Source organism: Oryzias latipes, chromosome 18 (genome assembly GCF_002234675.1).
Source record: "Oryzias latipes chromosome 18, ASM223467v1".
NCBI lineage: Eukaryota > Metazoa > Chordata > Actinopteri > Beloniformes > Adrianichthyidae > Oryzias > Oryzias latipes.
Genome location: NC_019876.2, coordinates 3,618,722 through 3,689,774, shown reverse-complemented (window position 1 = coordinate 3,689,774; position 71,053 = coordinate 3,618,722). Strand labels below are relative to the sequence as shown.

The window sequence follows — 71,053 nt, the reverse complement described above, 5'->3', positions numbered from 1 at the left end:
ATCAATCAGATTTTGAACCTCTAAAACAGATTTGAAAGGTTTCCTCTACAATCAACTTAGTGACTGTTGTGTTTAAAGTGAACAGAGGCTGGTGCCCAGATCCTGTCAACACATCTTTATTAAAGGGTGGTAATTGATGCATGTACCTGTAAACACTAAACAGATCGGTTGGGTTTCCATCCCAAATAAAAGTCAACGCTTTGGAATGCAACTTCGATACGTTACCAAGAAACTTCCACCATACCCAACTAACGGGCCACAACTGATCAGGTAATGGTTTAGAGAAAGTTGTGTAAGGTGGAAACACGGGAACATGTTGTTTCATGTCTAGTTTCTACTAGATTCTATAATAATGGTCTTAATGTCATGTTTGATATTTTCTCTTTATAATAATACTTTTTTTGTTAAAAGTCCTCTGGAAAAACATTATCATCCTGCTGGGATAAAAAGTACCATGTTCATTACAATAAAGTAACGGACGAATAATCTCAATGTCCCTTGTTGTATCAGTGACTTCCAACTTTATTCTCAGTATTCAAATGTTAACACTTGTTTTTGTATAATTATAATTGCAAAGAACATGTCATTGCGACTCTATTAAAAACCTCTGTAAATTGATTATTAATGCACCTTTATTGTGTTTCTCCTGTAAAATAAAGCCTAAAAGTCTTAGTCACTTCCCTTTTTTCATTTTTATTTTGAAGGATGTTTCTGAAATAAAAATGATCATATTCCATTTTTATTTTATTCTCTTATATTCTGCAGAAATCAGCTGTAATATGCCAGAAACAAGATTAATAGAACTATTTTTTCTTATTACTAATTCAGCCATGACTGTGTAATTGTAGACGTAATTTTAAAATTCCTGACAATGGAAGGAGTTTCTGCTAAATAATGAACCAAATCCAAGCAGCTGATGTAGGCAGAGGGCACAGGCGTCCATTCCAGCTGCTGCTAAAGCCTGCAGCCACTAAAGGGCGCTGTTTACCTAAAGTTAAACATTTTTAATTGAACACTTAAGAACATAGAACCTTAATTTAAAAAAAAAACTTGAAATAAAACAATTGACTTTTATAATTGAACAAAAGAAGATAGCAAAAAAAGGTGCATACAATTAAACACAAAGGTTTTCATAAAACTTATTGTCTTTTGAAAAGGAGAGAAAAATTGTCCATAACTTTAATTTTCATGAATTTCAATGAAAGAAAATATAAACAAACCTCCTTGTGGGAAATATTGAGAAGGGTTTTTGTTTTTGAAAATGAATTTAAAACTCGCCTGGTTTTATTAAAAAATTAAAAACGTAAATTGTGTTTTTTTAACCCTACTAAAACAAAGAATTTAGAAAACTATGAACATACATATAATCAATAAAAAATGCTCAATTGTTTTAATGTCTTCAACAGAAAACCTTTAGGTGCACATTTAAAGTAGAGTCGGTAGTTTCCTGCATAGTTGAGAATTTTCCTCCTTTGCTCTTTAAAGCTGTTTTTGGACAATGAGTCAGTTGGAATTGTGGCCGCGTTGCATCCTTTTGTTTAAAATGTTGCAAATACCTTTATAAATCCCTGCTTGTTCAAAACCGACAGCTTTTTATTCTTTCTTATTTAACCCTCAATACTTCTTATTGGAGAACAAAACTGGACGTATTGTAATTTGAACATTTCATTTTGAGGAATTGATAACAATTAAAAATGATCAATCTTTAGTAGTTTGGGGCCCTTTTGAAATTTTTTTTACAATTTACTTTCATAATCTACCTTTTAAACTGTATTTGTCTTTAATTCTGAAGCAGAGAAAAGCGGCTTTGTGGTGATATGCATCACTACTACTGTTGTTGATTGTTCATATCCGTCAGTTTTGTTACAGTTTGTGTATTATTTCAGACGTTTGTCTGGTTGGACTTCCATTAAATGCATAAAGGCCAAAGAGTTATTTTTGCTGTTTCCAAAGAAATCTTCCTTATTAAAGAGTTAACAAAAGTCTTCATTAATGATAGAATGTTTGACTCACAGGCAGATTAAAATCTACCATAGAATGAGCTTCTACTTCAAACCTGTTTAGTTTGTATGTGGTTTTTTTTTTCAATAAATCCCCTTTTCCGACAGTCAAAAGAAAGCCATTTTAATATGTTTGTAAGTAAATATGTCAGAAATCAGAGCTCTGTCTCCCCTTCTGGTCACCAGCGGGAACCATCTCCAGATTACTTAATGGACTACACCTCCCAGCAACCCCAGCATGCACTTTCTGGATGCCACACACCTGACTCTCATTCACTCAATCATCACAGTCTACTTAAGCACTGTACTGAGCCTCACTCAGTGTGAAGTATTGTCTGTGCCACTCTTCCTTCCTTACTGAGCCGTGTATGTGGATCTGAGCTTCTGTTTCTGACTCAGTGTGCCTGCCGCCTACCCAGACTCTTGCCTGGATCCTGACTACCCCATCCGTTCTCTGATGCTCTCATGCCTCTTATTGACCCCTGCCTACCTCAACCTGATTTAGCTTTGTGACGTTTTAGCTGGCAAAGGTAGTTTGCCATCTCTCGGTGAGGGGAGTGTCCCTGCCCCAGGTGGAGGAGTTTAAGTATCTTGGGGTCTTGTTGATTGACAGGCGGATCGGAGCAGCGTCAGTAGTTATGCGGTCAATGTATCGGTCCATTGTGGTGAAGAGAAAGCTGAGCCAAAAAGCAAAGCGGTAAATCTTCGTTCCAATACTCACCTATGGTCATGACTGAAAGAACGAGGTCCCGAATACAAGCGTCTGTAATGAGCTTCCTCCATAGGTTGGCTGGGCGCTCCCTTAGAGATAGGGGGAGGAGCTCCGTCACCCGCAGAGAGTTCAGAGTAGAACGGCTTATGCTCCACATCCAAGGGAGCCAGTTGAGGTGGCTTGGGAATCTAGTCCGGATGTCTTCTGGAAACCTTCCTGGGGAGGTGTTCCAACTTCAATTTCAGGTGTTTTAATCCGTTATCAAATGTTGTCTGTGAAAATGATCATAAAAATAAATGATTTTACTTACATTTTTTCCACTTAGTCCCATGTTATTTTAAAAAAAGTCAAAAACATGCTTGGCCTTACTTTTTTAGTCCATGTGTCGGTCCTTCTCCACAAAAAATTCTATAAAGTCTTCCTTATTTTCGTTTAGTTTGAGTTTTTCCCTCTCAATGGAGAAAGATGTCCTTAGTCTGTTCTGTTTCTGCGGCACCAGTGTAGCTAGATAGCAGTCAGCTCACGTCTGCCCCCTGCTGGTGAGGCGTGCCTCGCCTAAAGGCTTTTCTGTGGGCCTAGAGCAGTGATTTCAGCGCACGTCTCTGTTAACACGGAGTCCTGCAGTCAGACATGAGGTACAGCAGCTTCAGAGCCTCTGTGATCGCACAACACTCAAATTCAGTGATTTTAACCTCAGAAACTGTGGAAAACGTGTTGAGCTGATTGAAAATGTATTTTAACACAGATCAGTGGAAAATAATATTTACTTAATTTACCTTTTTCTATTTTATCAAGATTTAACAGGTGAGGCACAGCCTCAGGTCACTGTCTTTGGATTGGCAATAGAGGTAATGTGCAAATACTGGGTTGTAATTATACATTTAAAATTGACAAACCTCTGCTGGATCAGATATGGAGAATAAAATGAGGAATATTGTTTTCTCTTTTTTCTGTTTTATCTAAACACAGTTTGATCAAGTTTCACTAAAAACAGGAGGTCTTTGGTTTGCTGCATGTTGGCAGTTGTACTTTAAAACTGGCACCAAAATAAAACAAACCTGATTTCCACTCCTCAGTTCTCGTCAATTAAAACGTTCAGACAAACCTGTCTTGTTAGTTTGAAAACATTCAATGTTTTATATTCTTGATTGTTGATACGCGATGAAAGTGTGATTCTGAGCAAAATTTGGGGTCAAGTTGAGACAAATCTATCAAACTTCAAAAGCTTACTTTAAGACAGTCTTTGTATGTTTATTGAGTTTAGGTGTAAATGAGAAATGTGTGTTATTGTTGTTCTGCTGCCTCTTCGACAGGGCAGAACACAGGACTGAACTCAGATGCAGAGTTTCAGACTATTTTAATTCTCGGATTCAAGAAGTTGGCTTAGCTTTGACAAGTGAAGACACATGACAAACACGCACTGGACAAATGGAAACTCAGGCTATAAATACATGAGGAGGGGAAGCACACAGGTGGGAACCATCAGGGATGATGAGGCAGTCTCAGCTGTGGGGAAACAGACAAGAGCAGGGAGAGGAAGGTCTGAAACGAGAGGTGGGTTAAACCTTCAGAATAAAACAGGAAGTACCACACGAGACAACACAAGTGACGGACAGGAACTTGACGTGAAATGACGTGACATGACACTCTTGGCCAGGACGCTCTTGCAAAAGAGATTCTCTATCTCAATGACTTTTTTATCCTGGATAAATAAAAGTGAAATACATTTAAAGAAATTTAAAAAAGGGCTTCATAGGATTTTTAATGATCAGTTTTTCTCAATTCAGTTGACTTATCATGCACTAGTTCACAATCCAGTGCCCACACACATACAACAACCTCACAGACTGATACTTGTGACTGACATTGGCAAAAAAAATGCTGCTAATGATCTCAGCATTTAGTCTTTAATTTCTAATGGAGTGATGATGCTCGGAAAAAAGACAAATCACTTGTTAAATGTGTGCATGGGTCATTGAATAAATATGTTACACTCCCTGTGTTACACGCTATAACCTACTTTCAGATAGGTTTCACTAAAAAACTAAGCGTTGCCTTCCAACAACATCAAATTCCCTCTGGTGTTTTTTGTGGTAACTCTGCTGAGAACTATTTTGTCCCATGTAGAAAATATGTCACGACTGATTCTTTTGATTCATGAGGTAGAGTAGAGATGGACAAATTATTAAAGAATGCTGCCAGTGAACAAAAGGACTGTCTCAGGTGTGCTAAAGTCAGTTATTTGCACATACTGGGCTGTGATAATTGGTAGTGGCCGATGACCGTTCCTGGATGTTCCAGTTAACATTCCACATTCTTAACTTATGTGGAGGCGTTTAAGTGATCCCTGAGTGACACCAAAGTACATTGAGTTACAATAATCTAGAGGAGAGGTGATCAAGCCGTGGATTGCTGTTTATAGAGGTTTATAGATGTTAAAGAATGGTGGGACATACGTGAAAAGTACATTAGACATACGTGGAATGGCCTAATAAAACCACGAATGTGAGTATGTATCTCGCAGTTACTTAGTAATTGCGGATAAACAACAAGAAATATGTGTACACTATATAATTGTCAAATGTAAAAAATTCTGAACAGCACAACACTGAATTTATGTAAAGACCCATCAGCCTAAATTTACAAATACATTCTGTAAAAATCAGACTGTGATTTTCTGGATTTTTTTCTCTCATTTTGGTCTCTCATAGTTGAGGTCTACCTATAAAGAACGTTACAGGCTTCTGTCATCTTTTAAAGTGGGAGAACTTGAACTGACTGAATACTTTTTTCATAATCTACAAAATGTACGTAGTGGTGGTGTGGCACGGCCTTTAAAACTTAAAGAATCCTACCATGTGAATTTCACTCATTGAGTATATATTGTATTTACTGTTTCTTATCGCCAGTCTCATTGAACCGTTCTTAACCCTTGTGTTGTCTTGTGGTAAAAAGTGACCCACTACTATGTTTAATTGTAAAAATAAAACATTAACCTGCCATTTCCCAACTTGATATTTCCTGACTTTTACTTAGGGGGTCTCAATGTGGGCTGTACACCACTAGGGTACAAAGATTGTCTTATGGGTCATTTTTGACCTGTGAATTATTTTGTATTGTGTAACCAAAAATAGAATAAAAAGATAAATTTCAGTTATATACATGTCAGTATGCAGTATTATGATGTTTCCTCATGCACAATAGATTTTTACATTGAAACCTCAATGAAGTTGCTTCATTTTTGACAAGGGGAGTAAAGGAAATGTCAAGGTCACAGAAAGGCCAGCAAAGGATGAGAAAACTGTTGGGATTGTGGCGTTCATAGTTTCAATTTAGAGTCATGGGTGTCTTCTGTGGTCAGATCAGGCACATTAAAGGAAATAATTAAACAAAAGCTATGCAGTTTGGAACCATTTGAATGTACAAATGCAAAATTGATTTTTTTAAATCTGAAGGTGACTTACTAACCTATTTTCTAGTGAATTACTAAAGATCATAATGTTTGTTTAAACAATAATCAAATCTGGTCACGTTTCTTTAGTGGTAACTCTGATCTCTTAAAAATGTGCTGCTATCAGTGAACATAAGGACTGTCTTTGGAGTACCAAAGGAGATAATGTCTAATACTGGGTTGTAATTATACATTTAAAATAATAAACCTCTACTGGATCAGATATGGAGAATAAAATGAGGAATATTGTTTTCTCTTGTTTCTGTTTTATCTAAACACAGTTTGATCAAGTTTCACTAAAAACAGGAGGTCTTTGGTTTGCTGCATGTTGGCAGTTGTTCTTTAAAACTGGCACCAAAATAAAAAAAACCTGTTTTCAACTCTTCAGTTCTCGTCAATTAAAACGTTCAGACAAACCTGTCTTGTTAGTTTGAATACCTTCAATGTTTTATTTTATATTCTTGATTGTTGATACGCGATGAAAGTGTGATTCTGAGCAAAAGGTCAAATTGAGACAAAGCTATCAAATTTCAAATGCTTTATTGTCTTTTTTTTTGATTGAGTGTGAGTGTAAATGAGAAATGTGTGTTATAGTTGTTCTGCTGCCTCTTGGCCAGGACGCTCTTGCAAAAGAGATTCTTAATCTCAATGACTTTTTTGAAATACATTTAAATAAAATTAAAAAAGGGTTTGATAGGATTTTTAATGATTGATCAGTTTTTCTCAATTCAGTTTACTTATCATGCACTAGTTCACAATCCAGTGCCCACACACACACAACAACCTCACAGACTGATGCTTGTTACTGACCAACAACTAGGATTCATCAATTCACCCAGGAAACGATAAAACCAAAGCATGTTCATGGAGAACATGTTAAAATTCACACAAAATGAATCTGTCATTAAAATGCTGCTAATGATCTCAGCATTTAGTCTTTAATTTCTAATGGAGAGATGATTCTCGCAAAAAATACAAATCACGTTAAATGTGTGTGCATGTGTCATTGAATAAATATGCAACACTCTGGTAATTAATTCATTTCCTTGTATGACTTGCTATAACTTAGAGTTATGTTTCACTAAAGAACAAAGTTTCCCTCTAACAACATCAAATCCCCTCAAGGTGTTTTTGTGGTAACTCTTGCTGAGAACCATGTGTCATGACTACGATTCTTCAGATCCATGGGGTGGATCAGATGTACAACTTATTAAAGAATGCTGCCAGCGAACAAAAGAACTATCTTAGGTGTGCTAAAGTTAGTGATTTGCATATACTGGGCTGTACTTATTAGTATCAATCCGATGCCAAGTATTTACAGGGCTAGTATCACCAATGTACAGATACTTTTTCCTTGAACTGTTGTGATCTTAGAATTAAGTTGGAAATACAGTGATCCCTCGCTATAACAAGGTTTACTTTTCACAGTTTCGCTACTTCACGGATTTGCATCTGCATTGTGTTCTGCTTTTTGATTGGCTGCAAAGTCACTCCGCTTCTTCCTGTGCATCAATAACGTAGCAGTTTAATATGTACACATAAGTAAATCAGCTTACCAAATTAACATTACGTACGTGCAAATCATCTTGCAATTTGGAGTTTCTCTAAAACCCATAGAAAAAAGAGCGACAACAACTGCCGATCACTACGTTCTTCTCCTGAACAAACACAGCTGCACCTTCGGCTTCAAAAGAAGAAAACACTGCAGAGCGGAGTCAGGATGCAGCGGCTCAGTCTGGAGAGCAGTGAAATACACCTGAGTCACTATTTGTCCGACTGTACTTTGTGTTTTTTTCATAATTGTTTTTTAAATTTTCTCCCGTTTAATCCAATACTCGGGTGGCGGTGGGCGGAGCTAATCTCCGCGATTTGAAGCCTTCTGTTCAGATTGATGATTAAAATTATTTGACAGTAGAGAACAGAAGTTATTTGTTAAAAAACGTTTCTAAAGTACTTTGATTTGTGAAACAAATGCTTGAGCCTGTAAAATGGTTTGTTCTTTCTTTTCAATGTATAATAGAGGATTTAATTGTATCATAATTGTAAAAAAAAATAAAGGTTTCTACTTCACGGATTTTGCCTATCACGGGCTCTTTCTGGAACGTAACCCCCGCGAAAAACAAGGGTTTACTGTACACAATATTTTAATGTGTATAGTAAAACACAGGACAGAGACTTTTGGCAAAAAAAAACTGTTAACTAATTAGAACAATGTAAACTGAACATACATCAATTATAGAACATGTTAATCAATTATGGTATAGTCCTATATTGTAGTGTCCCTTTTTCTGAGGCACTGAGCCTTAATTCTTTTTAAGGTTTTTTATTCTGGTTACTGTTGGCCGTAACCAACGCCGTACAAGCCATTCAGCAACTTCTGAATCTCTTTTTTTTCTTTTTAAACTTGTCCTGTCCAACAGCTGGGCAGGCAGATGAGAACTGAGGGCCTCTTGTGTTGGACATATTTTACTTTAACAACAGGGGTTATTAATCTTCAGACAAACCAAAGCTATGTCTGAATAAACCCCTTTTGTAATTGAGGCCAAACTTTATTAATTTCAACCATTTTTGAAAATATTTGGTGTTGGACCGGACGGAAAAGGAAAGAAGGGAAGAAAAGGGAGGGATGTCAGAGGGGGGGGGGTGATAGTGGGAGGGGAGGAGGGATAGGACCATGAAGCAGCATAGAGCAACAAGTTTACTGGTTGTTTATCATTACGGTAAGGTTCAAATGTAGTACAAAAAGGACGGGGCCTGTCCACACACACACTGAAATGTTATAAACACACCTGCTAGCTGCAAAAATGTCCACATGTCAACATGTACACAAAACAGGTAGTGTTCACACACGCATACTTATGCCTTCAAACCAACTAGTATGAAATATTTTATTCATTCTATCACGCAAACTATTAGTGCGAAGGTGAGCTAACACCTGTGCTCAGGTGAGTGTTTATGTTTTTCTAAAATGGATGGAGGAATGTGTAAAGAAGGAAGGAGAGTGCCCAGCCATCCCCACACCAAGACCCCCGCCGCAGCGGCAGCCGGAACCCCCTAACGCCACACGGCAGCAGGCAGGGAAGAACCGCCCCCCCCGGGCGACCAAATCCGGAGTCCAGAGTTACATCTGTGTCATTTACATAATTTTAACATGATACACAATATAATATTACTTTTTTTTCCTCAATGTGCTACAAAAAGGTCTTGTTTCTTTCTGTCACATGTAAGAGAGGTTCCTATCAGGTGACACGATTATGAACACACCTGAGAATAAGGAAAAAAGAACAGGTTGTGCAGGAATTTAGTCGTCTTTTTCCAATTAAACAACCTTGAACAAGACATTACAACATTTGACTAAAACCAGTTTGTTAAACTGTCAGAACAAATAAAACTCAAAGTTGAATAACAAAAAGCCACTTAATGCAAACCTTGTTTAAAAATAATGGAAAACAACATTTGACTGAGAGGATTTTGTTGTTCCGTCAATCCACAATCTATTCCTGCTTCATCCTGAGGACAAAGGGGGTTACTGTAACCTACCCAGGCTAGTCTAAGCAGAGCACACTTTGGACAGGTCAGTATTCCATTGTGGGTCACATTCAAATGTCTTAATTACTAAATATATTTTTTACATCCCTAATTTTAAAAAGAAACTATTCCTCTAAGTTTGATTTTAGTTCCTCTGTGTTTATTTTCCATCCTGCAATTACAGGAGGGGGAGGTTCCCTCACGTTAGCAGGTCGGTGTCCACACCTGCAGCCCTGCCCTTAAATTCTTCTGGGTGTATATAAAAGCCAGGATGGAGATAAAAGGAGGCAGACAGAGAGGAGGAAAGCCAAGCGAGGACAGCAGCATCTTTCACTGAGACCCCCTGCAGGATCGTCAGAGACCCCCCAGAACAGAAGTCTTCATCTTCTTCAAAACTGCATCTGGTAAGACAAGTTTCACACCTGCTGGAGCTTCAACATTTTAGGGGTTTCTTCATGGGTTTGGAAGTCGTCAGTGAAAAAGATTCCCAATTACCTGTTACTGTGATTCACCCACCCACCGGTGAGTTGCGCCCGCCTTTTGACTTATGTTCCAAAGACTACCACAAGAGCTGTAGGCGCAAGTGTCAAGTAACTTGCAGCAGAGGGCGGTGGTCACGTGCACGTTGGGTCTGCTGTGTCGGAGCGGGGAATTGTGGGAAATAATCCCCATTGCCTGCTCTTGTCAAAAAAGGGATGAGCCAAGGTTTTTCTTCTGCCTACTTCCTTATCATGTGGCTGTTTTTCATTGTTTCACTCTTAGTTATTTTCATCCTTTTTTCACACCATAAGTGTGGAGAGGAGAGAGGATGAAGAGAGCGGTGCGATTTTCAGTATCAGATGTGTCAAAATTAAAGCATTAGATGTAGGCCGTAGCAGGCCTGTCAAAGTAAAAGCTGAAAGTCTCCTCTTTGACTTAGGTATTTCCCTACCTATAGCACAACGGCAAACGCCAGATGCCGCCCTATTTAATATGCCGCCCTGGGCCACGACCACCATGCCCATATCAAAAACCGCCACTGACTATGAGTTATTAATGTTGTTCCTGTTTTCTACCAACGTACAGCGGCCTTTCATCCCATTAGGATCAGCAGATTCACCTTGATTGCATAAAGGGTTGGAGAGTTACAGCAGGTCAAACGACGTGTTATTTAGGTGTCTACATCTCCTGTGTTAAAGGATTTTACAATATCAGAAATGAACAGACTTCTGGTTCTAGTTAAGCAAAGATGCATTTAGTAGAGATTTTATACAGGAACCACAGCTTAAAGGGCCTTTATCATGACAAAACAATTCTGTGAGCTTTTAAGTCTGTTATAACGTTCATTTCTCACAAAAAACAACCCCAAAGTGGTATTTGATCCATTCACTTATCTCTGAGCATTACTGTAAAAAGCTCTGAGCACCAGCGCCTCTCAATCCACAAAAACAAGCGGGCTCTCTTATTGTGACATCACAAAGTGAGGAACAGCCCCTTCCAGGAAGTCTGTACTGCCAGCTCCACTCTAAGTCGACAAGAATTCTCTCATTCTTTATGTACAACATGCACATCCATTTTGCAAAACATTCAGATGTTTGTTCTTTTTAATGGGCGGCACCCACACTGGGTGAAAGGCGGAGCCTCAGAGACCGAGTCTTCTTACTTCTGTGTAGGAAAATGAACAGCAAAAATAAGTAAAATCTAATGAAAAAATTGTTCTTTAGTGTATCAAATATAATATATTGTTATATATGGACATATGCTGAAGAAAAAGCATGATATAGACCCATTAAAACCAACCATGGTCCTGTCTTATGTCACTCTGAGATCGTGGAACGCTGTACTGATGTGATCAAGTAACTCATTACCTGCTTTTAGTCTGTTCCTCTTCAAAGAATTCACAATCTTTCCATCCGTTGTGTTTTCTAGACCTTTGTGACCTGATTGGTCCTTCCTCCAAAATGCTCCTCCCCCTGCTGTTCCTGTTTGCTGCTGCTGGACTGACGGGTAAGTCACCAATAATGAAAGCTGTTTAAACTCAGAAATGTCTATCAATCTTATCTGTGCATCGAACAATAAGATTTTTTACCCTTTTTTTAATGTCCTGTTAATTTATGTTCAGATCCTTGCATTAACACTGGATTGTTATTTTGTGATAAATTTTGAATCCTCCTGTGTGTTTCCATCTTTTCAGATGCATTCATTAAGCTACCAATAACTGAAAACAGTCAGGTTAACACCAGCTCATGTCCCATCACATATTATGGACAGGAGTACACCACAATCTACGTAAGAAATAGAAACTTTGTCAATCAAGGATGTCTTTTTGTTGAGCAAATGTTGTTAAAAGAAATGAAACAAATATTTGTCTAAAAAACTACATCTAAAACTGATTACAGATAAACTTCACCGGGGAACACATGTTTGTTTGTTTCAACGGCTATTACAACCCTGAGAGCAACGGTGACTGTATTAAGGCCCCGAACACTGAAAACAAGACAACCTTTGAGTTAAATGACGACAATAATCCTTCCTATTGGACTTATGCGACAACTCTGGTGCAGAGCTCAGTGAACACCATCACAAACAATGCAACGTGCTATTTGGCTTTCTATGGTTCAGTAAGTATGCTTGTTTAATCTTCAAGTTTCTTAAATCAAACTAAACAAACATCAGATCAAACTATTTTCTGGACTATGAGATCAACCCTTTATGATGTTTCTTCATCATCCTAGAATGTCCCAGCTCTGTTTGCCATGGGGTCCCAGTCAGTTCTGTATTGGTATACCCCTCCACAACAAGTGAGCAAAAGAAATAAGTGTTTTTTCAGAATAACATGTTTAATTACAGTTTATATGTAAAATTTAATTTTAAAATCTTCTGGTTGCTTTAATGCAGAAGGAATTGCATGTTTTTTTTTTCTCTAAACTTCTTTTTTCATTTGATTTATTTTTGCCCCCTAAACTCATTTATGTTGTTCTTTTCTAGATTGTTAGTGTTCTGGTCAATGGAGATGTGGTAGAAAATGTGCCGGGCATTCAAAACGGTTTTGTTTTCTCAGACATCAGTGGCTGCAGAATCTCAGGTTAGTAAATGACTCTTTAGTTCTGGTTCTATTTGATGATACAGCCCAGTCAGTGTGTCTGAACTGGTGGATTTGTCTCCTTCATTTCTCAGGCTTTGGGGTGAAACCTGGAACTACACGCCAAAGTCTTGACAACTGTACTTCTCTGATATGCAGCAACACCCGTGTTAGCTTTACAAGCAGGTGTGACTCACTAAGCAATGTGACGGCAACAAACCGTAATTACATTCTTGATTTTAATAAATATATCTCACATCGTCTACTGATCAATTTTGCTGGTGTGTACTTGTTCATTTGTATAAATGGGTATTAGATCTCATTAAAATTAATCAACAAATAAACATAAGACCAAATAAATGTTTGCCTTTGACTTTGAGGAGCTTCAGAAAACAACACAGAGCCCTCTAGTGGCTGCAGGCCTCAGCTGTGGTTTACAATGATGTTTTTTTTTCCTCATAAGCTCCATCAGCTGCTCGGTGAAAGGACTCTGCACAGTGACCGGTCCCACCGTCATTGACTTCAGAGGACAAATGAACTCAGTGTCAGACCGGTGTGAGTACACTCTGCTGCAGGATCAGTCTACTGGATTCTCTCTGAAGGCCAACTTTCTGGAACGGCGTCGCAGAGATGTGAGCTTTGTGGACAGTGTCACTCTGGACTTCAGTCAGGGTGCTGACATTCAGCTGCTACAAGGACACAGAGTCCTGGTAAGCTGCCTAAAACCTCATGAGTTGATCTCCTCCACACCTCCTCTGCTCTGAAGATGATTGAGGAGTTTTACTGACTGTTTCCTCCTTCAATCTGTCTGCTGTCCAACAGGTGGGAGGCTCACCTGTGACCCTCAGTGGTTTAGTCCAGACATTTAATGGTGTTGGTCTCTCCAAGGACCAGACTGGAGTCACTGCTGATTTTTCACTCAATGGTTCACCTGTGTCTCTGTTCTTTGATGGAACCACAGCTCAGATCTACATTGGTGTACCTGTCAATGTTAAGGGTCTGTGTGCAGACTCTAGCAGTTCCTCATCTTCAAGGCTGTCCAGTGACTCCACGTAACATCTGATCACAAAGTCAGAGTCTCACTGATTGCTGCTCTACTGCTGTTTGATAAAAGATTAGAACAGTCCTGACTGTGTGTTGTTTGTCACCTGCAGCTGTCAGCTGTATAATGACGCTGCTGACGACACCATCAACCCCACTACTGTGGCTCAACAGTAAGCAGATTCCTCCATTCATCTTCAGTGACATCAATGATTTAGAACAAGTATAAATGATCATCTGTTTAATGTCTTCTCTGTTCTTCTCTTTCCTGCATTGAACAGGTGTAACATCCTGAAATCTTCACCATTCTCCTCCTGTAATGCTGTTGTTGATCCAGAGTCATACATAATTGCCTGCAGAAACACTTTGAACAAGTATCCTGCAGTGGACGGTCTCAGGTGTCAGTTCCTTAAGGCCTACGCCAAAGCCTGCCAGAAGAGACAAGCTACCGTGCAGAACTGGTGGACAGCAGCTAAGTGCCGTAAGAACGTTACAGAAATGATCTTTGTTTGTCAAAGCCCCTACATTCTCAGAGTAACACACTTGTTCTTCTCTGCAGACCACCCTGAGCCCATCTGTCAGGACAAATGCAGTGACCATGAGTTCTGTGGAGATATCCACGGAAACACTGACTGCCGCTGTAGAGCCATTTATGCCTCACAGTACACTGAACAGAACAGACTGGGTATGTCAGCTGTCAGACCTGATTATCAGAACTTAAAAAGAACTACATTTCATAGTTTGACTCATTCTTCACATGTTCAGGAGGTCCAACTGTCTGCAAGGACAACACTGCCTCCCTCACTCTGGTGGGTTGTCTCCTGAAGGAAAACGGCATCGACTACAATCACCTACACCTCAATGACAAGACCTGCACAGGTGTGATGGACCCCGAGAGTCACATGCTGAAGTTCAGCTTTAGCAGTGACAGTTGTGGAACAGAGGTCACGGTGGGTTTCCTCCTCCAATTCTTTATTTTCCTGAAAAACATCTTCTCTCTGCTGAGCTTCTCCTGCTGCTCTCTAGTTTAAGCCTTCATGGAAACAGCCAGCCAGCCATATGCAGACAGCAGCACAGTACATGAGACTCAGTGGGTGGAAGAGTGGAACAATCCACCAGCTGCAACATGAGGGCGTCTCCAGACAGTGCTCAGGGGGGGAATCAGTCATAGGAAGGCTGAGTTTGAGAGGGGGTTAGCAGCGTCAGCTTTTCGTATGGTTGGAATTTGTGCACTCTGTGGAAGCCAATATGTTTTGGTAGAGCCTAGGACAGCAGCCCTCAGCTCATGGGGGAGTCTGATTAGAAGAAATTCTTCTGGGTGTCAGCAGGTCGTTTGTTCTTCTGGCTAAGTCCTTGACCGGTCTTGCAGAATTCAAGGCAGATTGATCCGAAAAGTGAGTGGGCAATTTAGACCAGTCTACCCTCGGTTTGGGCAGAAAAACACTCCAAGTTGGCATCCATTTTCCACAAAGGTTCAAAGATCATGAGCCCTCTGCTTAAGAGGGTAAGACAAACACTGTGCTTTTGATCCACTTATGAACGTTTCTCACTATGAGTGTCTCCTCCCCGAAGAATCTTTCCATAGAGCTTGGACGGATGGCTTCTCTCTGTCAGACTCCCAGACTGCCCGATAAATCAGAAATCCTCCGATCTCAATTAGGAGGAATCCAATTATCAAAAATTCGTATCTTCCACAGACAGCTGGGCCAGGCACAACGGCCTCCCTTTGCCCCACAGATCAACGGTGTATCCAGTCGCATGGGTTCCGTCTGGACAGGAAGGGTTCACTTTCCTGTTCCTTAGTGAGGAAAAAACTTTGTCGATAAAATTTAGAGACCAGCTGATCAGATCCATTTTCAGAGAACCAAAAGGCAGAAGTTGCAGAGGGCTGAAAAATGCAGCTCTGGAGCAGACAGGACAAAAAGCCTTGGGAAGGGCTGACACAGGAGGAACGAGAGGAAAAGTGTTTGTCCTTGATGGGAGTCAGTAAGGGATGGGCTGATTGTAGGTGAAAAATTGGGAAAACATGTATGGAGCATACAGCTGGACCACACAAAATATCAAGGTTGTAGATGGCTTGGAAGAGGGTAAGGTGAAATTGTTGATGTGCATTTTTTCTATTGAGTATGCTGTGGCTTTAGGAACATCTGTTGAGTTTCATTCATTTCAGTTTCCGTCGTCAAAAAAACGTTTTTATTTACTTCTGAACATTTGATTCCTCAGACCAACAACAGCCAGGTCATCTTCACAAATGCAGTTGTGACCCGGAACAGCTCCTCAGACCTCATCACTCGTCAGGATAAAGTCTTCATTGAGTTCTCCTGCAGCCATCCTGCACCTGAACTGCAGAATGTGGCCTTCAAGATTATAGATAAGTGAGTACTAAATTAGAATAAGGATGTGAAACTTATGAGCTGGATTATGAGTTAAAGAATCTTCTTTGTTCTCTTCAGCTCTGTGAAAGTTTTCCTCCAATCTGGAGAGTGGCACTACAACTTGACCATGAAGGCTTACTCTGATGCTGCCCAAACCCAACTTTTGGGTCCAAACAGTGATGTCAGGCTGAACCAGAAGATCTGGATTGTGCTGGAGACCAACGGTCTGGATGAAGAGGTGGTTTCTGTGGTGACCGACTCCTGCTGGGCAACCAGTGGGAACTCACCCAGCAGCTCTCCCAGATATGACCTGATCACAGACGGGTGAGACGATCAGAACCTCCTGCTTCAAGGCAACCATCTAAAAGTTCTGACAGTTTGTTTTTTCTTGTTTGTCACCAGCTGTGCAAATGCAGCAGATGGAACAGTTCAAGTGATGGGAAATGGACAAGGAACCTCCAACTCCTTCTCCTTCAACATGTTTGAGTTCTCTGGAAAGGAACCTTCAGAAGTCTACCTTCACTGCCAGCTGCAGCTGTGTGTCAACAAGAACAACATCTGTGAGCCGGTACGTCTCAATGGAAACTTTACTGAATAAACACGTTTAATGAGAACTATGAGGACAGAAAATGTTCTAACGTCTGAACTTTGTCTTCCAGGGTTGCTCTGGTCCAGCTAGAAGACGCAGATCTCTCAGATACAGACGTGGAACTCCAGCCTTGATCAGCATGGTCTGGACTCCTTAGGTAAGACTAGTGAACTTTACCAGAAGAATCAGGAAGGTCACATGATAAAAGTTTAGCCATTTTTCTTGAAGCATCTTTCATTCATTTTTAAATTCTGTTTCCAGGTGGTTTCAACAGAAGCGTTGACCTTTCCTGACCTGGTCCTGAACCTGAATGTGTGAAAGATTATCACTTCTTGCTTCTAAGAATTAAGTTTTTAATCAGAACTTAAACTGTTGATTTTAGGGATGAATTCTGTAGAAAATACCAAACTTTATCCTAGATATCATTTTGATTATCTGATTGGTGCCTTAGTAATGACATGGGAAAGGGAAGTGTGTGAGTTTCCTTTAGCTTCTCTACAAAATCAAAGGATGTACTTTAAGTCAATCTGAGGAACTCCCTGGAGAATTAGCATTGGAGGATATATTATTGAGTAAATAGTCTAGAAATATACAACTTTTGGGGTTTGACTGGTTAGATTTTAATGTTAACACATTTATTAAAGAAAAGCTCAAAAAGTATTTCCAAAGAGTTCCTATTACACTGGTGTTTACTGTCTTTCTATTGGGTCGTGTACATGTACCATCTAAACCACCCAATTCTGCTTCATTTGAACTGGTCCTTTTGATTGATTTCCTTATATAAATAAATAATAAATAATGGCATATGTTTCTGTTTTTGTGGTTGTTTACAGTTTTTCAGCAATAATAATAAAACGTGTGGTTAAAGAAAAGCCTGAGTTTTCATCTCTGTGTTCTCACTGCCACCACAATTATTGGTGTTGAGAAGGTCATCTTTTATACAACTAGCTGGATCTTTAACTGTATTTCACCCATAATAATTTACATTTTGACTGAAAAAACAGAGCAGAAAAAAATGCTTAAACATGTGAATCAAAATCTTACAAAAGTTAATAAGGAACGTTAGAAAGATGTGTTTTCAGAACTGAGCAGTGATTGAGTGCTGTAGCCATTCAAGGACGATGGTTCTAAATCAGGGGTGTCCAATTCTAGGCCTCAAGGGCCGGTGTCTTATATGTTTTCCAATCAACCTGCTGTTGAAGCTCCTTATTGGCTAAACACACCTGTTCCAGGTAATCAGCAGCAGATGAGGCAGGGTTTCTGGAAAAACCAGCAGGTTGCCGGCCCTTGAGGCCTGGATTTGGACACCCCTGTTCTAAATGGTCCCTTTATCTTTTGGTCGATTTCATTTTTGCTGCTGTATTTTTTTATGTCTTTTGTGCTACTGCAGATTATCCACTTTGAAGACTTTCAGTCGGGGTTTAGACCCCACCACAGCACGGAAACTGCACTAGTTAGAGTCTCTAATGACTTGTTATTGGCCTCAGAAAAGGGACTACTTTCTATTCTTGTCCTGTTGGACCTCAGTGCACCTTTTGACACTATCGACCACGGTATTTTACTCCATAGATTAGAGCAGGACATAGGGATCAGAGGATCTGCTCTCCAGTGGTTTAAATCCTATCTGTCCGATAGGTATCAGTTCGTTAATGTAAATGGCCATTCCTCTCAGTGCACTCGAGTTAACTCTGGGGTCCCACAGGGCTCAGTTTTAGGACCCATCCTGTTTACGCTTTATATGCTACCCCTAGGAAACATAATCAGGAAACACAGCATTAATTTTCATTGTTATGCCGACGATACGCAGTTGTATTTATCCATGAAACCTGACCAGAATGACCAGATAGAGAAACTGAACGCCTGCATCAGTGACATCAAGACCTGAATGACAATTAATTACCTCCTCTTGAACCCAGAAAAAACTGAGGTCATTATACTAGGTCCTAAAAACCTCAGAGATGCTCTGTCTGCTCAGATAGTCTCCCTGGATGGCATAAGCATAGCCCCTAATTCCACAGTTAGAAACCTTGGGGTTTTACTTGACCAGGATTTATCATTTAAGGCTCACATATCTCAGGCGTGTAGAACTGCCTTTTTTCACCTGCGGAATATTGCTAAGATCAGAAATATACTTTCTAAGAGTGATGCTGAAAAACTCATCCATGCATTTGTTACGTCGAGGCTGGATTACTGTAACTCCTTGTTAGCAGCGTGTCCTAAGAGTTCCTTAAGAAATCTCCAGCTTGTTCAGAACGCAGCAGCTAGATTGTTAGCAGGAACTAGCAGAAGAGATCACATCACTCCTGTGTTGGTTTCGCTCCATTGGCTCCCAGTTGATTCTAGAATCAAGTTCAAGATCCTCCTGTTAACCTATAAGGCCTTACATGGTATGGCCCCATCCTATATTAAGGACCTCATAGTCCCTTACCACCCAATAAGAACACTTCGGTCGCAAAATGCAGGACTGCTTGTGGTTCCTAGAATTAGTAAAAGTACGGTTGGAGGTAGAGCGTTTAGCCACCAAGCCCCTGTTTTATGGAATAAGCTCCCAGCTCATGTAAGAGAGGCCGACTCAGTTTCTACATTTAAAGTTAGACTGAAAACATTCCTCTTTGGACAGGCTTATTGTCAGACTAGTTAGTATTTAGAGATTATTTAACTTAATGTTAATTTGTTTAAATTAAACTTAATAACCATTTCTTTTAAAAGGCTGCTAGAAGTTGGTAACTATGGTGCACTCGGGTTCTGTCCTCTTTTCTCATCTACTTCTACGCTTCCTCTCTTCTCTATTCTTGATCATAATTTATCATTTAGTTCTCCATGCCTCTGTTTGGTGCAGTGCGATTCATGTATTGTCCCTCTTTTCCTCTCCCCTCCTGGGGAGTGGGAGTGTTTCCAGACTCCAGTTGGCTCATCCGTGCTCCAGTTCCTGACCGTTTACCTCGCCTTTGCTCCCGCTCCTATACCTGGCTGTGGATCCTGCCTCTGGCTCATCTCTGGCTCGTCTCTGCTCTGTACCTGACCGAGTACCTCGTCTCTGCTCCTGCTCCTACACCTGGCTGTGGTTCCTGTCTCCGGCTCGACTCGCGCCTTTGACTGTCCTCCCAACCACGGCTGGATGAAGCTCGTCTGCTGGACTCTTATATATGTAGTTGTAGATTTAGATAAGTTAATTCTTCTCTAAAAGTTCTGGTAAATCGCCTGTCTGTCCTGGGGGAGGATCCCTCCTTCATGTGGGCACCCCTGAGGTTTCTTCCGGAATCCGTTTTTTTTTAGGAGTTTTTCCTTACCGCGAAGGGGGGTCTAAGGGCAGGGATGCCAGTATAGCTTAGTCAGTTTGTTAGTTCACTTTAGTATTTTCCTATTGAACTCTTTGTATTCGTGATCCTTTTGAGTTCATGTTTTACTTCGAAGCCCATCGAGACGACTGTTGTTGTGATTTTGGGCTATACAAATAAAATTGAATTGAATTGAATTGAATTAGAGAATTTCCCCATCGTGGTATAAATTACATTTATCTATAAATGGGTGCTTGTCTAGAGATAATCTACTCTACAAAAAAAAACTTTTTAGTCGACATAAGATTGATATAAGTCTGAAAACTAAATGAATAACCCTTAACAAATGTATAGTGTGGGTGTGATGATAGAAATAAAGCACAGAAAATATCGTGTCATTGTTTCACTCCACTTGCCGTTATGGTTTAGCTTTGCAGCCCCACCTGACCTTCTGGAGGAATTACGTGACCTGTTCTGTCGTCATGCTTTCCAACAGATCCAGCTCCTGTTTTACACAGAACCAAGCTTGGGTCAGCACCACATCCTTTGCTTCTTTGCTGTATTGCTTAGATTTATTGTTGATAGTCTAGGGGCGGAGTTACCTGGCCTGAGGGAGAACGTGTAAAACAGTCCTATATTTATGAGGGAGTTGATTTTCAGAAGTTCAGCTTGAAGAATTGAAATGATAAAGCACTGGGGTGCAGCAGCTGGTAAATGGAAGCAGGAATGTAAAAAGTCCATTTGGGTGAAGATCAGTCAGGACACAGCTGACTACAGCGAGACTGAAAACAAGATGAAGAAACTGCAGAAGCATTTCAGTCATCAGAAAAGGGTCTTGGGGTGTAGCGGACACAGGGAGCTCCAAAGTAAACGAAATGATTTCCAGAGAATGGCTTAGGCCAGAAAAGTGGTTATTCCAGAATGCAAGGTTAGACTGTAGAGCAGTAATAAAGACCATTTGTCTGTAAAGGGATGCAGCAGGATTAAAAATTAGATTAAAAGTCAACGCTTTGGAATGCGACTTCGATGTGTTGCCAAGAAACTTCCACCAAAACCATCTAAAGGGCCACAACTCATCAGGTAATGGTTAAGAGTGATATGGTGCCTCTGTCAGACTCCTCCCCTCTTCTCTCCGCTTGGCTCCTGATTCATCCCAGCTGCGACCACTTACCTCATCGCCTCACCTACCTTCATAAGGAGCTTCAGGATCATCATTCTTCGCCAGTCCGTTGCCCCTGATGGTGCATAGTTGGTCATCAAATCTTGTTATGTTATTGTAACGGTTTTGGTTTCTTTGTGTTTTGCTCCTTGATTTCCTGTTTTATTTTGTAGTATTTCCTGTTCTGTTGTTGTTACGAGTTTTACCCTTCCCCATCAGTCCTGAGTGTTTCCACCTGTGTCTTCTTGCCTTGTTTGTATTTAAGTCCTGTCCTTCCCTTCTTCCTGTGTTGGACCATATTGTGTCGTTCCCCGGTTTAGAGTTTTTCGAGTTTCGAGTTTTGCCTGCCTGTTGCAGTGGTTTTGTTTTGTAGTTTCGAGTTTACGTTATTAAACCTTTGTGAGGAAACTGGATTTTCTAGAAAGGACTGTATTAATAAAAATATTAGGTTGGTTCGTTCCCTTTTCAGTTTCCAGCACACAGAAATGAATGAATAATGACTCAGAGACGGTTACTTAACTTCAGTGTAGATTTACTCCGCACAAAACAGCACAGATTTGTACGCAGGGTTAAGGCCTGTTCACACCGGGACGAATTTCGCCGGCGATTTTCGCCGACGTTTAACGCCTCGTGTCTAAACAAAGGGCACCAATGAGAGTGTGCACACCGACGTGAAAAAACGCCAGGCGTCAAAGCGTCAAAAAAAAAAAAACGCCTCGGGTTCGTTTTTTTTTTTTCGACGCGTCGCGTCGAAATCTACTCGACCAATGAGAATGGCGCTTTTGCACACGTGTCTGGAGCTTCTGAAGTTACAGTAAAACACAACTTGGGGGCGCTCAAACACAAAACTGCCTTGCTGAGCACACATACCAGCGAAGAAGATAGACGCCAAGTAGCGTCTACACTGCCGCGAAGAAATAATGATGGACATTCTAAAATATCCCCGAACCAAGCACCAGTTGGAGCTACTGGTGCTTGAAATATTCATGTTTTCTTTGTTTGATTCTGACAATTGCGTAAATACTTGCTCTCTTCTTCTGAGTGAAAAGCGACTTTAAGAAGCGTAAAGCTGCGCAGCGCCACCTTGTGTACAGGAGCATTTCTGTTTACATTAAGCGCCATCTAATGTCAGGGAATGAAACTGCATGGTCGCTCGGCTCATCGTCAGCGAAAATCGCCTGGGTGTGAACACAAAAAACGTGGCGAAAAACGCTGGCGAATAACGCCTGGCGAATATTCGTCCCGGTGTGTACGGGCCTTTACAGACGGAGGAACAGGATCACAAGGTCTGAACCAGGTCTGAACAAAGACACTCAGAAAAGGGCTTGGTATATATACCTGACATTTACATATTCAAAAGATGGTCTGGGGATCTATGGTGTGAAAAACCCACCCACATGCTGTTGCAGGCTGGATACTTGAAGGTCATAAAGCTTCAAGTGTCAGATCTCTCTGATGTTCCCACAGACATTTGCCAGAGCACAAACACCAGAACACACAAAAAGTAAAAAGGGAGGATGAGGAGAAACTGTGAGGACAATAGCTTGTTTGTGCTGTCTTAGGATGTAATATAATTTTGAGATGATAATACATGCTCAGTGAATTAAGTTTAAACCATTAGTGTAATAAAAGGTATAGGTAAATGTAATAATAGTAAAAAGGGAGTTTCTAACTATTCTATTTCTAATTATTCCTAACATACCCCCCTGTTTGTCATATCAAAATTATACATGGATAGTCAGCAGAACTCCTGTCATCATCAACCATATACCAATTCACGAAGATTTTCAGTATAGGCAGCATATTGGCTCTGCATCGAAAACAAAAATGTATAGGTACATGTAAATACTGAAGAGCAGATAAAATCAACGTGAATAAATGAGTATATCAGAGGTGGTAGGTGATACATGAGTGTTGATGCGAAAACCTCCAGGGCGAAACTTATACCTTCTGTAGCAATCAGGGAGGACAAAACTCATCAACGACTCTGTGCCCCTCAGCAGTCATCCGTAAGGATACGCATGCATCACCAGTCCAAACCTCGGCACAAAATCATTAATTAAAGTTACATAGAACCAGAAACAAATAAAGAAATAAAGAAAATAAAAAAATTCAAATCAAACAAAAGAAAAACAATAAAATAAATCTGTAAAGACCAGTTCCAACCACGAGCGGATGCGAATTAGGTTAATTGTAGGCATAATGCTGATAAAGTCGGCCTGACAGCATCTTGGCGATCATTGATTTGACACATGGAATCAAACAGGTGACGAAAAGAAAAACAACACACAGAGGACCGGAGTGACTAGTTTTATCAGTACACTCCACCAGAAGTAAACCAATAAAGTGGGGACCTAGACCAGTAGGCGTCAGTCATCTGAGAAGAAATTTGTGATTTAAGGGCCTTGACCTCATTGATGATGTAAGTGAGATGATGAAACCACGAGCAACAGCTGGACCCATGTTAGCTGGTTCGAAGCTCACTGTAGCTGGAAGAGAGGAGCGCTAGAGGAAACACATCAGGGAGCCCCCCCTCGCCAGGAGTAGTGTCACACTGCGGCGGCTCCGTTGTTGGAATTCAACCAGGGATGCGTCTCAAAATGTCACTCTGGTAGGCTCTCAGCAATTTACAGTGGCTTACGTGAATCCAGGAGGGTCGTACAGCAATTCGTACTGCAGTTGGCATGGTGAGGAGAACCTTGAAGGGTCCCGTCCACCTCGGGTGTGACCAATCAGTCCGTTAAATGGTCTGCAGGAAAACCCGGTCACCGACAGGGGCCTTCTGGCGGGGATGCAGAGTCTGTGGGGAGGAGAGAGCTGGAGGCAGACTCAATGCGTTCCTTTGTTCTCACAGTTTTCTTCAAACAAGCATGTAAATCATCAATGGTGTCAGTAGAGCCAGGCATGAGAGTAGACAAAATCAGGAAAAAGAAGGAAAATAATAATAATAAAATAAATAAAAATAAAATAAAAATAGAAATTGTGAAAAAAGACATTGAAAGTGAAGCAGACAAGAACTGCGTCTCATTTTAACAGTACCATGAACAGGCTGATAACAGTTTGACTAATGGGAAAGCTTGGACAGAAGGGAGTGGAGCATCTTCTGGAGAATTCGCACAAGAGAATCACAGGTCACATTGTTTCAACTATCAGCCGCGCAAACAGCTGCAGCTTACAGCGAGTGAGTGAGGGTGGGGGGCTGATCAGATAAGGTGGTGAGGTCCAGGGAGAGAAATAATTTTGCTAGAAACAGAAACTAAATGTCCCAAAAAATTTAACCTGTGTTTGGGCCAGCTGGAGTTTAGTCTTACCGCACTTATTGCCCTGAGAGTTAAAACTTAGAAAGATTAGCAGACATGTCCATTAAAAAAATGTGAGGACGAGTTGGTGAACCAGAGATCCTCAGGAATACTTTTAAGGGGTCAGTCCTGGTTATCAAACAGAAAATCAGGGACCTGATAAGTGGGGTCAGAAGGCCGCAATCAAACTTTTTATGAGCAGGGGAAAGTGAACTAAAAAAGGGAAGGCTGCACCAGCCATCTGAGTCTGATCATGTTTATTCAAGAGGGATGTCTGTCCTGCACAAACTGATCCACGTCTGCTTTGTAAGAAATGATACTTTCTATAGCTTTTTCTGAACATCTACCTTAGTCCATGTCCTAAACACTAAAATACACAGTAAAACACGTCCTTAATTTTTTTTCGGAGAGCAGAGAAAGCTGTTATATCTGCTTACAACGGAGAAATCACCCCTCCTTTCTGCGAGTTCTCATCAGCCTGTCTGCAGGCTCGGGCACGCGCACTCTGATCTGTGAAGCTGTTCCCCCCTCCTTCTGTTAGGATTATGAGCTCCTCCCACTCCTACCGGGGAATAATCGCCTCACCTGCTTCCAGTCTCCTCATCAACCTTCAGCCTACTTATGGACTCCTCACCTTCCAGCCGATGTCAGTCCGTCTGCTCTCAGCGGTAGAGTACTGACCTATGCTAAACTCTAGACCTTGTCAAAACCATTTCTATGCCTATGCTCATGCCTATGCCAAGAATCCTAATCCACTGTTAATCTGTTTCCTTCAGACATTGCCTCCAGCATCCTCCACACCTTTGGTCTCATCTGCCGTCCAGGATCCAGCCACCTAAGCCACCACCACTGGGACTGATTAAAAACTCTTTTTTCACCAACCATCTCTGTTCTGTCCTGCTTCTGGGTCCAGCCTCTTAAACTCTAACATCCTTCTGCTCTGTCCTGCACTTTGATCTGCTTAACTTTCCAAGAAATCCATAATCTTTAACCAATTAATCAAAATACTTGATTAATGTCTGATCCTGACTTTCCACATACTTCCAAACTTTATGAAAAGCTTTCTGGACCTGACCAATGTGCCGTCTTTCTTTTTAGTGAGATTTTGTGAATGAGTCCCACCCATCTTTTTGAGGTTTTTGATCGACGATCAGCCACAACGTTCTCAGGAATTCATAGACCACACCATGCTTCTACAAAAGGCTAGGCCCCTTTGCGGATGTGGCTGTCCTGAGAACCAGCTTCTCAATTTCAATCACAAACCAGAGTGCCCACCCAAGTAACCCTTTTTATGGATTCTCCAGCGCTGAATCTAATCAGCAGAAAAAGCTTGGAGAATCAGAAAAGAAACCTAATTATTTGTCAACTGAGTCACTATTTTGTTTTAGAACGAGGCATTAATCAAAGCAATCATGAGGCATTAATCAAAGCGAGCATACACCACAGAAGCCGTCGCAGAAAGCACAGTCAGACACAGACAGAGACATAAAAAACGTTACACACACATGAATTCCCCGGAGCTCCGTTTATTCCCAAATGTCTGTCCCTACGCCGGGCACACAGCCAGCGACGCACCTCAACCGAATCTGTCCCTATGTCGGGCACACAGCCAGCGACGGGTTTCAACCGAATCTGTCCCTACGCCGGGCACACAGCCAGCGACGCACCTCAACCGAATCTGTCCCTATGTCGGGCACACAGCCAGCGACGGGTTTCAACCGAATCTGTCCCTACGCCGGGCACACAGCCAGCGACGCACCTCAACCGAATCTGTCCCTACGCCGGGCACACAGCCAGCGACGCACCTTAACCGAATCTGTCCCTATGTCGGGCACACAGCCAGCGACGCACCTCAACCGAATCTGTCCCTATGTCGGGCACACAGCCAGCGACGGGTTTCAACCGAATCTGTCCCTACGCCGGGCACACAGCCAGCGACGCACCTCAACCGAATCTGTCCCTATGTCGGGCACACAGCCAGCGACGGGTTTCAACCGAATCTGTCCCTACGCCGGGCACACAGCCAGCGACGCACCTCAACCGAATCTGTCCCTACGCCGGGCACACAGCCAGCGACGCACCTTAACCGAATCTGTCCCTATGTCGGGCACACAGCCAGCGACGCACCTCAACCGAATCTGTCCCTATGTCGGGCACACAGCCAGCGACGGGTTTCAACCGAATCTGTCCCTACGCCGGGCACACAGCCAGCAACGCACCTCAACCGAATCTGTCCCTACGCCGGGCACACAGCCAGCGACGCACCTTAACCGAATCTGTCCCTATGTCGGGCACACAGCCAGCGACGCACCTCAACCGAATCTGTCCCTATGTCGGGCACACAGCCAGCGACGCACCTCAACCGAATCTGTCCCTACGCCGGGCACACAGCCAGCGACGCACCTCAACCAAATCTGTCCCTACGCCGGGCACACAGCCAGCAACGCACCTCAACCGAATCTGTCCCTACGCCGGGCACACAGCCAGCGACGCACCTTAACCGAATCTGTCCCTACGCCGGGCACACAGCCAGCAACGCACCTCAACCGAATCTGTCCCTACGCCGGTCACACAGCCAGCGACGCACCTTAACCGAATCTGTCCCTATGTCGGGCACACAGCCAGCGACGCACCTCAACCGAATCTGTCCCTTTGTCGGGCACACAGCCAGCGACGCACCTCAACCGAATCTGTCCCTACGCCGGGCACACAGCCAGCGACGCACCTCAACCAAATCTGTCCCTACGCCGGGCACACAGCCAGCGACGCACCTCAACCGAATCTGTCCCTATGTCGGGCACACAGCCAGCGACGGGTTTCAACCGAATCTGTCCCTACGCCGGGCACACAGCCAGCGACGCACCTCAACCGAATCTGTCCCTATGTCGGGCACACAGCCAGCGACGGGTTTCAACCGAATCTGTCCCTACGCCCGGCACACAGCCAGCGACGCACCTCAACCGAATCTGTCCCTACGCCGGGCACACAGCCAGCGACGCACCTTAACCGAATCTGTCCCTATGTCGGGCACACAGCCAGCGACGCACCTCAACCGAATCTGTCCCTATGTCGGGCACACAGCCAGCGACGGGTTTCAACCGAATCTGTCCCTACGCCGGGCACACAGCCAGCGACGCACCTCAACCGAATCTGTCCCTACGCCGGGCACACAGCCAGCGACGCACCTTAACCGAATCTGTCCCTATGTCGGGCACACAGCCAGCGACGCACCTCAACCGAATCTGTCCCTATGTCGGGCACACAGCCAGCGACGCACCTCAACCGAATCTGTCCCTACGCCGGGCACACAGCCAGCGACGCACCTTAACCGAATCTGTCCCTATGTCGGGCACACAGCCAGCGACGCACCTCAACCGAATCTGTCCCTATGTCGGGCACACAGCCAGCGACGCACCTCAACCGAATCTGTCCCTACGCCGGGCACACAGCCAGCGACGCACCTCAACCAAATCTGTCCCTACGCCGGGCACACAGCCAGCGACGCACCTCAACCGAATCTGTCCCTATGTCGGGCACACAGCCAGCGACGGGTTTCAACCGAATCTGTCCCTACGCCGGGCACACAGCCAGCGACGCACCTCAACCGAATCTGTCCCTATGTCGGGCACACAGCCAGCGACGGGTTTCAACCGAATCTGTCCCTACGCCCGGCACACAGCCAGCGACGCACCTCAACCGAATCTGTCCCTATGTCGGGCACACAGCCAGCAACGCACCTCAACCGAATCTGTCCCTACGCCGGGCACACAGCCAGCGACGCACCTCAACCGAATCTGTCCCTATGTCGGGCACACAGCCAGCGACGCGCCTTTTCTCTTAACCTACACACTTCTCCCTGTCATCTCCCGTGACGGAGGACACATGCACCCGCAGCAGGCTGACTGCAGGCGCTCCTGTGGTCAGCATGCACGCGCAGCACTGTGACTGCACCCGGCTCTCTCTGTTCTTCCCCAAGAGATGATGCACCCACACACAGTCAACATAAAACCCTAGCAAGTAAAGAGAGGACAGACTTTCTGTGTTGCATACTCACTTCGATCAAATAACCCCGTTATTTGATGAGGGTCCGACACGACGTCGGGGGCACCGCCAGATCCAAAGGGCGAGGGCCGCCGATCCTGAAGGCGGATGTGTCAATGCTGAGGCTGTGATCTCAGACCGCTAGCGGTTTTCAGGCAACCCCCCCCAGGGGTTCCAGCGATGTCCAGGGCGTCAGTCGGCTCAGAAGGACCAAATGTGAGGAAACTGGATTTTCTAGAAAGGACTGTATTAATAAAAATATTAGGTTGGTTCGTTCCCTTTTCAGTTTCCAGCACACAGAAATGAATGAATAATGACTCAGAGACGGTTACTTAACTTCAGTGTAGATTTACTCCGCACAAAACAGCACAGATTTGTACGCAGGGTTACAGACGGAGGAACAGGATCACAAGGTCTGAACCAGGTCTGAACAAAGACACTCAGAAAAGGGCTTGGTATATATACCTGACATTTACATATTCAAAAGATGGTCTGGGGATCTATGGTGTGAAAAACCCACCCATATGCTGTTGCAGGCTGGATACTTGAAGGTCATAAAGCTTCAAGTGTCAGATCTCTCTGATGTTCCCACAGACATTTGCCAGAGCACAAACACCAGAACACACAAAAAGTAAAAAGGGAGGATGAGGAGAAACTGTGAGGACAATAGCTTGTTTGTACTGTCTTAGGATGTAATATAATTTTGAGATGATAATACATGCTCAGTGAATTAAGTTTAAACCATTAGTGTAATAAAAGGTATAGGTAAATGTAATAATAGTAAAAAGGGAGTTTCTAACTATTCTATTTCTAATTATTCCTAACAACCTTCCATTCCCTGCATCCTCCTGCCTCCACTCCTCTCTGCACCTATTCTCCTATTCTCCCCGTAACAGTTATCCTGTTACGTCAAGCCTGCGCCTAATATCTGTCTGTACTTACCCCCAGGAATCCATAGCCACAAGTGGTCGCCTGACTCAGCCTCAGCCCGGAACCCTCTCTCTGTCTTATCCTACCGGTCACACCTCGAGCCTCTGCCTTTTCCTCCTATTCCTCGGACCTCCACCGACGACGACTCCTCCCGAAGGCCTGCGGAAGAATCCACCAGTGACGCCACCGAAGTCCGCTCCTCGCATCCTGCTCTCGCTCTTTCACCTACCTGCTCATTAAAACCTCTTACCTGCCACGCTTGTCCTCCCCTGTGTTTCTTCCGGGTTCCAGCGTCTGGGTCGAAAAGTGTTCTGTAGCCATGACAAAGAGAAAGTTGTGTAAGGTGGAAACACTGGAACATGTTTCATGTCTAGTTTCTACTAGACTCCATAAGGAAGCTAAACATTGGGGTTTCATCCAAAATAAAAAGAGAAAAACATGGTCTTCATGTCATGTTTGATATTTTCTTTTTATAGTAATATTTATTGTTAAAATTCCTCAAGAAAAACATTATCATCCTGCTGGGATCAAAAGGACCTGTCATGATCTGATCACGTGACGAACCCAGAAACTGTAACCCGGAAGGAAGAGGCAGGTAAGTGAAAGGTAAGTAAGGGGTTTTATTTTTTAGTAGCCAGCGGATCTTGTGGTGTGGAGCGTCGTGGGACTTGATGGAGCGCACCGTCAGCTGGATGGAGGAAAGGCTTGACAAAGGCAGCTCCGAGGATCTTAGCTGAGACGTGGGGAGGGGTTTTCTGCTGTGGCGTGGCTGGAGTTCTTGAGAAGCGTCAATGCATGCAGCTTCTGCTCGAGACGATGGAGGACTCTGGTGACACTCGTGAAAGGCAAGACCTGAAGCACAGCAAAACAAGGTGAGCGAGGGAACAAGGCAAAGGGGCCAGACGGAGCTCAAATCGAAGTTAAGCACCGTCAGTGTTAACGAACTGGCGAAGAATGCTTGAGATGAGTCTCCTTAAAAAGCAGGTGAGGCGATGAGATGAGTGGAGACAGCTGTTAGTCTGGAGCAGAGCTGGGAGGGGGAGGAGTCTGACAGGCCACCATGACAGTACTATGTTCATTACAACAAAGTAAAGGATGAATAATCCCAATGTCCCTTGTTGTATCAGTGACTTTCACCTTTTTTTTCAGTATTCAAAATATTGAAAAATTGTGTCTATATAATTAAAATATAAAAGAACATGTCACTGCTACTCTATTAAAAACATCTAAAAATTGATTTTTAATGCACCTTAATTGTGTTTCTCCTGTAACAAAAAGCCTGAAAGTCTTAGTCACTTCCCTTTTTTGGTGATAAACACTTAGTGTTCCTATGTTGTTCGTGAAAGTTGGACTTCTGCTAGATATTGTATTTTAATTGGTTTTATTTTTAACTAAAAACAAGGAACAATAGTAGAATGTATTGCAATAGGGCAAAAAAAAGCTCTAAAGTGGGTGGTAATATGTAGAGTTTGTTTGCTGTTTGAGGGTTTTTTCATTCCACAGAGATTTTCATTTCTGGGAATTCATTCTTTTCCTTTCAAATGGGGTTAAAGCTGAACAAAAAAAGTGCATTTGGTGACATCATGAGCTCTGAAGCCACTTAGTCACAACTGCCCTAACAGGGGGTGTACAGGCTGACTGTGGGGGAAAAATGGTCAAACCAGTAAGGGAGACGCAGAACACATCAAGATCGTGAGTGGCTCAGTGAGCTGGTAGAGAGAAAATGTTCTCAAAAAAAATTTTCTATGGCTTGTAGTGAACACTTACGCCGCTTAAGTAATAATGGATGTCATCCAGCAGGTAGGTCATTTTCTCAGCTTGGTTTTTGGTACTTTGTAGATTTAAAAAATGTAATGTTGTTTGAGAGAAGAGCAAATTTCTTGGCGCTTTACTTTATCTCTCAGACCAACTAGTGATTGGTCCTAGTTGGTCTGAGTCACGTTTCCAGGGCAACTACTGTGGGCAATCACGAGTGAGCTTGTTGAAATCTACACACCTTCCACTGTAATTGGCTTGGGAGAATCTGTCAATCAAACGTTCAAGGTGTAGGTGCCAACAGGTTTCATATGGTTTTACTACGGCATTTAAATGATCAGTGGATAACTTTAGTAACTATAAAAATAAATTTATGATTAGCAAGAACATGTTAAAAAAAGTATCAGATCAAGAAAGGTGTGACTTTTTTCTGACTGAGTAACAGATGTTTAAATCTCTATAGAAGTTTATGGGATTTTGGCTTCTTGGAGCCAGCGAGTACTTCCTGTTTGGAACGCAAGGCGGGAGGGGTTAGTGTGTCTAGGTCATCTTAAACTCAATGTTTTAAACAGTAGCTCTGTTTAACAGGGCCATTTCCTTTTTCTATGAACCTACAACCAATGGGGCCCCCAAAATGGTACAGTGCGGTCTGGTTTAATGGGTTCATTTTGTAACAGAAAGGCTCAAAATACCAGACTGAACCCGACCGTACCTCTCAGTGAAAAAAGGTTCAGTCTGGTTGTTCTGGCCTTCATAGACCTGGACCTCCTTTCTGAGGGCAGCAGATGGAAGAGTTGGTGGGCTGGATGGTGCTGGTCACGCAGGATGTTGTGGACTCTCTTTAGACAGTGGGTGGTGTAGAGACTACTCATCTCTGGGAGAGTGGTCCCGATGATTTTCCCAACTGTTTTCACCACCCGTTGGAGTCTCTGCTGATCAACCTTTGTAAAGCTGTGAAACCACACTAGGAAACAAATGTCAGAACAAACTGATAGTGCAGTTGTAAACGTTCACCATCACCTGCCTGGAGATGTTAGCCGTCTTTAGTTTCCTCAGGTAGTACAGGCGTTGTTGGGACTTACCCACATCTGAGGCAGTGTGTGGACCCCAGGATAGGTCCTCAGTCATAGTGACCCCCAGAAATGTAAAACTCCACCATCTCCACCATCTCTGTGCAAATGGAAAGTGGCTGATGGTTTTTACTGCATCTCCAGAAGTCAACAATAATTTCCTTGGTCTTTTTGAAGTTTGAGATCAGGTCATTATTGTTGCAGCATGACGCCAAGTGTTGCACTTCCTTACTGTAGTTTCATTATTGTTGTTGATGAGTCCAAGCACTGTAGTGTCATCAGCAAATTTGACGATGAGGTTAGATGAAGACGATGAGCAGCAGTCATGAGTAAACAGAGAGTAGAGTAGAGGGCTCAGCACACACCCTTGGGGTGCTCCTGCGTTGATTAAAACCGTTAATGAAGTGTACTTTCCCACTCTAACACTCTGTTTGCGGTTAGTTAAAAAAATCTGTAGTCCAGTTGTAGTGCAGTGTTGAGTCCAAGGTGGTGTAGCTTGGCTGGAAGCTTGAATGGCTGAATTACGCTGAAATCCGAACTGTAGTCCACCAAAAGAAGTTTTGCATTGGTGTTCTTAAGCTTCAGATGCTCCAGATACTCCAGTAACCTATGGAGCACAATGGCAATGGCATCCTCCCTTGATCTGTTCTTCTTGTAATTGAATTGATATGTGTCCAGTGAAGGTGGTATTGCAGCCTTAATGTGTTTGATGACCAGTTTTTCCAGGCACTTTGCGGGAATGGAAGTGGCCGCCATGGGTCTGTAGTCATTTAGACACGTGACCTTCGATTGCTTAGGAATGGGGATTATTGTAGCAGATTTGAAGCTGGTGTGGACCCATGCTGTGGAGAGCGACAAGTTGAAGATGCTGGTAAAGACACTCCTTCATCACCCGGCCCAGCACGCCATCTGGCCTGGCTGCTTTCCTGGTGTTGATATTTTTGTAGAACACGCTTCACCTCATGTGTGCTCAGGACTGGGGGAGTGTCAGTAGGATGGGGGGGCAGGATAGGTGCTGTATTTTCTCTGTTAAAACAGGCAAAGAAGATGTTTAAGTCCTCAGCCAGTGTAGGAGAGTCTACTGGGGGGGGGGGGGGGGATTTCCTCTCATAGTCAGTGATTGCCCTTATGACTCCTTGTGGCGGAGTCGAAGCTGGCTTCAATGCGCCTCTTGTATTGTTGTTTAGTGGCGTTGATGCAGTCCTGGCTTTGCTGTATGCTTCCTCATCCCCAACTCTGAGTGCGCGGTTCCTTACTTGTTGCACTCTGTATATCATCCAAGGTTGTTGGTTTTGGAAACACACGAAGCTGTCTCCAGTTTGTTACTTTATCCACGCAGAAGCAAATGTAATCCAAAACAGTGGAGGTGTAATTATCCAGAGTCTCAAGAGTGATCATGCCCTGCTCTCTTAATACATCCCAATTTGTGTGGTGGAAACAGTCCTGAATAGGGATGGGTACCGAGTCCCGCTATTGAATGAGCCCCGGGGCCACATTTGTCAAGACCGCAGTATCGTTGAGATCTGACCTGAACGGTTCTGCCATCGCTACTGGAGAAGTCGCTTTTTTCTGTATCCCACAAGATGTAAACGTTATCTGCCATCTTTAACTCACCAAGTCAGTCAATTTTCCGTTAATTAATGATGATATTAATTTCGCTATCTCGTTGAAGAGGAGAGGTCTGTCTGGGTATTTGTGTGCACGGGGGGCGGGGCTGTTGTTCAGACAGTACGCGGCGCATGAAACAGGAACGCTTCCAAAGAGAGACGATGGCAGAAAGAGCTAAACTGTCCAAAATGCGGCTCTTTCCTCCCTGAGCTGCGGCTCTCTGTGTTTTGGTAAAATAACTGTCATGTTCTCAGATTGTCGTGGTGCCTTTAACACCCTCATGTAGAGCGAGCAGGCAGGAGGAAGATAGCAACACGTGAGCATACGGAGAGAGCATATCTGCAGCTGTGAACGCCGACAAGAGTCTGTTATGGGACGGAAAGTTTTTCTAAAAAGACAGTCAGTGGCGATCTTGTAGGGGGAACACAAAAAATCATTTTTTTCCCCCTAGATTACGACCAGCCATTTCAGCGCAAAATTAATTAAATTTGCGCCCCTTTTATCCAGTTACATTACTGCTACGATGACTGCATGTTGCGCTGTCTGTGTAGAACACGCTGGAGGGGGGGGTTGCACGCGGGGGAAAACAATGAACAGGTAAAGAGGAGGGGGCGGGGCTTAGACTCATCGCTGATGATTCCAGACAAACTAACAGGATTTACTGAATTTAAAGAAAAAAAATAATAGAAACGAGTCTGCATCAAAGTGAATTTGTTTCCATCATGTCATTCATCTTAACTCTGGGTGTTTGACAGAAGAAAGAAAAGTCTGTTTAAGGTTGTGGAAAATGGACGAAAGATCAAAGGAAACATAACGCTCATAAAGAATAAAAAGAATTAGATTAAATAATTAAATAAATATCCTTTCAGCATTTTGAATCAATACAAGAATTGCCAAATGAACTATTGCGATATATTGGCAAAAACATTTTTTCTAACACATCTAGTGTTAAGTGCAAAGGTGACCTAACACCTGTGCTCAGGTGAGTGTTTATGTTCTTCTAAAATGGATGGTGGAACGTGAAAAGAAGGAGGGAGAGTGCCCAGCCATCCCTACTCCAGCAGCAGCGGCAGCCAGAACCCTCCAACACCACATGGCAGCAGGCAGGGAACAACCGCCCCCCGGGCGACCACATCCGCCACCCAGGCCAGGGCCAGCAGGACCGCCGCGAGGCCCCCAGAGCCAGAGAGCAGGGAGACGCAGAGGGAAAGAGAGCGCCGCCCCAGCCCAGCCAGGAAAGCAGCCCCCCCGCCGCGCCGGAAGAGCCCAACGCAGGGCCCCACCGGAGAAGGATGCCCACAGCCCCAGATGAGCACCCCACCACCACCCAGGAGTTCCGGGCATCCCCCCGCCCCAACCCCAGGTACGAGCCAGGACCCCCCAAGGGAGACCCGCTCCGCACTCCAGGCAGCCACCCACCCGGCCCACGGTTGGTCCAGGGAGGAGCAAGGCAGGGGCCCGCCGCCCCCGCCCAGGAAGGGGGAACCCCGGGGAAAAAAGGGTGGCCCACAAGGGGTGTTATGAATATGGCCCGACCAGGCCCGGCCATGTTGGAAGTTTGGCGGGGCCCAGCGCTCAGGGGCAAGGACCAGGACCCACCCCCCAGGGACACGAACACCCCCGGCTCAGGTGTAATATGAACCCCCGCACCGCGCGGAGAGAGCACCGCCGGGCCCAGGGAGCCGGCACCGAAGGGACACGGCCGCCATCGCCAAGGGGCCCGCATCCCCCACCAGGGAAGGGGTAGGGGACAGATGGACCCAGGTCCCACCTTCCTTGCAAAATGTCTGTGCGTGTATGTGTGTTTGAGAGGGTGTGTGTGTGCATGTGTTTGCGTTTATGTTGGAATGTACATATTGAAGGGGGAGGGGTGTGTGTACTAAGGGGGGTGCAGTTAAAATTGGCGAGTAGGGCACTAAGGGGACATCTCCTGATTACTCACAGTGATGTCCCCTCACCCTCCCCACCAAGGGGCCCTAAATGTCTAAGGTGCGGTTAAAATTGGCGGGTAGGGTGCCAGGAGGACATCTGCTGCTTGCTTGCAGTGATGTCCAAGCACCCCCCCTACCAAGGACCCTACATGTCTAAGGTGCAAATAAAACCGAAAGAGGGGGGGCCCACTCCATACGGCAACCATAGGAGGGGGGGCCACTGCCAAGTAGCCCCCCCCAAGGCGCATCGCAGGCTAGACCCCCCACCCCCTCACCCTAATATGAGGTTATATGAGGAAGGGGGGTAAGTTGGGGACAGCTAGTCTTTAATTTTTAATTGAGTGATGATGTTTGCAAAAAAAAGACAGAGCACGTGTCAAATATACGTGTGTGCTAAATATACGTGTGTGCAAGTGTCAGTGAATAAATATGCAACACTCCCTGTGTCACATGCTAAAACCTACTTTGAGTTATGTTTCACTAAAGAACAAAGAGTTTCTCTCTAACAACATTAAATTCCCTGGGGTGTTTTTTTAGGAACAATGCCGAGAATTATCTAGTTCAATTTGGTGAATTTGTCATGATTCTTCAGATACACAACGTAGATTAGATGCACAACTTATTAAAGATTGATGTGCACATGCTGGGCTGTAATTATTAGTATCAACCCGATACCAAGTATTTACAGGGCTAGTATCACCAGTATGTAGATACAGATACTTTTTCCTTGAAATGTTATGATCATAGAATCATTTTGGAAATACACAATTTAAATGTGTATAATAGAACACAGGAAAGAGACTTTTGGTGAAAAAAACTGTTAATTAACTAATTAGAACAATGTAAACTGAACATACTGTCATGGTGCCTCTGTCAGACTCCTCCCCCTCCCCTCTCTGCTTGGCTCCTGATGCGACTCAGCTGCGACCACTTACCTCATCACCTGCCTGCTTACTTAAGGAGCTCCAGGATCAGCATTCCTCGCCAGTCCGTTGCCCCTGATGGAATTCATTGCCACGAGTGGTCGCCTAAGTCTGCAGCCCTTCCGGAACACAGCCTCGTCATAGCCTCCTGTCAAGCCACGAGCCTCTGCCGTTCCCTTAATCCACCACAAGCCTCTGCCAAGCCTTCAGCCCTTCACGAGCTGCGGTCGCAACCACCAGTGACGTCACGAGCCGACGAAAACCCACTTCTTCGTGGGTCCTCCCCGGAGTGTGCCGCTTCATCAACAACCCTCTAAACAAAGATCTGAATATTAAACCCTTTTCAAACCATTACAGAACTCACCTGCGTCTTCTTCTGGGTTCCAGCGTCTGGGTCTGTTTAGTTCCGTTAGCCATGACACATACATGAATTCTAGAACATGTAGATCAATATGGTACAATAATAATATCAAAACAGTTACTAGTGCAAAATTGAAAAAAAAATCAATGGTAACACTTAAAAAAAACAACATAAGCAGATTTTTAAAATAAAGGCAAATTAACAAAGTAACTAGTAAAAACACAGGCCAACAAAAGCTACACTGTAATAAATTCAGTTAAAGTTCCATTAGTCGTCACACATTTGAGTGTGTGACTTTTGTTCTCTGCATTTGAGTCCTCCTCTGGGCGAGCAGGGAGCTGCAGACAAAGCTGCACTCAGGATCTATTTGGTGGTTTCAACATATGTAAAAATGTAAACAACACAACAAAAACTCCTACCATTGCATGCAAGTCAGTTAGTCATTGGCGCAGCGGTTAACGCTCTTGCCTCACAGCAAACAACACATTTGCTGTGAGGCAAGAGCGTTCTTGGTTCAAGTCCCGGCTGGGGGACCTGAAGCAGAACATTTCGGGACATTTCTGTTTCCATAGGTGTGGATGTGAGTGGGCATGGGTGTGTGATTGTGACCCTGAAACAGACTGGTGACCTTTCCAGAATGCCCCCTGCCTTCGCCCGGGATAGGCTCCGGCAGCCCTGTGACCCCGAAAGGGATCAAATGGAAGAAGATAAATGAATGAATGCATGCAAATATGGGACTCTTTGATGGATGAATATGTGAAATGCGAATAAGCGGAGGAACACTGTAGATGCAAAAACATAAAATCTCTGGAACGTCTGATGGATAAAAACAGTAAAAGAACCAGGAGGCGGATGAGTCTGTGAACAAGATCAACCTAATACCAAACTATCAGGATTGTCAGGGTTAGTTTGTAACTTCAATATCATATTCAGTCATGGGTTTCTGCTGTGTTACCTGTACATGCTACCTCTGGGTCAGACCAAGCAGTGGCCTACCGGCTCCCCTGACCGCCTGTCCCTGACAAAGTCCTCTGCTTCAACCTTCTGGGCAACCAAACCAGTTTTGCAGCCTTTAACCCTTGTGCTATCCTAGGCACGTTAACATTGGGAGTTGGGTCATCTAGACCCGCTAGACAGTGCTCTGAACCTTTTTTCTTCAATGATTTGTGATCTTCACTGGTGTCCATGGATTACATGAAATCCTCTGCACCTTCATCCACCTTTGTCATGGTAGGGAGAACACGTCAGCGTAAGGAGAAGGATTACAGACGTTTCTATGGCAGTAAAACTCCTCACTGGACACTTTATGGACTTTTCTCTGACAGACATGAACATTTTCACAATAGTCTCTCGTGTTTAAATTCTCAAATTTCAAACCTTTATAAAGTCCAGGAATATAGGTTGAAAACAAAGATCCGATCATGATCAAAGTACCTTTGAAGACACAGAGGAGATTGATTGACCAGATCCCCAACCAATCAGAACACAGAACAGGGTGAACTGTTTGGAAAAAAAAGCAGCCTAATCTCCAACAGTCTGAGGGAAACCCTGAAAGATGAACTGCGACGTAGAAAGGGAACACTGTCTTTTGTTCTATTTGACAGGGAGATTTAGAGGAGTTCAGATCAAGGCACAGATTGCAGAAGAGTGGATTAAATCTCTTATACCACAGTCCTGGTGAAAACTGGATTCTGATTGGCTGCTGGGTGCGTATTAAAAAGTGACAATCGCATGCCTTAAAAAGTAGTTCCGGTCACATAGCTTAAATATTCTGTATCACTAAGCTGGCTTCTTTAAAACAAACTTTAGCTTCATCATTTGGACAAAAACAAGCGGTAAGAGGTGAACTTTTTTCTCTGAACTGATGCTTTATTTAACCCATCGTGACCATCAGCAAGGATATCACTTTCCTTTGCCAGCTGAGCCGGCAAACTAGTGCCGTGCCGACGCGGTGCACCACGTTACAAATAGTCCGCTTTTTGAGAAAAAAGCAATCCAAACCGAAAAAATAACATGAATAAAAACGGATTGAATATTTATTTCTTTTTCTAAGTGACCACGGTACAAATGGTTTATTGTCAAAGTATACATTATCAACATTAACGCACACCGCCGAAGCAACCGTCCTCTGCTTTGTGTCGGACGGTTCAGATTTCCACGTTGTGCGTAATTTTCTGATAATGCATACTTTGTCTGCTATTAACCCTTATGTTTTAGGTGGGGAGGGGGGCCATACATTTTTTTTTTTCTATTTTTGTGCTGATTTTATATTATGTATTTTTTTTTCTTTTATGTAAAGCACCTTGTGTTATAGTTTATATGAAAAGTGCTTTATAAATAAAGTTTGATTTGATTTGATTTGATAATGTATCAAAAGGTTCAAAGAAGAGCAAGACTCCACTGTTTTTGTCATCCACAAATTTTTATTTATTCTTTTTTTGTCTTTTAAATGCTTAACAGATAATCAATTAAACAGAAAAGGAAAACATTTTTATTTTCAACAAAGTTTTCTAAGCAACAGAAAAAAAGAAACAATCACATTAAAAACAAGATTAAAAGGACAATGTGAGGTATTTGAAGGAGTGCACTATTTTACTTCAAACTATAGGCAGACTTTCTTTGACAAAGCCAAATTAAAATGATGGTCAGAAGAAAATATATAATGAAAGGCACATCATTTTCCAGTTTTTATCATGTATTACAAATGGCTTTTGGAATCACATTAACTTTAAAGTTGTTTGATATAATTTGATTAGAGTAAAAAAACAGTTCTTAGCTTACCCAATGTCAATAAAACAGCAGAGAACAGATAAATGATAAAGTTGATAAACGACAGTTTCCTTCCCTTTTCAGAATTAGACAGCAGCAGAATTCCTGCAGTTCAAGTTAACAAATTTGATTAACAGCAGCCAGAACTGATCTTTTTCACACATCCAGGTTCAGAACCAGGATTGGATCAGCACTCTGATGTTTAGTCAAGGTCCCCATGAAAGAAATCTGAAAGAAAAATCATGTGAGACTGATGCTGTTTTTTATGTTTGTTGTCATGATCTGAATCTATCAGGAAAATCCTATGAGGCTCCTTTAACAGCCTAACTAGAGTGTCTTACCTAAGGAGTCCAGACCATGCTGATCAAGGCTGGAGCTCCACGTCTGTATCTGAGAGATCTGCGTCTTCTAGCTGAACCAGAGCAACCCTGGAAGACAAAGTTCAGACGTTAGAACATTTTCTGTCCTCATAGTTCTCATTAAACGTGTTTATTCAGTAAAGTTTCCATGGAGACGTACCGGCTCACAGATGTTGTTCTTGTTGAGACACAGCTGCAGCTGGCAGTGAAGGTAGACTTCTGAAGGTTCCTTTCCAGAGAACTCAAACATGTTGAAGGAGAAGGAGTTGGAGGTTCCTTCTCCATTTCCCATCACTTGAACTGTTCCATCCTCTGCATTTGCACAGCTGGTAACAAACAAGAAAAAACAAACTATTGTCAGAACTTTTAGATGGTTGCCTTGAAGCAGGAGGTTCTGATCGTCTCACCCGTCTGTGATCAGGTCATATCTGGGAGAGCTGCTGGGTGAGTTCCCACTGGTTGCCCAGCAGGAGTCGGTCACCACAGAAACCACCTCTGCATCCAGACCCTCGGTCTCCAGCACAATCCAGATCTTCTGGTTCAGCCTGACATCACTGTTTGGACCCAAAAGTTGGGTTTGGGCAGCATCAGAGTAAGCCTTCATGGTCAAGCTGTAGTGCCACTCTCCAGATTGGAGGAAAACTTTCACAGAGCTGAAAAAAGCAGAAGGTTCGTTCATTAGCCAACCAGTTGATATCAAGTTTCAAATTAGCATTCTAATCCTGGACCTGCCTGATCATCTTTGATCTCAGAAACCAAGGTAAGACCTCATGGACTACCAGTTGCTTTAGGTTACAGCAACCACATGCGAGAACATTCCTGTGTTTTTATGTTCTGGGCTTAAGTCCAAGTCAATGGCTACCCCTGGAGGGTGAACCCAAGTTTGATACGTACTTGTCCAAAATATTGAATGCCACATTCTGCAGTTCAGGTGCAGGATGGCTGCAGGAGAACTCAATGAAGACTTTATCCTGACGGGTGATGAGGTCTAAGGAGCTGTTCCGGGTCACAACTGCATTTGTGAAGATGACCTGGCTGTTGTTGGTCTGAGGAATCAGATGTTCAGAAGTAAATCAAAATGTTTTTTTGTCAACTGAAAAGGAAATGAATGAAATTCAACAGAAGTTCCTAAATTATAGAGCAGCAGGAGAAACTTAGCAGAGAGAAGGTGGAGATGTTTTTGAGGAGAATGAAGAGTTGGAGGAGGAAACCCACCGTGACCTCTGTTCCACAACTGTCACTGCTAAAGCTGAACTTCAGCATGTGACTCTCGGGGTCCATCACACCTGTGCAGGTCTTGTCATTGAGGTGTAGGTGATTGTAGTCGATGCCGTTTTCCTTCAGGAGACAACCCACCAGAGTGAGTGAGGCAGTGTTGTCCTTGCAGACAGTTGGACCTCCTGAACATGTGAACAATGAGTCAAACTATGAAATGTAGTCCTTTCTAAGTTCTGATAATCAGGTCTGACAGCTGACATACCCAGTCTGTTCTGTTCAGTGTACTGTGAGGCATAAATGGCTCTACAGCGGCAGTCAGTGTTTCCGTGGATATCTCCACAGAACTCATGGTCACTGCATTTGTCCTGACAGATGGGCTCAGGGTGGTCTGCAGAGAAGAACAAGTGTTACTCTGAGAATGTAGGGGCTTTGACAAACAAAGATCATTTCTGTAACGTTCTTACGGCACTTAGCTGCTGTCCACCAGTTCTGCACGGTAGATTGACTCTTCTGGCAGGCTTTGGCGTAGGCCTTAAGGAACTGACACCTGAGACCGTCCACTGCAGGATACTTGTTCAAAGTGCTTCTGCAGGCAATTATGTATGACTCTGGATCAACAACAGCATTACAGGAGGAGAATGGTGCAGCTGACAGGACGTCACACCTGTTCAATGCAGGAAAGAGAAAAACAGAGAAGACATTAAACAGATGATCATTTATACTTGTTCTTTATCACTGAAATCACTGAAGATGAATGGAGGAATCTGCTTACTGTTCAATCACAGTAATGGGGTTGATGGTGTCGTCAGCAGGGTCTACATACTGTTGCTGACAGCTGCAGGCGACAAACAACACACAGTCAGGACTGTTCTAATCTTTCATCAAACAGCAGCAGAGCAGCAATCAGTGAGACTCTGACTTTGTGATCAGATGTTACCTGGAGTCACTGGACAGCCTTGAAGATGAGGAACTGCTAGAGTCTGCACACAGACCCTTAACATTGACAGGTACATCAATGTAGATCTGAGCTGTGGTTCCATCAAAGAACAGAGACACAGGTGAACCATTGAGTGAAATATTGGCAGTGACTCCAGTCTGGTCCTTGGAGAGACCAACACCATTAAACGTCTGGACTGAACCACTGAGGGTCACAGGTGAGCCTCCCACCTGTTGGACAGCAGACAGATTGAAGGAGGAAACAGTCAGTAAAACTCCTCAATCATCTTCAGAGCAGAGGAGGTGTGGAGGAGATCAACTCATGAGGTTTTAGTCAGCTTACCAGGACTCTGTGTCCTTGTAGCAGCTGAATGTCATCATCCTCACTGAAGTCCAGAGTGACACTGTCCACAAAGCTCACATCTCTGCGACGCCGTTCCAGAAAGTTGGCCTTCAGAGTGAATCCAGCAGACTGATCCTGCAGCAGAGTGTACTCACACCGGTCTGACACTGAGTTGACATTTCCACTGATGTCAATGACAGAGGGACCAGTGACTGTGCACAGGTTTCCATGGACGCCTGCAAAGATGGAGACAGGTGAGAGTTTTAAACCAAACTTTGTATAAATAGATCATCTGATTTTCAGAACATGGTTTATCAATACTTTGTTAGTTCTTACCTGTCAGTTCACTGACAGCAAACAGGAAGAGCAGGGGGCGGAGCATGTTGGAGGATATCAGATCAGGCTGGAAAATAGAAATGGAAAGTAAATTTTTATTTTAATTAAATGTACATTAAAATCTTCAGATTGGCATAGATGCTCCAATTTATAAACCACTTTGTAATTTTGTACAATTGTTCAGAAGAACACCCCATTTTACCCCAAACTAATTTTTCAAAAAACAGAAATAAATAGATTGATTGACGGATTTAAGCTACAGTGATGCTACTTGATAAAAAGGTATAAATGACTTTGAATCAGTTTGAAACTCTCAACAATTCATGTAAGGAATCAACTTGACAGAAGGATGCTCCAACAGGTCTGCAGTCTGTCTTACCCTCAGCAGACAGGAGGAAGAGTGAAGATGATGATGATGCTTCTCCTTTTCTCTGAAGATCCTGCTCAGGGTGTTGGTGGAGATCACCGTTGTGTCTCTGGCTCTCTGTCTGCCTCTTTTTATGCTCATTCTGGCCTCTATCCACACCCAGAAGAATTCAAGGGGAGGGCTGGAGGTGTATCACCTGAGGGGAACCAACCTGTAATGTGATGAATCAGCAGCTTGGAATGTACCATTGTGTATTTTTTTAATTAACTGTTAACTAGTTAAGAAAAACATAAACTGAGAATATGTCATCAACTTTCTGAATCATAAATCAAATAAACTCGATAAAGAAGTTTCTGCAAAAAGGTTGTAAAAAACAAAATCAAGTCAAAGTAATGTTTAGTTCAAAAGTTTCAAATATCTTATGTGTCACGTCGTTGATGGGCCAAGTTCTATTTCTTGTAAGGAGAAACTAGAGGAGAAATAAAATTTTAATCTGTGATGTCTTTCAAAATATGTTTGGAATTTTGTTCCGTCTGAATGTTCATTATTCAGGCATCGTCTGTCATTGCTTTGGCATTTAGGATTGACAAAACCGGTTTATTACACTAAATTGGGTAATATTCAGGTCAAATTGCTCAATCTGACTATTAAAGAAAAAAAACAGGTTACAACTCTTTCCAAGAACATTTTTCTGATATTGAAATTCCACTTGAAACTTTGTTTAACCTGAATTATTAATAATTAAAAATTCTAGTTTTAAAAGAATGAGCTTTCTAAAAACTTGAAGAGATCAAAATGTCGTATTTCAATGGTATTAATTTAAATAATGAGGTTGAGGTTTACATTTAGAGCGTGAATTCCAAAATATTTATGAATAATTCCTTTCATTACAATTTCAATTCATGAAACAATTCAATCACCCACCCGGGACACCAACTGTTTGTACCCCTACCCACACGAAGAGACTGAGGAACAGCTTCTTCATCAGAGCTGTGAGTTTCCATACACCCCCCCCCCCCCCTCGGACTTAACATAACCCACTAATCCCCCGTTACTACACAGTTGACAATGCTCTGGCTGCACTTTCAATCATGTATATATTCATTCATATGTGCAATATTCATCCCATTTTACTGTACAGTCTCAGTCGTTATTTATTATTTTTTTACAGTATTTTTGGTATTTGTTGGAAAAGAGCTGCTGGAAAGAAATTTCATTATGCACTGCATAATGACGATAAAGATTCTGATTTCTTAAAGTTACAACATCAAATATTTTTTTTTTTATATATTTTTTACATATATTTTTTACAAATTCCAAATACACTGAGGGTGATTTACTACTTCAACTAAATGAAGACAGCTGTGGATGATCAATCTTAACCTGGTGAGGCAGACAAGAAAAACAGACCATGACAAAAACTGACACATCCCTAAAATCCAAGTGCAGAATCCTCACACTTCTATCCAGAAAAGTAGCTTAATGCTAAACTGAAAATGGTTATCTAGGCTCTTGTAGTTCAGTCTGATTGCTTTGGTGGATTTTATTTTTTTTTCACAGAATCTACTGTTTTTGTAGTGTCACGGCTCAGTGGAAATGGGTTGCAGATGCCAAGTAAACGTCAATCCTATAAAACTCTTCATTTATGAGAAATCATTTAAGAAAACATTGTCTGGTTTCATTTGGACTTCTTACAGTTGCAGTTGATTATGTGGTGTTCTAGTCTTATCACAATGGATGAATCATGCAGAACTTGACACCTTTCATTGATGTAACGATTGCTCACATCTTCACAAAAGAAAAAAATAATTATGAAAAGTCTTTCAGTTTAAGGCATTCCCAACCCAGTTCCTCTCCTGGTATGTGGATTGGACTGACTTGAGGGGCTGAATGTACTTGTTGAGGAATTTGCTACATCTGCTAGATCGACTTGGTCCAACTGTTGCCCTAACAGCCCCAAAACATCACTGCTCTAGAGGAGATCTGTATGGAGGAATGGGCCAAAATACCAGAAACAGTTTGTGAAGACTCACAGAATATGCTTAACTGCTGTCATTGCCAACAAAGGGTGTACAAAAAAGTATTGAGTTTAAATTTTGTTATTGACCAAATACTTATTTTCCACCATCAATTATATATACATTTTTTTAAATCAGACAATTTGATTTTCTGGTGTTTCATTTTGTCTCTCATAGTTGAGTTAAACCCATGATGCAAATGACAGGCCTCTGCCATCTTTATAAGTGGGAGAACCTGCACAATTGGTGGCTGACTAACTCCTTTTTTGCCCCACTGTATGTATGTATTTTTTGTCTAAAGCAATCCTGGACTCTTGAAATCTTTATCTGAGAGGAGCAGATGATCAATTTGACTGAGGCAACAAAGGATTTGTCAGTCACAGATTCTGGAAGTTGTCGCACTAAATACAACAACTGTGATGTTAGTCATGTATGGTTTTGAACTTTAAGAGACAGGATTAAAAAATGCAATCCAGTAAATCATATTGTGTGACTTTTATAAGTACTGATTTATATGAAGTAATTGTGAGGGACAGCATTTAAAAAGCAGCATCCAGATAATCAGAATAGTTGGGAAAAGTTGTTTCTGGTGTTGAGGTGATGGTGTCTGAAACTCTTAACGCTTGTGGGATAATTCATGAGTTTTTGGGCATTGGTCAACATTCTATGAAAACTGCATAGTTTTTGTGCCTAAAGCTTTATTGTATCGAAACAAAACAAAAAAAAACCCTGACCTCATTGACAGCAGTATGTCATTTGAGCTGCTGTCTTGTTGGTAATAAAGTCAGTTTTGTTATTTACATTCACACAAATAAAACATTTCTTTTGAATAGGCAACAGCACTACAAATAAGCACTGTGTGGCAATAAACTTACAAGGAACTTTAACTCTCATGAACACCAAACCTGAATGATTACAAGTAAAGCGGTTCAACATTTCAATGGTCATTAAAACAAATACAGTCTAATTCTTATATCTGAAGTCATTTAGTGTGTAATGTTCTGTCTAAATATCCTAATTTTAGGTTTCCTCTGTGTTTACTTTGGCTGTTGGTAAGAACTCTTGGAAAATTAATTTTGTAGAATCAAAGGAAAATAATTAGGTTTCATTTTGACTTATTGCATTGAAAGGTGATTGAACAGGAAACTTTGAAAAGCTTTCATTATGAAACAATTTTTCACATCCTAGCTAAACAAGAGAAAGCACAATTTAATAAAACTGCCTTTTCACTAGCAGCACACCTAACCCAGTTCCAGTCCAGGTATGTGGGTTGGGATGACTCATGGGCCTGAAAGGCCTGAAAGGCCTGGTGCTTCCGGCTGATGAGGCCTTGGGGATGTTGTTCAAATCAAATCAACCTTTATTTATATAGCACCTTTCCAACACATGTCACTTAAAGTACTTTGCATAAAATACAATCAAATTTAAAAACAAGATGACACGACAAACAATGCCGACACCCCCCCCCCACACACACACACAAACACACCATGGTAAAAAGAGACAAAAGGATGGAATGTAGAGACCTGGCTTCATCCTCAAGTGGGGAAACGATATTCTGGGGACATGTCCACATCAGTGACCCCCCCCCCCCCTCACAGAGTACACTACCACAGGAACCCCCCCAGATCCGATCAAAAGAGTCAGACCCAGCAGGTCCCACTGCAGTGACCCCGTTCACTGAGAGGGGTCAATTACCAATGTGGGGGGATCCCTCTGAGGAAAACACTGGAGTTACAAGTAAAACAGAAAAAGAATCGAATACAAATGAAAATGTATTTAAAGCAGGAACAAAAAACAAATAATTACACAAATAAACCTTAATAGACATATACAATTTACAAATAAATAAATACATACAAATAATTAATTAAATAGATACACATAATTAAAAAAATAAATAAATAAATGTATATGCATTCACATATAAAGCTAGTTAAGAGACAACATAATTAATGAAAATATCAAATAAATTCCTAAAATTCAACTAAAACCTAAATTAAAAAGGCAGTTCTTAAGCCTTTTTTTAAAAACATGAACAGTCTCTGTTCAGTCTCTGTACCCAAGTGCAGTATGAACTTGAACTTAACTGGTAGAAAGTACAAAAGGTTTAATAACAAAGAGTCCCCACAAAAATAGGGAAAATCTCTAGGAACCAGAAAAATCAATGAGCACATTAGAGGCTCTGATTCTAATACAGAAAAGAAATTTCAATTCTGTGCAGGACACGCTGGGTAGACTACACCTCTTGGCCGGCTTGGGGAAGCCTTGAGATCCCCCCCAGAGGAAATGGCCAGAAAGAGAAAAGTCTGAGTTTCTAAGCTTAGATTGCTGCCCCCACAACCTGGTCCTCGATGGTCAGAACAAAATGGAATGATAGAAGAAAACGGTAGATATTCAAGATGTGCAAGCTCCTTGTCAATTTAAAAAAACAAATAAAAAACAGACTGTCAGCCAAATACTAATTATTTTATGTAAATTGTTTGTTTTTTGCCATATCTCATTTTATTCCTTGGTATTTTTTTTTATTCATTGTCTTTTGTCATAGAATCCTTTACGGCTTCTTCCACTTTTCTGAACCCTTCACTGTCCTTTTCAATGTGAATGTTCTAGTTTATCTTCTGTTTTATTATCTTGTCTGATGTCGCAATATTTTTCATGTGCTAAATATAATAAATGAACAAAAGCAGGGTTGGATGACTGACAACAAAAACCTGTCATGAAAAAGAATCTCTTAAAAAAAAGGCAAATCTAAGTGACAAGTGAGATAGTTTACCATTCCAAAGTTAATTAAAACACAGACAGGATGCTCTAGGGCAGCACTACCGTGTAGTAACCAGCACTCTTTAGAGGTCCTGGTTCAAATACTGGTAAAGGCCTTTCTGTGTGGAGTTGTCACGCAACTTCTCTGAAACTATGCAGTCAGAGATTCAACAGAAATCATAAAATGAATTTCTAGGTGAGCAGATTGCTATTTTTCTTACTAAAGAGTTGACAACAGTGCATGTGGAGGACCACAACTCATTAACCCTTGTGCTATCCTAGGCACTTTACCATTGGGAGTTGGGTCATCTAGACCCACTAGACAGAGCTCTGAACCTTTTTTCTTCAATGATTTGTGATCCTCACTGGTGTCCATAGATTACATGAAATCTTTCCACTAGGGCTGGGCGATACGGCCTAAAAATAAAATCTCCGATGTTTTTTTTTTTTTTATTCGATTTCCGATTTTTCCCCGATTTTTTTCCCCCCACCCTACTTAAGGAAAGCAATAAGTACAAACGGCAGACAACTTAAAGCAAATGTTGCTTTTATTTAATCAAACCCAAGACAAATGTAACCCCCATTTCTGGGATGAACACAGTCCTGGAATCAAAGTTAAATATAAGAATTTTCTTCTCACTCCCTTTTGGACTTGTGTTGTTTATATAATTTTGTCTTGTTTTTGTCCTATTTTGTCATTCTAACCTTGTTTTCACTTGTTCAAAATAAAAAGTTTACTTACTTACTTAAAATCCCAGCTTTGTTTTAAGTCCCACTTTGTAGTCTAGACTAAAAGGAGACAAACATTCATCTTGACAGTAGCACCATTTTCTAAAGCACATGTGTCAAACTCAAGGCCCGGGGGCCAAATTTGGCCCGCCATGTTTTTTCATGTGGCCCGCGAAAGCATAAAAGTTTTTAATTTCTAAAAATGTTTCTTGAATTGATTACATATTATTTATGTGTAGCTGCTGTTGTAATTATTCCATATTTGCAGGTCTTTTGTGTGTATGCAGACAAATTGTTGTCATCAAACCATCAGTTGGATGCAAGGCTGTGTGCAGCCTTTTTTTGCTAAATGTTACACATATAATACATGTTCTTTCCCAAGCCAAAAACCAAAAATCATTTTTGAGCCACGGCACACTTTAACCTTGACAAACCAGCAAAAAAAAATGTAAAACATTTTTTAGAAAAAAAGGAGAAACTCATAGTCTGTATTGATCTACAGTCCCTCTGCAATCTCACATGCATTTTTGTGATAATTGTGGCAGAAAAAGCTGATGTAATAAAAGTTAAGTGAAAAGATTCAAAAACTGTTTGATGTGTGTTCGTTGTTGTTACAAGACGTTAAGAGGATAGACTCATTGTGCGGTGAGATGCTGTCACTTTAACCCAATGCATCATGGGAGATGTAAACAGCCGCCAAACGCAAAAAGACTAGCGTCACTGAGCTTCATTGTTTTGTTCACTTTTCACGGTCTGATACCGGATTCTGTGGAAAGCTACACCGCTAAAGACGAGCTTTATCTGGTACTTTTCTTGGAACTGAGCGGCTTTATGAGCAGAATCAGAACAAGGAAGTAAAGACTTTAACCACTTCTGATTGGTCAGACTGATGACATGTGATTAAGCCTTCAAGAATGATTGGTGGAGACAGTAAAAGGGGCGGGACCTTTCAGAAAACAGTTAAAACTGCAGCTAAATCGGCGTACCGCCATTCTTATCAAAATGTCTTTAACAGAATCAAATAAACACAAAGAAAAAAAGTATTTACGATCTTTCATATTCCTAATTTCAAAGAGTTTTATCAGGGGTTGTTTGGATGAACACAGAGCTGATATCCTGGAGATGGAAAATGTTTTAGATCAGTTAATGACGGTAATTTCCACTGGGGTGGCCAGGTGTCGTAGAGGCGTGGCCGTGGCCACCCCTGGCCACCCCCTGGTGGCGCCACTGCATATATGGGGTCTAAGGTTTTAATTACTAAGAAGATGATGAAGCAGCAGGAGTCGCGGTCACCATCCCCCCCTCGCGGCCGCCTCCTCCGAAAACAAAATCCTACGGCGGCCGCGTGGCAAATGAATATACAATCATCAATTCAACCGTGCAAAATGACACCCATCTGGAACAACCCAGACATCCTTATAAACAAAAAAATTATCCACTTCCCAGCTTGGCAAGCAGGGGGCATAAAACAACTAGAGCACATAATTATTGATAGAAGATTCATAACTCCCCAGGAACTTCAAGACAAACATGGAATATATAACTTCTTGGAATATCAGCAACTTAAATCAATTATTACTAAAAAGTTTAAATACAGAGACAACGATTTAAAGCTTCCAGATATAGTTACCACTCTGATCAATTTCTCAATGAATAAAACTCTCTCCAAAATATACAAACTTTTATGTAATTTAGATAACAATATTTCACTTCCGACGACAAAATGGGATGCGGATTTGAGCATCAGCACAGATGAAAGTTTTTGGTCAGAACTTTTTCTAAACACCTTTAAAATGACAAAAAGTCCAAATCTGAAGCTAATCCATTTCAAAACTCTTCACAGAATTTACTACACTGGACAGAGGATGTTCAAGATGGGTCTCAGTAACTCAGACATTTGTCAGCACTGTGACAGTAATCTACCCGACAATTACATGCATGCACTATGGTTCTGCACGCCTGTCCAGGCTCTCTGGCAGCAGGTATGTGCCGATCTATCAGTCTGGCTTAAGGTTTCAATCACAGCTTCACCGTCACTTTGTGTGCTTGGTGACATGAGTGCCATCGATGTAGAAGGAGGATTAGGCTCTATCATTTTCATAACTCTTTGCATTGCTAAAAAAACTATTTTAATAAATTGGAAAAGCAAAAAAAATATAAATATAAGTCAACACAGAAATCTGCTGCTTGATCATATCAGCTTGGAAAAAATGTCAGCCCAAAGTTCAAGTAACTTTGAAAGAATTCAGTTTCTCTGGTCTCCCATAGCTAACTCCATGACTTAGGGGGTGGGGGGGCCTGGTCGTCGCTGCTCCTTGCCCTTCTGCCGTGGGCCGGGGTGGGGGTCGGGGCCTCCGGTGCCTGGCGGGGGGTGGTGGGGGCTCCGTTGGTCGGGGGGTCGGGTCCGGCGCCTGGGTGGGGCGGGCTGGGGCGCTGCGTGGTCCTCTGGGCTTGGGTGTGGGGGTGCGTGGTGGGGGGGTGGGGTGGTGGTCTGGCTTGGATTGGGGGGGTGGTCCCTTTGCCTGTGCTGGGGGGGGTTGGCGGGGGGCGCTGCTCGGGGGGGGGCCCAGCGGCGCTGGATGGGCTTCCCATCTACACCTGGGGCTGGGATCGGCCCTTCCCTGGCTCTGGGGCGGGACGGGACAACCCTCTTGGGGCCCCCGGTCGCTCTGGGTGTCATCCGCTTCGGCTGCGGGGTCGGGGGGATGGGGTGGGGTGGGGGGTCTTGTCGGCCCTGTCCTGTGGGGGGGCATTCTGGGGAAGGGGGGGGCACTATTGGTACGGGGCAGGGGGGGGTTGACGGGTCGGGGTCTCCGCTGAGGCCATCGGCGGTTTCCCCGGCCGGTTGGCTGCCTCGGTCCCGTCGAGGCCTGACCAGAGCTCTTCTAGGGCCGGCGTTTGGGGGTGGGGGCCTGGGCTTGCTCCGGGGGGGGCCAACGCTTTCTGGCTCCTCTCTCTCTGTGTGGGGGGGGTGGTGCTGGGCCTGGGGTGTCGGCGCCTCCGGGGGTGGGGCCCCTGGGCTGGGTGGGCCTGGCCCCCTTGTTGGGGGGGGGGGGGGCGGGGGACAGCTGTTTGACCACCGGGGGACAGTCTATCAGCTGTCCCCAACTTACCCACTTCCTCATATAACCTCATAATAGGGTGAGGGGGTGGGGGGCTTAGCCTGCGATGAGCCTTGGGGGGGGGTTTACTAGGCAGTGGCCCCCTTCCTATGGTTGCCGTATGGAGTGGGCGGATGGCTGCCTGGAGTGCGGAGCGGGTCTCCCTTGGGGGGTCCTGGCTCGTACCTGGGGTTGGGGCGGGGGGATGCCCGGAACTCCTGGGTGGTGGTGGGGTGCTCGTCTGGGGCTGTGGGCGTCCTTCTCCGGTGGGGCCCTGCGTTGGGTTCTCCCGGCGCGGCGGGGGGGCTGCTCTCCTGGTTGGGCTGGGGCGGCCCTCTCTTTCCCTCAGTGCCTCCCTGCTCTCTGGCTCTGGGGGCCTTGCGTCGGCCCTGCTGGCCCTGGCCTGGGTGGCGGGCTTGGTCGCCCGGGCGGCGGTTGTTCCCTGCCGGTTCCCGTGTGGCGTTGGGGGGATTCCGGCTGCCGCTGCTGCTGCGGTGGGGGTCTTGGGGTGGGGATGGCTGGGCACTAACAGTTTGCATGACTGAATGACTGAAATATTTCACACTAGTTGGTTTTAAAGCATAAGTATGCGTGTGAACACTATCTGTTTTGTGTACATGTCGACAGGTGGACATTTTTGCAGCTAGCAGGTGTGTTTATAACATTTGAGTGTGTGTGTGGACAGGCCCCGCCCTTTTTGTACTGCATTTGAACCTTACCATAATGATTAACAACCAGTAAACTTGTTGCTTTATGCTGCTTCATGGTCTTATCCCCCTTCCCCTCCTATTATCACCCCCTACCCCCCCTCTCTCTAACGTCCCTCTCTCTTCTTCCCTTCTTTCCTTTTCCGTCCGGTCCATCACCAAAGATTTTCAGACATGATTGAAATTAATAAAGTTTGGCCTCAATTACAAAAGGGGTTTATTCAGACATACCTTTGGTTTGTCTGAAGATTAGAAGATTAGATTAGAAGTTTATGTAGCACTTGTGTCAAACTTAACCAGCAAAAGCTACACAAAGTTACTAGGTTCTATTTACGAAGAGAAGAAAAAACAACAATGTGTTTAAATAACAGAGGGCAGGTTTATTACATTACCTTTCACAACACAAAATAGAAAAACAACATAAACAATAATTTGTTCCTAAAACTGAATTCTTTTACAAAATAAATCAGCTTTATAAAAAAAATAGTATAAAATAAATTGTCCTTTGTCTCGTTTGTGCACTCAATTTGTTCTCTACCCGGGTAGGATAAATGAATGTGTATAGGAATATTCCTTATCTCTTGTCCTGTCAGATTGGGTTCAATCCTGTTGATGGGAATCAGTAACAGCTGGCCACACTGTACGTCAATCTTCAACAGGATACTCTCGTTCTACGCCTGGCTCGCCATCCACTTCCAATGAAGAATTGTAGTCCGAGCTACAATTGAGGGTCATCAAAAACAATTCTGCACATAGTACAGAATAAATCAGACACATTATAATCTATATTTCAAGTGAGATCTCATCTTTCAATAGACTCAATATCTTTTCCCTGTAATTTGGAAATTGTTTTTATGGTTTTCTTTTTTTAGTAGTTCACCAAAACCAATTTACGAACAGAAAATTCAGTAATCCTTTTAACAAGTATTTACTATTAGTAAAAGGAATTTCCCTTTCCACAAATCTGAAAAAAATAACTGTATGAATAAAGTTTTAACAAATAAAATTATTATAACCATGGTATAATACAATTCTTTTTAAACAATGAATACTTCAACCACCTTTTCAATTAACTTTTCAAAAGTACATATTCACGCATATGTATACCAGAAAGAGATCAAATAAAGTAAACATTTATAACACAGTTAATACACAACTTAACATTTTCTACATACTCCGAATTGTTTTGTTCCCCTTTTTAACAAAATTTAATTTAAAACATAACCGTCAACTCCACATACAACTCTTTCCTACTCACCGGAGTTTCCAAAAATTCTTATACACGACACGCGTTCACAACGTAGCCGCTCTGAAAATGTTCTTTCGGCACACAACGTAACCGATCTCAAAAAAACAAAAAGTAGCTTATTTTAACTCTTTAAATTATTTTTCTGCTTCCGTCTATAACACTGCCGATCTTTCTCTGCTGGTCACGCAGCTCCTTCTCTGCCTCGTGCTTGCAAGAAAAAAAAACACGCAGACACAAGATGGCACCCTCCACAGAGCCCTGCATGGTATGCCTGGAGGGCCAAACCATCTCTACCGCAAAGGAAAAATTAACCCTTTAATTGCCAGTAGGAAAATTAAATGCTTTTTCTAAGTAGGTTACAATACCTTTGGTTTGTCTGAAGATTAATAACCCCTCTTGTTAAAGTAAAATATGTCCAACACAAGAGGCCGTCAGCTCTCATCTGCCTGCCCAGCTGTTGGACAGGACAAGTTGAAAAAAAAAAGAAAAAAAAAATGAATATACCGGTACAAGTAATAATTACAACCCAGTATTCTTTATTAACAAACAACAACAACAACTAACCGCGTGTGTAAGAGAACTGAGCGCGTGCCACGCGAGCGCGCGTGACAGTCTTTGACTCCGATGGGCTTTAGGCGGGGGGGGGTCTCTTCCTCCACGTCTGTGGCAGTAAACCCGTACCAGTTCCAAACAACAGATGATTTTATTTCTTTCTTGGGAACAAACTTCCCACTGTCACCGGTAGCCATGCTGTCGCTTGCTGTGTTGTGTGTTGATTGTCGCGCGCCATACCGCCGTGTGAAACTAACGCTACGGAAGCTCCGGGGAGCCAAAAATGTGCCACATAAAAACTCGATTTAGTTATTTTTGAAATCGCCCGTAACAAAAAATTCGAATTAATTCATTGAATCGATTTATCGCCCAGGCCTACTTTCCACCTTTATCCACCTTTGTCATGGTAGGGAGAACACGTCAATGGAAGGGTGGGGTCATCTAAGATAGCACAAGGGTTAATCAGATATTTCACGATCATGGACCATGGAGTGGACCGTATCAAGGGAAGCTGAGTTATGTGATCCGCCTGTTATGGCAGGACACCCTTTGGTCCTCTTTCTTGTAAAGATTCCCCAAAATTATGTTCTAAATGAATAACTAGTGTGCACAACATAAATATACAGTTTTCTTTTCACTATAGGGTCTTCTGATCTGAGGAGCATCCAACTGTCTTCAGGAGAGCAAAATAAGAGAATATATATTGAAACATGAAATTGACAACATGGAAGTAGGGGTTGTTGAGATAGCTCAGACGTCTGTTGCGTCTTGGATACCACCAGGTGGAGGTGTTCCTTGTAAGTCCCACTGGGCGGAGACAGTGGGGAACACCTCTGAGTTCCCCCAGAGGAGCTGGAGGAAGGGGTGGCACATAGAGAAGTCTGGGCATCTTTGCCTAAACTGCTGTTACCACAATCCAGTCCCAGCTGAACAGAAGGAAATGGCTGGATAGATGGAAAAATAAACCAAACCTAAACAATAAGCAGCACTCAGATGGTCTGAGTCAGGCTTTGGTTGGTGGGCTGGGGGCTACCAGCTAAAGTATGGTTACGATTGAACTTTCAAAGCTGGATCTGATTGTTATTTCAATGAGTGTGAATTTGAGTTTGATCAAGAAGTTTGCAAGAAAGATTGCAAGCATGAATTTACACATATGAACATTTGTTGGTACTTTATGAGTTTTAGATACTAGCAAACTTTAAGTATTAAAGCTGAACACTTGTTGGTATGTAAAACACAACTGCCTGTGAAATCCCAGAACATCTGATGGTTGTTACAATAGCAAGCTCTTGCTTAATCGCTGCTCATTCAATGGAAACTCTTTGTTAGTTTGAATTTGAAAAAAGAAACTGATATTGTGGACTTAATAAGAAACAACACAATAGCAGGGTTGGATGACCAACAGCAAAAACTTGTGTTGAAAAAGAAACAAGTCAAGTCTAAATGAATAGTGAGATAGTTGAACATTCCTAATGTAATTAAAACACAGAAAAGACGTTCTGGGGCAGCATACGATGTAGTACCCAGCATTCTGTACTCACAGGGACGAGGTCCTGGTTCAAATACTGGTAAAGGCCTTTCTGTGTGGAGTTGTCACACAACTTCTCTGAAGCTATGAGTGTTCCCCCTGTGGGTTTTCTCCACATTTTCCACAGTCCAAAACAGGCTTCATATGTTACTTGATGTCTCTATTGAATGTGTTTTTGCTTTTCTGTCTCCTTGTGGCCCTGTGATGGACTGGTAACCATTCTGTGTGCACCCTGCCTCCCCTGACAGAGGCTGGGATAGGCTCCAGCATACTCAGTCCCTGAAAGGATGGAGGTTTAGAAGATGGATGGGTGGACAGTCTAATTTCTAGACTTCAATTGATTTATTAGTTTGGTGTCTGATGTTTTAGAAAACTGTGTAGTGTCCAAGCAACCCTCATGTTGCTCTATTTAAATGTAGTATTATTAAAGCTTTGTGTGTCTTTGCTTTGATAGTACAGATTTATTACAGTAAATACCATATGGTGGTATTCAGCCTTTACTCTTTACTCAGGGTAGTCATTAAAATTCTGGCCAAGCCCTTTCGTCAAATTGAAACTCACTTTAAAACATGGTGCTAAAGCTGTAAGTATACTTTAATTAACTGTACGCTAACAAAGTCTGAGCTGCAATTTCTTAATTATAAAAGTTTAAAGTATTCAGTTATTCCCCAAATTTCCAAACCACAGTGTTTTTTTAATAATGATTATAATTTTAAGCATCGGGATAAAATTAAAATATTCAGTGAATTAATTGGATTAAGCAGCCATACATTTCTAAAATAATAATAATTATAATATATTACATGAAGAAAAGTAAATTTCACAGACATGAATGTTTCAGAGGCTGAGAGTTTTTTTTGAATGCAGAAAAGTAATAAATAAAAAGGAGTGGTTTTATTAAATTGAAAATGGAAGTAGGTCACTGTTGTAAAAACCTAAAGTAGTTTCTCTTCCATTTTAATTTACTCCCAACACAAGTGTCAATCTCCAACACACCTGAGCTCTGGCCTCGTTTCATCCTTATCTGCTCATTGTTACAGTTCCTAGAAGCGACCCTGCTGAATGTACCTGCTAGTAATCGGGCGGGGGGGGGGGGGGGGGGGGCCTCCAATCATCCCTGCAGACCCCTCCTGATCAGTCATCACCTCAGCTCTGGTCATAAAGACCCAGCAGCGGCTAAACTTCCTAAAGGTTTTCAGGAAGCAGCAACTACACAACCCAGCTGATGATCTTCTATTATTCCAGCATAAGAGGATGCTGAGCTATGCTGTCAGTTTGGTCTCCAGCTGCACAGAGGTTGAGAGGATAGTGACCAAAACCACACAGACAATCATTGGCTGCTATCTGCACTTCATAACCTCCATCTACAACTCCCACCATCCCAGCAGGGCCAGAAACATTCTAAAGAACAAAACCCAGCCTGTTGTTTTTCCTCTTTAACCGTGATTTATCCTCTAGCAGCTGTTTCAGGTCCAAATCGCCCACAACAAACAGACTCTGGGACAGTTTCTTTCCCAGAGCTGCCACCAGTTGAACTCAGGTTTATTCATCTGACTATTATGTTTTATCAGTCTTATTTGTCTGTGTACATTATTTATATACTGCAGAATGCCCTTTTGAAGTGCTTTTTTCAAAAATCCAACTGTGTATAATGACTATAAGGGTTTTCTAATCTGGTCCATTCAGTCCAACACCTCTATGATGCTCTTCAATATGTGAAGGTTTACAACCGTGAGTAGGATCTTCTACTTCTAGAATCTTCTGCATGGAGCAGGTTACAATGCCTCTGACCAATCAAACTTGAAGAATTTTCTGTTTGTTGCAGTCAAACCTTTTAGGATTATGCTCAGTTGAAAGAGGTCGCAGACACCAAGCAAGCTTGAATGCAGTAAAGCAAACGACTGTTTACAAGAAATCAAGGTGGAAAACAAATAAGGAAGTGTCATTTTGATTGATGGCAGGGACAGGAAATAGTTTGACATACTTGCTTTATTATAATCAATAATGCAGAACTTTACAAGCGTTCATTGTGAAACAATGACTCACATCCTGGTAAAAGTTTAGGAAAAACAATTACCGGTGAGGTAAACATTCTCGTTTGCACCACACCCAACCCAGTTTTCCTCCTGGCATGTGGGCGGGGCTCACTTGTGAGGCTGGATGTACTTGTTGAAGCCTTTGGTACATCTGCCCAGCTTGACATCCAAACTGCCGTTGGATGGAGTAACATCATTGTGGCATAAAACAGAATAGGGAGTGGTTTTCCAGATAGCTCCGCCTCCACCAAACCTCTTTAAATCACATCCAGTGCTGAACAGATACCAACAGACTCGTCTGAAGTTCATCAGAGCCACTTCCAGGATAACTGTAGAGGTAAGAAACGCTTTCCACTAGAAGCTCACTTTGCATTTCTTTGCACTCAGTAGTTTTAGGGATTTATTCTTCTAAAATAATTAGCATTTTTAAGATGATTGCTCTTTTTGTTGATGTGTTTTGGAGCATTAAGGCACTAATAGTCATCAGTTCCTTTGACTCACGTCAATCGACTTTTTTAGCTGTTACAAAACATTTGTTTTTTATAAATAAACAGAGATCACTTAACTTGGATTTCTCTTTAAAAAAATCAATAACTAAAAAAGGACACATGAAGTGTAATTTTAAACAAAATTATCCTCCTGGTCCAGCACAGATGAACAACTTCTTTTTAAAACTCAACGGTACCTTGATGTCTTAAATATCGAATTCTTTTGTCATGTTTTTCTATTTATGAGCATTGAGGTTGAATTTCATATCTCAGGTGTGATCTGGAAAGTTCCCTCTGAGTTTTTATGTGAACCGGTTGGTTGGAACATTTTCGTCAGAATGAATGTTCCGCTCTGACACTTTCTCCTCTTTACTTTGTCTGCTCTTCAGAGTCCATCCTCCTGTAGAGTGATTGGTCCACACCTCCAACATGCTCCGCCTCCTGTTGCATCTGCTTGCTCTTGCTACACTTACAGGTGAAGGGCGTGTCACACAGCCACTTCGGACAGTTTGCACATTTTCCACATATGAATTTTTCGGTCATGTATATTCATGTATAACTCATTTTCATTGGTGCAATATGCGCAAACTTGACACTAACCCAGAGGGAGCAAAGTACTCAGTCCTTTGGCTACATTTCACATATGATAATTTATTTATCTATTTATTTATTGAAAACCTAAATCCTTCTGCATTTAGATGTAACTTGAACACTGAAACAATGATATGATCTTTTTTAAGGACTGCTTATTTAAGATCTTAACAGAATGTTTACCAGATTATGTCAAAGATGTATGCCTGCCTTTTCAATCAGCGCTGACCCTTTACTCGTCGCGTTTGTTGAAACTGTTGGATGTTTTTATTCCGAGGTGTCTAAGATGGTGATAAGGTGTGAGATGAGTTGTTGTCATGACAACTGCCATTGGATGTTGCAACACATTTCATCAATATCTACCTTCTGCTCATTGAAGCTAAGATCACTCTTTTCTTTGGGTGTGTGTGTGTGTGTGTGTGCGTGTGTGTGTGTGTGTGTGTGTGTGTGTGCAGGTGTAGTGAGCAGCACTTACTCTAAAAATCTCAACATCGCCAGCTGTCCCATCAGATTCTACGCAAAGACATACAACAACGTTTATGTAAGTAAGACTAACTCTGAAGATCTTTTTGAATGTTGTCCATGTGAATATATATTATATCTACATTTATTAGTAACAGGAATTTTCTTACTGTGTTTATGGTAAAACTCTTGCTTCAACGTAAACCAATTGCTCCACCTTCTATTTTTTGGTGCATTAGAGTGCAGAGTGATGTCTCTCTGTACAGAATCCGTCAGTTTAAAATAAAACCATGTTCTGTTGGGTTTTACCAGATAAACTTCACGAGTTCGGGCCTCATGTTCTGCTTTGACGACTTTTACGACCCTGCAAAAAGCAACGACTGCATTAAAGGGCCTGTGATGGATGAGGCTAAGCAGGGCGTGTCAAATAAGATTTTCCAAATAACGAGCCTTGACGCAGTGATTCGCAATGAACTGAAGACCCTCACCAGCCATTTAAAATGTTATCTATATCTGAGTTACTTCAGCGGGGGGAGAGAGGTGAGTAATCACTCTACAACCGCACACATTACATTTGTTTCTTATTGAAATGAATTTGCTTTCTAAAAAGATGGTGGTCATTCCGCTTCCTCTCTGTTGACAGACTACGCTGAACATTTATCAGTTTGGCAACCAGACAGCTCTTGGAGTAAAATACTCTGATCTATCAGTGAGTATTAACATGGAATAATAATATGCAAACTTAATAAGGATGAAACACCACTTTTCTGATTTTCTACTATTTTGTATGAAGTAGATATGAATTAAATTGGTTCATTTACTGAAAATGTATCTCTTTATCTTTTAATTTAAGGTTTCTGGTTCAGGGTCAACAGATTATCCTCGGGTAAATACGATTGGTTTCTTTCACTTTTTCTTATTTGTTAAACTAAATGTTTTTCTCTTCTCACAACACACATTTGTTTCTTTGTTTCTTTCTAGAATTTTTCCACTTTAGTCAACAATAAAGAAGTTGACTTTGTGGTTGCTGTTGAATCGGTGCTCGACTATTACAAAGACATCACTGGTTGCAGACTCTCAGGTTGATCAATTTAAAGTGTCACATCTGGGAAACTGTATTATTTGCATCTTTGTGGTCTGACTAGTTTCATGTTTGTGGGAACTTTCTCAACTCTGCAGGTTATGGAGTGAGACTGAATACCACACAGTATACACCTGAGACCTGCAGCACTGACTCTTGCAGCTTGAGTGCAGTGGGAACAAGTACCACCTGCGGTGACGGCACCTACTGCAACGGCCGCGGGAGGTACATTTCTGAAATGATATCATTTAGTGTCCAGACACTGATCAACGGTTGATGTACTCAGCATTTGCAGATTTCCAGTTTGGTCTTTGTATTTATTCTCATAAGTCATTGTTTTATGAGACAATAACTTATGAGAATAGCCACTGAAGGAAGAAGAAAGGACAGAAAATAAACAGAATATGCTGTATATCTGTAGCTGCATAGACGTAATAACTTTTGAACAAACTGAAGCTCAAAGTGTCTCTAAACCTCAGCAGAACTTACAGCATTTGCTTTATTTCCTCATAACCTTCATCAGCTGCAAGAAAAGAGGACTCTGCACAGTGACCGGTCCCACCGTCATTGACTTCAGAGGACAACTGAACTCAGTGTCAGACCGGTGTGAGTACACTCTGCTGCAGGATCAGTCTACTGGATTCACTCTGAAGGCCAACTTTCTGGAACGGCGTCGCAGAGATGTGAGCTTTGTGGACAGTCTCACTCTGGACTTCAGTGAGGATGATGACATTCAGCTGCTACAAGGACAGATGGTCATGGTAAGCTGCCTAAAACCTCATGAGTTGATCTCCTCCACACCTCCTCTGCTCTGAAGATGATTGAGGAGTTTTACTGACTGTTTCCTCCTTCAATCTGTCTGCTGTCCAACAGGTGGGAGGCTCACCTGTGACCCTCAGTGGTTCAGTCCAGACGTTTAATGGTGTTGGTCTCTCCAAGGACCAGACTGGAGTCACTGCTGTTTTTTCACCTGGAGGCTCATCTTTTTCTGTGTTCTTTGATGGAACCACAGCTCAGATCTACATAGATGGTACACAACATAAAAAGCAGAAGGAGCACGCAGATTCATTGTTGTACAAAACAGATTCTCAGCTGATTTATTTTTTCAAACTTTAAGTCCTTGCAGGTCACTCTTTTATGGGTCTGTGTGAAAACTCCAGCAGTTCCTCATCTTCAAGGCTGTCCAGTGACTCCAGGTAACATCTGATCACAGAGTCAGAGTCTCACTGATTGCTGCTCTGCTGCTGTTTAATGAAATATTACAACAGCCCTGACTGTGTGTTGTTTGTCACCTGCAGCTGTCAGCAACAGTATGTAGACCCTGCTGACGACACCATCAACAGCACTGCTGTGATTGAACAGTAAGCAGATTCCTCCATTCATCTTCAGTGACATCAGAGATAAAGAACAAGTATAAATGACCATCTGTTTAATGTCTTCTCTGTTTTTCTCTTTACTGCATTGAACAGGTGTAACATCCTGAAATCTTCACCATTCTCCTCCTGTAACGCTGTTGTTGACCCTCAGCCATACATAGCTGCCTGCACTGAGACTTTGTGCAAGTATCCTGCAGTGGACGGTCTCAGGTGTCAGTTCCTGGGGGCCTACGCCAAAGCCTGCCAGAAGAGACAAGTTAACATACAGAACTGGGAGACAGCAGCTCAGTGCTGTAAGAGCTGGTTACTGAAGATGCTCTAGATGCTCATGTTCTTGGAGTAACATTCCTGTGTCTCTCTTCAGCCAGTTCTACAGTTATGTGTCCGGGCAGAACCTGCAGCGATCATGAGTTCTGTGGTCAGATCGACAACAGCACCGCCACTGGATGTCGCTGTAAAGCAATTTTTGCCGCCCCATACATAAATTCAAGCAGTTTTGGTATGTCGCCTTTGGAATCTACAGAACTTGGTTTTGTGAGTGTAGAAAATGTTACTGTAACATGCAGCATCGTTATTCAGGTGCTCCAACTGTCTGCCAGCACAATTCTGCTTCACTGACTCTGGTGGGCTGTCTTCTGGAGCAAAGAGGCATCGACTACTCCCTCTTAACTCTTCTGGATAAAACCTGCAAGGGTCAAGTGGATGAAACTACTCACTTGATGACCTTTAACTTCACCAGCGATAATTGTGGGACAATAGTTACTGTGAGTTTGTCACAAGTTTCAGAAAAGCTGTTTTTCACTTTCAATAGCTTCTTTCTAACACACAAATGTTTGATCCTTTAGACCAAAAAGGGTCAAGTAATCTTTACAAATGCCGTAACCCTGAAAGATAAGATCACTCGAAAGGACCAAGCTTACATTGAGTTCTCCTGCCTCTACAAAAAGCCTGAAGTCAACCATGTGGCCTTCAGAATCCAAGACAGGTTAGTGTTGGCTGAAAGCATCGACTTTTAGACAATAGTTGTCCATTAGGTGTGGAATTCTGCTGATGACAAAAATAATTTTAATGGGTTTGAGAGAAAACGTAAAGTCTTTTTTGGTTTTCTTTCTAGCCCAGTGGTTCAGACTGTCGTATCTGGAGACTGGAATCACACTGTGACAATGAAAGCCTTTGCTGATTCCATGCGCACTCAAATGTTGGACCGAAGCTATCAAGTGCAGCTTAACCAAAAGATCTGGGTGGAGCTGAAGAGCAGTGGGCTTGATGAAAACTTGATCTCCACGGTAACCGACTCCTGCTGGGCAACCAATCAGCCGTCATCTGACAGCTCTCAGAAATACTTCCTGATTAAGAATGGGTAAGAGGCTCAGAACTGATCGTGTTCAGACGTGCTTAACCACATCTGAACATCTTTGTCATTGAACCTTGAACACGTTTCTGCCTTGTTTTCCTGCAGCTGTGCAAATATAGATGACCAGACAGTTCAGGTGGAGAGAAATGGCGATGGAACTCTGAACTACTTCTCCTTCAACATGTTCAAATTCACTGATGAGTCTCGTGATCTTTACCTTCACTGCAAACTGCAGCTGTGTCTTAAACAGGAGGGCAACTGCATCCCGGTATGATTTGACTTTGCATTGCTGAATATAAAAAAAAAACACAATCTGAAAGATTTTGTTTAGAATGAACCTAAATAATCTCTTTTCTAAAGTCTGGAGATCAATATTCTGCTCTTTTTCTTCCAGGTTTGTTCTGCTCAAGGCAAAAGAAGACGCAGATCAGCCAAATACCGTCAGAGAGATGCAGCCTTCCTGAGCATGGGCTGGAGTACCTAAATACCTCTTTCAGATTATCTGTGCGCTTTTTCATGTCAATTGAGAAATATCTGTCTCTCATTTAAAACTTGAATGCCTGAAATAATCAGTTAAACAGAAAGACAAGAACGACTGTCTGACAAATATCAGTTGATTGGTAGTTTTCGTATTTATTGGTTTTAGTTATAGTTTATGTATTTATATGGCGTCTTAACGTGACCAAAGTGCATTAAGGCAGCATAAAGTAACATTTACAAGCGATTAAAAACAACAATTAAATGATTAAAACAATCTAAAAGTAAAGGTGGTTAAAAAATAAATACAATAGTGAAACAAAAGCCGTGAAACATGCAGGAGCAAGTACAAAAATAAAAGGCACCAGCAGAGCAGAGTCCAAAGCGTGGCCCTAAAAATGGGTTTGAAGAGTTTTTTAAAAAGAGACAGTGAAGATATTTGCCAAATTATCAGGGATAACACGTTCCAGCTTTGGAACAGGGGAGCAGGGATTACATAGATAGCATAGATTAACCTTTACTTATTGTCTTTTAAACTTTGTTTCTATGGTGTAATGGATGACAAACCAAAAACTTGGATTGGGTTAGATCTTCCACCATCCTTCATCCTTTTTGGTAACTCTTGATGAATCAATCACATTGAATAAAACTCTTTTCTCTCAAATGTTCTACTTTTTCTTTAATTTAACAATATCATGGTGCAATGAAGTTTATGGGTCACATTTTTCTAGTACTATATATATTCAAACTGCTTCTGTTCTGTAAAATAATTAAAGAAGAAATTGTACTTGCTGTTTTTCTCTTGTCTATTTATTTCTGACAATAGACTATTGGTTTTAATTCAAGCATAAACAAGCCAAAGGACATTGGAGTAGATAAGTTTAAGGATAATAACACATCTGTGTTTTGCAATATTTATAGAATAACAAAAGGAAATAAAAAAAAATTCATAAATGAAATGCAAAATCATTAAAGAATTTAAGATTATACTGTAAGTAAACATTTTAAAGATCAAATACAGTTTAATATGTACAAAAACAATGGTTCCCGTTCTCAAACGCGTTGCTGAACAAAAAGGATTTCGACCTTTCAACCAGAATCTGGGAGACTGTTCCAAATCTTTGAAAAAAAAACACTGCAAAGCTGCCATGTTTAGTTTTGACCCTTGGACCCTGTAAAGGACGTCTGCCTGAGGTTTGTAGACTCTGAGATTGGTTACAAGGAACTAGCATATCAGATGCATACTTGGGCAAAACACCATAGGGAGACTTATGGTTCATTAGGTCAGATAAAAGTCCACAAAGCTAAATCAGGGTCAGGCAGGCAGGGGTGATAATAGGCATTATTGGAGAATAAAAGGAGAAACAGGTGTAGTCAGGATCCAGGTAAGAGTCGGGGCAGGCGGCAGGCAAACAGTCAGAAACAGAGTCAGGAGACAGAAGATCAGGTCCAGATATAACCCTTGGTAAAGACGGCAGAGTGGCACAAACAATACTTTGCGCTGAATGAGGCTCAGTGCAGTGATTAAGTAGGCTATGATTGAGTGAATGAGTCAGGTGTGCGGCATCCAGGAAGTGTGCGCTGGGGTTGCTGGGAGATGCAGTGTGGTTAGAACTCTGGAGATTGTTCCCACTGGTGACAGAGGGGAAGACAGAGTTTTGACTTCTGACAGAAGTACTTTCAGCCCTACTACCAGCCCGTATATCGTTCTGTTTTCACGTTCTGTGATCTCAAACCTTCAGCCTGATTACCTGCCTGTGTTCACTCCGCGGGATCTCCGCCAGTACGCCGCCAAGTCCTGTGAGTTCCAGACAAATCTCCCTTATCGATCCTGGAACTTGAGTCTCAGAGATTGGATCTTTGGATGTTCTCTTTCACCAAGCTCTCTAGGAATCACATTTTCTAAAAGACTCCACTGTTGCAAACTCTAAACATCAAACGGACTTCCACATCTGAAGCCGGCGCCCCGCCCCTACACTAAGCTCTGGACTCTGCCCCGCCTCCTTCCTCCTATCACTGTCCGACCTCAACGCCCTCTGGTGTAGAGTGACATCCCACCAACCTGCCTACCCTAGTGCCCTCAGTTACTGCAGCAGTCAACCCAACCTAAGTGCTTGTACTCCTGCGTCTGTCATCTTTTGGTTGGTCCCCCACATCCCTCCTGACACATTTTGAATAAGTTGCAGTTGTTTGATGCCATTAAACAGCTGTTGGTCCTTCTTCTGGTCTCTGCTCAGCATTCGCTTCTGTTCTTCCGTGCCATCATAACTTTTTCTGTTGGGAATCTGCTCAGACTGGTTTAAAAATTCCCTCTTCTTTTGTCACCAATTTCACGTTACAACACGCTAACGTTTACGTCATAAACACTCTGTCTTTGTGAAATCCCAACCATGTCAATGAAGTATCTGAAGATAATAATCTTTAACATCCAGTGCTTTACATGAAACATTAAAACAAACATTTTAAAGAATTGTTAAAGAAGTAAACTATAAAACTAAAATGTAAATACATTTTTAAAAGAAGTGTCTTTAAGTGAGAGTGGAGATGTAAACTAAACAACTAATCAAATGCAGCTGAGAACAGGTGGGTCTTTAACCTGGATTTAAATACAGAGTGGTTCAGTTGATCTAAGGCCTTCTGGAAGTCTAATCTAGATCTGTGGAGCATAGAAGATGAATCCAGCTTCTATATGTTTGGTACTCTGATCCAGAGGTCTGAGATGTCTGGCTGGTTCATACTGGATCAGGAGGTCAATCCTGTAATTTAGTGCTAAACCATTTAAAGCTTTATAAATCTGTAACATAACTTTTAAGTCTATCTTCTGCCAAACAAGCATCCGGTGGAAAGACCTCAGACCTGGACTGACGTAATCTATTGTTTTTTATGTACTTGTGAGAATCTGAGCCACAGACTTTTAAATAAGTGGGGATTTTTATTGATTTTTTTTTTAGTAAAAACACTGTTACAGTAGTCAAATCCACCAAAGATGAATCCATGTACTAGTTTTTCCAGGTCCTCCTCAGATCTTTGATCCTTGATATATTTTTAAGGCAGATTCTGTGACTGCCTTAGTGCGTTTGTCAAAATTCAGGTCTGTGTGGTGGAAACTCTATAAAATTACAAACTCAAGTCTATCTGTATCTTATTCTACACCTATTTGGAATAATCCAGATTTTTTTAAGCAATAAAAAAACAATCAATCTACAAACCTGGGCTACTAAGGGTATTATTACACATCTCAAACATATTTTTAATTCCAGTGGTCTAATACAATTTTCTTATCTTATCCAGGAATATGACATCAGGAACAGTCAATTTTTAGAATACCTACAACTTAAATCTTCAATAGAACTAAAATATTTGTAACCACAATAAATCTAGATCTTCCACCTGCAGTAACAGATTTAATAAAAATAACCTCAAAAAGGAGACTTCTCTGTAAAATATATAAAATAATCATATTCTCAGATGAATCTTTATCACTTCCCAAAACAAAGTGGAAAAATGATCTTTCTATTTCTGGTAACACTGAGTTCTGGTCTCAAATATGTAAAAACATCTATTTTATGACAAAAAACACTAACTTACAACTAATACAAAACAAAACCCTCCATAGAATTCACTACACAAGAGAAAAAATGTCAAGAATGGGATTTGATTCAGAGATCTGCACATTTTGCACTCAAAATACCCCAGACATATATGTTCATGCAACAATTCACTCTTGTAGCAGTAACAATAGCTAAAAAAAACAATTTTCATCAGCTGAAAATTGAAGAACACCATAGACCTATTTTTATGGAAACATTTATTTCTTGAATACATTTCTTCACCCAGTTTATTACCTTCTCTCCCCGACACGACCAAACCACTATCTGTATGGTCAGCCTTCATGGAGTTCCTAAACGAACATTAAGTTTCATCTTAGAATCTAATATGTGACTGTCGTGTGTCCTCACCTTTTTCTCTCTATAATGCTCTATTCACTTCATTTGCAGGCATCTGATGGTTATGGGTAATTGCTCTCAACTTTGTTGGTTTGTTTGTTTGTTTTATCTATTTATTTATTTTTGAAATAATGACAAGATGATTATTTACAGTGTGGGTTTCAGGATGGATACCGCTGTTGATTTTTCCAGTATCAAGGCTATAATGAATGCATAGTTATATGTCTCGAGCCTTTCCTTACTATCTATATAATTCTCTAATAATGTACCCCTAAATATGTACAGTTAACAATGTATGACGGTTAGTTCACGCTTGGGGAGGGAATTCTGTCTTGATGTCCTTACATCACACACACACACGTACACACCTTTCCTCTTTGTTTTATTTTCGTCTTTCACTTTCGGCTTCTCCCATCAGGGGTCGCCACAGTGAAACAACCCTCCCTCGAGGATGAGATGGTTAACTTGGCAATGTTTTACGCCGGATGCCCTTCCTGACGCAACCCTCTCAATCCAACCGGCACAGCAGCAGAGAAGGGAATAGGGAGCAGCCCGGAATCGAACCCAGGTTTCACGGATGGAAAGACCTGCTTTTTCCAGTGTTTGTTGTTGTGTTGTTTTGTTTTGTTTTTCTGTTGTCTCACTTTCATAAAATTAAAAAAAATAAAATAAAAATTCAGTTCTGTGTTCATCACTACACCCAGGTTTCTGGCCTGGTTAGTGGTCTATAGATAAATAGACTGAATCTCTGTTGTGATTCATTTCTCTTTAGAGCCAAAGACAGTATAGTTGATATGATTAAAGACTTGATATCTGTGTCGAGTTATTTTTACTTTATGAGTCCAGGGTTTCAAAGACAGCCGTTTCCCATCAACACACCCACACACATTTCTGGTAAGAGTTTACATTAACCAGTCTAAAGACCTGTTTCTTTAACTGACAGGTGGATTGACTCAGCTAAGCTCTGCGTTTACTTCGCCCTGACTAATGATGTATTTCTCTGAACACCCTAAGGAACCACATTTTCCTAAAGAGGCTTTAGAATTTTTGAATGACGGCAAATATGCAAGGAAATCTTTTTTCTATGTCTGAGCATGTGAGTATTCATGTGTCTGTTGTGTAAACTGTCACACCCTTTTTGATAAAAATAAAAAAAAGAAGCAAAGGTCAGTTTCTATGATTTTATAACAGAGACTACACCGTTTCTCAGAGAAACAGCCAACAATCTGGTGAGAATTTGTTAATTCTGTCAGCTACAAACATCTGTGTCTTTACCAGCAGTCGTGGTGGTGACGGCCGTTGATCTCTGGATTAAGCAACTTTCTGCTACTTGGTTGATCAAGGATTCAAATTCCAGGCCGAAAAAGAAGTATGATGTCTTTGAGCAGGACGAGCAGTCCACTTTGTCTACAACGACAAAACTAAGTTGAATACCTGCTGGAAGCTCAACAAGGTCAGTTCAGCTGCCTGTTTACCACAATCTGGACTGCTATACGGGGTTGAATGTATGGTTTGTGTTTGTATCTGTGTGTGTGTCTATAATTGTTAGTGTGTGTGTATTTGTCAATATGTTTGACTATTTGAGTGTGTTTGCGTGTGTGTGTGTGGGGGGGGGTATTATTTTTTATGTGCGTGTAATTGTCGGGGTGTGTACTTGTCAATATGTTTGACTATCTAAGTGTGTGTGTGGGTGCGTGCGTGAGTGCGTGCGTGAGTGCGTGCGTGTGTGTGCGTGTACTGACATATTCGTCCGAAAACCCATGTTTTAAATTTTCTGCTGGTTTGACTCTGAAAAAGATGAGAAGTCCAGAGGAGGAGGAGGAAGCACAGTCGTCCACATTCAGATGGGAGCTGATGAAGAACGACCTGTCTAAAGATGGACCTCCACATTTCAGAACTGAACCTGGAGACTCTGCTTCAAAGTAAGACACTGCTCCTTCTGTGAGGAGGTCGACTGGCCAAGCTTTACTCTTCTTTAAACATTGCAGTTACTCCAAGGCTGTGAGGATCTGCTTGTGTTTGCAGAGGTCAGCAGGTCTTCCAGAGAGTCCAGACTTTGACATCCAGCTGTGAGTCCACGAAAAGTGATCAGTCCAAAAACTGGGTTCCACATTTCAGTCATGAACCTGGACGTTCTGACTCAAAGTAAGAGAATGATTCTGCTCTGAGATGATTCTCTGGGCGGTTTGAACAATTTAAGTTTGAATATCAGAATTTCTGATTTTGACTTTTCTGGTCATTATTACTCATTTAGTAATTATTAACACACAAAGTCCCCACAAGTCTGACTCTTCTCCATTACGTTATCATTTACGATCACTCCTCTATCAGTCTTCCATTACAACTACAACTTGGGTAGCTACCCAAGCTGCTTCAGGGCAAAGACAGGGTACACCCTGACCAGTCCATAAAAGGGCCAGATATTCTCACTCCTAAGGGACCAATAAACATGTACCACTGTGGGAGGAGACTGGAGAAAACCCACACATACACAAGCGGATCATGCAAACACCTCTCAGAAAGAGCCCTTTCAGGATTTGAACCATGGCCTTCTCACTGTGAGGCCACTACACCTCTGTGCCTCCTGGCTCACAGTTTTCTGTCAATTATTCACTAGTTTTTATCATGCATCTCAACCACACGGTTTATTTTGCTGACAAATGAGTTTGTGTTGTGAGGAACTGATCAGGAGGATCAAAGAAGCAGACAACAGGTAGGTTGGTGAGTCAAGATCTAGTAAGGGGTCTGTATGTTTCAGAGTAGAGGGGGGACAGGACAGGTAGTGTGGAGCAGGGCTGATAGCTTGGAACAGGAAGAAGATAAAACAGGCTTGGTGCAGCGGCAGAGATCCAGTCGGCAGGTTAGAGCTTCCAGGAACAAGAACAATCTGGCAGTGAGTGAGCAGAGCTTAAATAGTACGGGTCTTGATGAAGGAAGTGGCAATTGATGACAAAGGAGAGACTAGTTTAAGGGGCACAGCGGAGAACAGAAGATTCTCCACCCAGTTCCTACAGAGGCAGAGAGGAGGAAAAACAAAAACTAATGCCAGGGAGAACAGGGATCCCAACAGTTTGCCCATCCGTCCGTCCATCCACCTCCTTCCGCTTATCCGGGACTTGGTCGTGGGGGCAAGAGCGGTATCCAGACTAGATGC

At 42.3% G+C, this 71,053-nt stretch overlaps 4 protein-coding genes across 4 annotated transcripts in view; 3 read left to right on the top strand and 1 right to left on the bottom strand.

Annotated features, from left to right (window-relative positions):
* Positions 1-12,665: 12,665 nt before the first annotated feature.
* Positions 12,666-16,714, top strand: LOC101171720 (kielin/chordin-like protein). Its single transcript, XM_023966178.1, has 10 exons — positions 12,666-12,755; positions 12,848-12,938; positions 13,216-13,462; positions 13,575-13,804; positions 13,907-13,966; positions 14,075-14,274; positions 14,353-14,478; positions 14,559-14,743; positions 16,017-16,492; positions 16,571-16,714. The coding sequence occupies exons 3-9, from the start codon at positions 13,286-13,288 to the stop codon at positions 16,170-16,172; spliced, it is 1,134 nt and encodes a 377-aa protein (XP_023821946.1). The 5' UTR covers positions 12,666-12,755; positions 12,848-12,938; positions 13,216-13,285; the 3' UTR covers positions 16,173-16,492; positions 16,571-16,714.
* Positions 16,715-39,603: 22,889 nt separating this feature from the next.
* On the bottom strand, positions 39,604-43,581 carry LOC105357844 (alpha-tectorin-like). Its single transcript, XM_023948984.1, has 13 exons — positions 43,453-43,581; positions 43,074-43,140; positions 42,738-42,973; positions 42,396-42,625; positions 42,231-42,293; positions 41,915-42,122; positions 41,721-41,835; positions 41,456-41,640; positions 41,135-41,286; positions 40,648-40,893; positions 40,401-40,566; positions 40,223-40,309; positions 39,604-40,109 (listed from the first exon to the last, which is right to left on the bottom strand). Exons 1-12 carry the CDS (start codon positions 43,579-43,581, stop codon positions 40,223-40,225), a joined length of 1,884 nt encoding a protein of 627 aa, XP_023804752.1. The 3' UTR covers positions 39,604-40,109.
* Positions 43,582-58,339: 14,758 nt separating this feature from the next.
* LOC101156361 (alpha-tectorin-like) lies at positions 58,340-64,699 on the top strand. Its single transcript, XM_011487275.3, has 19 exons — positions 58,340-58,460; positions 59,001-59,086; positions 59,658-59,743; positions 59,977-60,204; positions 60,308-60,373; positions 60,518-60,550; positions 60,646-60,745; positions 60,844-60,970; positions 61,269-61,506; positions 61,619-61,775; positions 61,863-61,941; positions 62,044-62,106; positions 62,215-62,414; positions 62,486-62,620; positions 62,701-62,885; positions 62,967-63,106; positions 63,236-63,481; positions 63,581-63,743; positions 63,870-64,699. Exons 2-19 carry the CDS (start codon positions 59,041-59,043, stop codon positions 63,957-63,959), a joined length of 2,382 nt encoding a protein of 793 aa, XP_011485577.1. The 5' UTR covers positions 58,340-58,460; positions 59,001-59,040; the 3' UTR covers positions 63,960-64,699.
* Positions 64,700-69,069: 4,370 nt separating this feature from the next.
* LOC101155886 (NLR family CARD domain-containing protein 3) overlaps positions 69,070-71,053 on the top strand; it is a 13,180-nt gene continuing 11,196 nt past the window's right edge. The window contains exons 1-3 of the mRNA XM_023966077.1: positions 69,070-69,352; positions 69,697-69,821; positions 69,925-70,044. Coding sequence (XP_023821845.1) covers positions 69,697-69,821; positions 69,925-70,044 — 245 coding nt within the window. The 5' untranslated portion in view covers positions 69,070-69,352. The remainder of the gene's footprint in view (positions 69,353-69,696; positions 69,822-69,924; positions 70,045-71,053) is intronic.

What these genes read in the sequence shown, in the direction of transcription:
- LOC101171720 (XM_023966178.1), top strand. Translation starts at nt 13,286, where the DNA reads ATGAACTCAGTGTCAGACCGGTGTGAGTACACTCTGCTGCAGGATCAG. An exon ending in AGGCTGTCCAGTGACTCCAC is followed by an intron (nt 13,805 to 13,906) that starts GTAACATCTGAT and finishes TGTCACCTGCAG; the next exon opens with CTGTCAGCTGTATAATGACG. An exon ending in CCCACTACTGTGGCTCAACA is followed by an intron (nt 13,967 to 14,074) that starts GTAAGCAGATTC and finishes TGCATTGAACAG; the next exon opens with GTGTAACATCCTGAAATCTT.
- LOC105357844 (XM_023948984.1), bottom strand. Translation starts at nt 43,581, where the DNA reads ATGAGCATAAAAAGAGGCAGACAGAGAGCCAGAGACACAACGGTGATC. An exon ending in TATGACCTGATCACAGACGG is followed by an intron (nt 40,567 to 40,647) that starts GTGAGACGATCA and finishes GTTTGTTACCAG; the next exon opens with CTGTGCAAATGCAGAGGATG. An exon ending in AGAACAACATCTGTGAGCCG is followed by an intron (nt 40,310 to 40,400) that starts GTACGTCTCCAT and finishes TTTGTCTTCCAG; the next exon opens with GGTTGCTCTGGTTCAGCTAG.
- LOC101156361 (XM_011487275.3), top strand. Translation starts at nt 59,041, where the DNA reads ATGCTCCGCCTCCTGTTGCATCTGCTTGCTCTTGCTACACTTACAG. An exon ending in TACTTCCTGATTAAGAATGG is followed by an intron (nt 63,482 to 63,580) that starts GTAAGAGGCTCA and finishes GTTTTCCTGCAG; the next exon opens with CTGTGCAAATATAGATGACC. An exon ending in AGGAGGGCAACTGCATCCCG is followed by an intron (nt 63,744 to 63,869) that starts GTATGATTTGAC and finishes TTTTTCTTCCAG; the next exon opens with GTTTGTTCTGCTCAAGGCAA.